This window comes from Orcinus orca, chromosome 8 (genome assembly GCF_937001465.1).
Source record: "Orcinus orca chromosome 8, mOrcOrc1.1, whole genome shotgun sequence".
Taxonomy (NCBI): Eukaryota; Metazoa; Chordata; class Mammalia; order Artiodactyla; family Delphinidae; genus Orcinus; species Orcinus orca.
In genome coordinates, this window is record NC_064566.1 from 48,468,079 (window position 1) to 48,537,817 (window position 69,739).

The 69,739-nt window shown below is 50.2% G+C and overlaps 2 protein-coding genes across 9 annotated transcripts; one reads left to right on the plus strand and one right to left on the minus strand.

The window, feature by feature from the left end:
• The first annotated feature begins 2,765 nt into the window (after positions 1-2,765).
• Positions 2,766-26,273, plus strand: APBB1 (amyloid beta precursor protein binding family B member 1). Of its 7 annotated transcripts, none has more exons than XM_049713044.1 (14): positions 2,766-2,898; positions 10,493-11,221; positions 17,013-17,191; positions 17,286-17,342; positions 17,426-17,511; positions 17,626-17,689; positions 18,127-18,276; positions 18,640-18,767; positions 19,169-19,283; positions 19,432-19,516; positions 19,791-19,874; positions 25,173-25,288; positions 25,432-25,608; positions 25,703-26,273. In XM_049713044.1, exons 2-14 carry the CDS (start codon positions 10,507-10,509, stop codon positions 25,868-25,870), a joined length of 2,124 nt encoding a protein of 707 aa, XP_049569001.1. In that variant the 5' UTR covers positions 2,766-2,898; positions 10,493-10,506; the 3' UTR covers positions 25,871-26,273. The 7 variants fall into 7 exon arrangements, with proteins under 7 accessions (XP_049569001.1, XP_049569000.1, XP_033260524.1 ...); XM_049713043.1 differs by having other exon boundaries at positions 2,809-2,948; XM_033404633.2 differs by lacking the exon at positions 2,766-2,898 and adding an exon at positions 3,198-3,353.
• Positions 26,274-26,403: 130 nt separating this feature from the next.
• SMPD1 (sphingomyelin phosphodiesterase 1) lies at positions 26,404-31,113 on the minus strand. 2 transcript variants are annotated; one of them, XM_004279254.4, is made up of 6 exons: positions 30,497-31,089; positions 28,800-29,572; positions 28,091-28,262; positions 27,707-27,783; positions 27,358-27,503; positions 26,404-27,169 (listed from the first exon to the last, which is right to left on the minus strand). In XM_004279254.4, the coding sequence occupies exons 1-6, from the start codon at positions 30,794-30,796 to the stop codon at positions 26,760-26,762; spliced, it is 1,878 nt and encodes a 625-aa protein (XP_004279302.1). In that variant the 5' UTR covers positions 30,797-31,089; the 3' UTR covers positions 26,404-26,759. The 2 variants fall into 2 exon arrangements, with proteins under 2 accessions (XP_004279302.1, XP_033260530.1); XM_033404639.2 differs by having other exon boundaries at positions 26,971-27,185; positions 30,497-31,113.
• Positions 31,114-69,739: the final 38,626 nt, after the last annotated feature.

Below are 69,739 nucleotides of genomic sequence, written 5' to 3' on the forward strand. Positions count from 1 at the left end.
TTTTCTCATCCTATATGCTTTTCCTGGGAATGTATTAGAACAATCCTGTTGAAGAAGTGTGTTGAGGAAGTCCTTGCCAGGACTAGCAACTGACTGATGAATTCCACTGCGATATAATATGTAGGAAGATTCTACTCCTTTGGACTTCCCAAATGATAACAACCACCCTGAAGAAAGAGGGTTTATTGGATCAACTACAAGAAAAATTACAATATCAAAGCAATATTTACATGTAGTGGTAGAAAAGGCTGCCTTTGCTCCAAAAGTGTCTTTGCTGCTAATTGAGTTGTAAGCTCTATTCTTCCCTACAGGTGATTTGGGTGCCAACTGCCTGGTAATGCAGTTGTCCACCAGGCTGATCTAGCAAACCAAATAGCATAAAGCCACTACTCTTGGTTAATGACTCTGGATGGATTTGCTTCTAATTCAAGTTTTTCCTGATAGGTCCAAGGTAATCATTTTAAAAGTGTGCTGCCTCAGAGGGACCCACATTGGTCAAAACCACACATAACATCCGAGGTGGCTCATAGGCTATTGGTTGCTCTAGAAAGCATCAGAAGGGGGATGTGATACAATAGAGAAGGGATGCATGAAGGGCACAGGTTGACTCCCCACTGATCAGGAGGCTTTGCAGACCTAGGAGATCAGGGATTCAGGAAGATGGTGTGTGGGTCACACTGCACTGTGTGTGAACTGCACACTTTACTTTTTTCATCTTAGCTAAGTAGACTCCTCTCCCCATCCTGACCATCCTATCTGGGAACCTCTGATTACCTGAAGAGACTTCCCTGGATACTGAAGCCATTCTGTTCAATGGGACTGGCAAGACAAGTATTCTGATGGGCTGCTTGTAAATGAGCGATATTTCTGGATTCTTTTCATTTGCTCAAGCAGAAATCCGGAAGTCATCCTTCCCTTTATACTACCATAGCCAATCAATCAACTGATCACCAGTTTTTGTGAATTCCACCTCCTGAACATTTATTAAACCTATGCAATTTTTTCCATCCCTACTCCCACCACTATAGTCATCTCCTACCTAGACTATATCAATTGCTTTCTAACTGGTCTCCACCCTGCCAGTTTTGCTCTCCTCCTATCTATCCTCCACTTAGCAGCCAGAAGTGATCTAAAATGCAAGGGTGAACATGCCCCTCCCCTGCCTCAAACTCTATGTTGATTTTCCATTGCCCTTAAAATAAAGTCCAAAACCCTAAGCCTAACATACAAGGCCCTCCTTGATTTGGTACCTGTCCACCTTTCCACCTCATCTTATGCCATTCTTCTCCACACCCATACCGGCCACCCATTATTGGACTTCCCCTTTGACTTGGAATCATTTTCTCTTCTTTTGGATAACCTCTATCTCCTTCACCCCTTCCCTTCACGTAAGTGCCCTTCCATATGAAAGCCTTCCCAAACCTCCCCAGACCAAATTTAGTCCATTCACATAGCATCATGTACATCTTCAAAATACTCATCACATTTCTAATATGTTTAATATCTCTTTGCCTTGTTATTCAAGCTCCCTGAGGGCAAGCACTCAATATTGTTTCTTTACAAGTTCCTAGCACCAAGGACAGTGCCTCCCACATGATAATGATTTGCTGAGAGAGAATGATCAAATGAATGAGGACACCTTTCTTCTTCTGGGTAACTCTTACTCACCTTTCAAGGACAAAGGTCACATGTTATACCCTCCAGGTTGGGTGACAGTCAAATCTGATTCATCTTTGGGTCCCTAGGACTTAGCTTGGGACTTGGTACATGATTCATATATCATAGAAGCTTGTCAATTCATAACAAATTCTTGTCCAGGAGTTGATAATGTTTGAAGCTGAATGATGGGTATATGAGGGTTCATTATACTGTTCTGTCTCCTTATGTTATATATATTTGAAATTTTCCATAACAAAAAGTTAAAACATTTATATTCACCTCAAATCAAGTGAAAGTGTAGTCAAAGATGACCTTGAGGCTTCTGGCTTAGGCAAGCAGTAGATGGTGGTGCCGCTCACTGGGATGGATAAAGTGGAGCTGCATCCAGTCGTGTGTGTGAGTGTGTTTGTGTGTGTGTGTGAGTGTGTTCGTGTTCGTGCACACATGCACTGGGGAGGGTTTTTTTCACCCCAGTGAAACTTCTTAGAAGGCCAATAAAGGGGATGAGACAATGAATTTAGATTTGGACATTTTTAGTTTTAGGTACCTTGAGGGCATCTTGAGTCAGTTGCTCAGTACTTAGTAGTTACAATAAATTAAATCGTCTGCCTTAGAGGAATGAGCCAGGAGAGGGCTTCTGGATGGTAATATTCCCCCTCACTATCTTTGAAAGCCTCTGTGCCGCTGACCTGACCACTGGGAACTATCTGACTATCCAGGGAGTCTGTGCAATATTGGGCCCCATCATTCCTTCCTTCACACTTTTCATCCATATTCCCCCTTCTTCCTTCCCTCCTGTGAATTTCCACCAGGGAGCGATTCATTCTTCACATCTGCAAGGCCTTGGTGTCACAGTTTCATGTTCAGCAGCAGTGGTAGGGTGTTAAGAAACATCTGGGTTCCAGTTTGTTTCCCCCACTTACCTGTGACTGCAGGCAAGTCGTTTTACCTTTCTGAACCTCAGCATCTGCCTCTGAAAACTGAGGATGATCATAGTGGCGACTTCACAGGGCTGATGTGAGGACGAATGCATATAACGGGTTTAACACAGAGCCTGGCACCGTGTAAGCGGCCACTAAATAAGAGCTATTATTATCACCAACGCTGTGCCCTCATCGCTTCTCCACCAGGACGTCACGGAGTGTTGCCGCAAGAGCAGAGCAGGCTGCCTCCTCGGAGCCCCTCCCCGCGCGGCCGCGGCCCTGGCACTACCACAGCCGCTCCCGCTCCAACCCCTCGGTGAGTCGCCCCGCCGGGGTGCGGGGCCGGGGCCCTGTGGGCCGCACAGGGTGAGTCCAAGGCCTCGTGGTGGAGGGCGGTGCCGGGCTGGGCGGGGGTCGGCGGAGGCTGGGGCAGCGCTCTGGAACCGTGGGACCCGGGCGCAGGGATGGCGGCCGGCGAGGGGCTTTGGGCCGCTGGACTCATCGAGGCCCGAGGGTCCCGCAGGGAGGGGCCCTCCGCTCGGCTGCCACCAGTGACGCCGCCGAGGGGCTCCCGCTCCCCGGCCCGCGTCCGGCCCAAGATGGCGCCCCTCCCCCACCCGCTGCCCCGCGCGCGCCTCCGCTGCTCCGGGCGCGGCCCCGCGGCCCGCGCGCTCCTGGGCGGGGGATGTTGTGATGGAGAAGCCGCCGCGGAGCCCGAGCCCTGCAGCCTGAGCCACCTCCGCCACCTGGGCCTGGGGCCTCCCCGCGCAGGTAGGAGCTGCCCCTGCCGGGACCCAGCCCGGGCGGTCGGATCCCGGCCTCCAGTGACCGGCGGACCCCGCAGCCCGAGCTCCGCGGCGGCCCGCGTCCCCCCGCCAGGCCCCATCCCCGCGCGCGGCCCTCCCACCGCGTATTCCGACTACCCTCCTGTTCTCCCCCTTACAAGGTCGGACTCTACTTCGGTCCTCACACCGTCCCCTCCCCGACCTTTACCTCCTGCCTCTCCGGGATGAATAGGGAGCGAGAACAGGGGAAGGGAAGCGAGGGGCGGTGGGGGGATGGGGGATGGGGACTAGGGGATGGGGGAGGGGAGGTCAAGGACTGGGAAGAGGACGTGTGGTGAGGTAAGCTCAGAGGCTGCACGGATTCCTGCAGGGTCCCAGGCCTGGCATCTGTCAAGCCGCATTCTGTTGCCCTCGGCGACCGAGGGGTGTGCCCTGGGGCCGCTGTGGCCCCCCCTCGGCCAGGAGGCCTAGCACTGGCAGGAGCACCCATTAGGAGCAGTTTTCCCGCTGCCAATTCAGAGGATATTTCGAACCTATTGAATCTGCCTGTGCGTTTCTTGCTTTCCCAGTACCTCAGAGGCCCAGCTCTCTCCACTCCTTAAAGCCAGAACCTCGCCTACACTTGATGTCTTTATTTCCTCACATTCCATTAATTCACTTCACTCGGTCTTCTGTCTCTGGCACCCACGGAAACTGCTCAAGACAAGGTCACTGGAGATGTCCATGTGGCCAACTCCAATGGACACTTTCCTATTATCCGCCTTCCATTTTCTAGTATTAGTGGTGTGTGTCAGCTCTCCTTGAAACGTTTTCCTGGTTTCTGTCCTGCAGCATTGTCTGCTCCTCAATCTCATTTGCTACCTCCTTCCCCTCTCTTTAGATGCTGGTGAGGCTTTTGGTTCTTTCCTGGGCCATCTTCGCTCATTCTGCACTTTCTCCTCGGGTCCTTTATTCACTCTCAAAGCTTCAAATTTCATATATATACACACACATATATGTATGCACACACACACACACACACACACACACACACACATATATATGATTCTCGGATTTATACATCTTGCCCAGATCTCTTTCCTGAACTCCAGACGCAATATCCAACTGGCCTCATGACATCCCCTTGGAAATCCAACAGGAGTTTCCAGACTTACTGATCCCAAGCTGTATTATCTTTCCTATGTTCCCTCTCTACCCCTTCTTTCAAATCTGTTCCTCCTTCAGCTCTCAGAAATGGATACTTTCCAATCAGCTACCCAAGCTGGAATCCTAGGCAACATTCTAGATTAATGTCTCTCTCTCTCTCTCTGTACATCTTATGTCACCAAGTTCTGTTACATCCACTACCTAAGTATTTTACAAATCCATTCATTTCACTGCATCTTACCCACTGCTGCCAAACTTAATCTAGGCCACACACCCCCTTTTTTCCTTGATTGCTGATAACATACCGTCTTGCCTACCTCCTCTTAATACTCTAACGTAGTGTTTTCCTTAAAAAAAACCCAAAACTATCTGATCATTTATTCATTCAACAAGTATGCTTTGAGCGCCTAATATATACCAGGTACTGTCAGGCACTGAATATATAATTATGAGCAAAATAGGCTGTGTCCTTGTCCCCATGGAGCTGACAGTCTAAGGGGAAAATCAGATAAGAATAAAATTACGAATGTAATAAATACCATGAAGGGAAAGGTGAATGGTGCCTTGAGAACACACAAGAGCACCACCTAAACTGGACTAGGAGGTAGGGAGAGAGGGTCAAGGAAGGCGTCTCTGAGAACATGACATTTGACCTAAGAGGCAAAGGAATTAGACTGAGAGGGTAGGGGAAGGAGGGTCCAGGCAGAAGGGGAATCACGTGCAGACACCTGATGGAAAGAGAGAGCATGATGTCTTCGAGGAATCAAAAGCAGGCCAGTGATGCTGGACAGCAGAGTGCCAAAGCTGGAGAGGAAGGCTGAGCCGGACAATCGAGGGCATGTTAAGAATTTTGATCTTAAAGTCTTTGTCCTTGGTGTGGACTCTTGACGGTAGTGGATGCAGAGAGTCGATCAAGTCCAAAAATTTTTCTTGGATAGAAAATCGTCAGTACCTGGGGATGGATTGAATGTGGGGAGTGAGGGAGAAGGTGGTGTCACGAATGGTATTGCTGGGCTTCCCTGGTGGCGCAGTGGTGGAGAGTCCGCCTGCCGATGCAGGGGACACGGGTTCGTGCCCCGGTCCGGGAAGATCCCATGTGCCGTGGAGCAGCTGGGCCCGTGAGCCATGGCCCTGGGCCTGCGCGTCCGGAGCCTGTGCTCCGCAGCGGGAGAGGCCACAGCAGTGAGAGGCCCGCGTAACGCAAAAAAAAAAAAAAAAAGAATGGTATTGCTACTTCTGGTTTATAGAACAGAACTGGTGGTCATGTCATTCCATGAGCCAGGATCCTGAAAGGACCAGTTAAGGTGTGGGAGAGAGAAACATGAGTGGATATGTTGGTTTGAGAGGCCTTTGAGACATCCGAGTGGAGATGTTGAGTAGCAAGTTGAATGTGTGTGTCTAGAGCTCAGATGAGAGGTCTGAAATGAAGGTGTACTTTTGGAAAGCATCAATTTGTAGGGGGCACCTGAAGCTATGGGCATGAATGAATACCTGTGTCGAATATCGGGTGAGAAAGAGAAAAGGGCATAAGAACAAGCTGTGAGAAACTCCAGCGTGTAACGGCTGGTGGAGGATGAAGAGCCAGCAAAGGAGTGTAAGAAACCACCAGGCAGTAACTAGAGAGTAGGAAGAAAACCAGGAGATGTAGTGTGTGGAAGCCATGGATGAAAGCTGGATGAGAGGCCCATGGTGTCAGATGCTGCTGAGAGTACAACCAGGATGAGGACTCCAAGGGTCTGTTGGATTAAATGACACAGGGGTCATGTTGACCTTGGTAGGAGCTGTTACTGAAGCATGTTGAGAGTGGAAGCAGGACTGGGAATAGTTGAAGAGTGAGACCCAGGTGAGGACATGGCAGCCATGAGTGAAGACAGCTCTTTCAAGAAGTTTGCGGATGTGGGGGAGAAAAGAGAGTAGCAAGTGGCGCTGGAAGAATGTCAGGTCAAGAAAGACTCTGTGTTTAAGTCGGGAGATGGTAGATCCCGCTGAGGAGTGGTTGATTAGGTAGAAGAAAAACATGGATTAACAGTGGCATACAATTCCTGGAAAGGCATGAAAGGAGGGATTTAAGTGACAGGTGAAGCAACTGGTTTTAGGAAAAAGGAGATAAAAGGATAGGTGCTGAGTTTGTAGGTTGGAGGATGTTCTCTGGCTGATAGCTGCCATTTCCTCCGTGAACTGGGAGTGCGTTGGGGGTCATCCTCTGAGAGGGAGGGATGGTGAAGGGGGTGGTCCAAGGAGAGTCATGTTCTTGTCTCAGGCAGGTCTTCGCCAATGTCTCGGTCAAAGTAAGCCTCGGGCTCCTATAGTGCCCTGTTCTTTCCCCATCAAAATAGTCAATCACTTATTCAACAAATAGGGAGTGCTTCGAGTGCCAGGTACTGCCATTACACTGCATTGTAACGAGGTGTTCAGTGACTGTTTCCCTGCTAGACTGTGAGCTCCTTCGGGGAACAGTCATTTCTTTATTATTCGTCACTCTCCCCCCAGGCCCAGCACAGTGCCTGGCATATAGTAAGTGGTCAGGTTAGAAGACCATTGACCTTGAGCAGGCCTCGCCTGTCTACCCGTGTGGTCTCCTATCAGCCCCTTCAGGCTTAGTGGCCACTCTTTTAGCTCCTCCCCTGAGGGCTCCGCCCAGCTGCCTGCCTTGAGCCAGAATTCATTTGTCTCTTTCCATCCTTTGAGAGGCTCCAGGTATGGGTAGCACCAGTGAGAGGGGAGAGGCTAGGTTGTGCCCCTTCTTGAAGGTATTGGGCAACTGGTCATCCTTTGACCTTAAAGAGTGAGGTGAAGGAGACCGCACTGCTTTGGGCTAGGCGCTCAGGCTTTAGCACTCTTCACACAGCAGAACTTCCCCCTTCCCTCCCCCAGTGCTTTCTGCCCCCATGACCAGATGGGTGGGCCTGCCCTGCAGTCACCCTGGTTCTTCACTGTCCCAGCCTCACGGGGCACGTGCCCTTCCCCGACCACACTTCCAGATGCTAAGGAGGTTGGTCCTGGCCTGAACACTGAGAAACCTGGCTCCGTACACTGCTGCTTCAGAGAAGGGCCTGATACCCCTGTGATGCTCTGAGTGTGGCAGAGTCATGGGGCCTTCCATCTCCTGAAATTCCTGGAGATGCCACTCAAAGGAACAGCCTTTGAGCTAGGGTATCGGCTTAAGCTAGCTCCCTCCCTCCCTTTTTTCCTAGATCTCAGGCCTCACCTGTCCAGGACCCCATCCTACTTCCTGCTCAGGGACCCTTCATCATTCTCCAGCACCCTCCCTGACACTCCCATCCCCAGCCCATGAGGCCACACAAGCCTGTCTCAGTGTCTATCCCCAATTAGTTCTGAGCTTCCTAGTTCCTGTTCCTCTCACCCCTCCATCCTGACCAGGGGCCCACTCTGTGCAGACGCACAGCACACTCTCTTTGCTAATGGGGTGCGAAGTTGAATGAGACAGGGTCTCAGATGTTCGGACAGAATGCAGTACTGGGTATGGTGAGCCAGGGAGGGAATGGGCACGTGAGGATGGGGATAGGGGACTGAACAGAAAAGACTTACTGCTTAGGAGCTTTGACCGCTGAGCCAAGTAGTGAAACATAAGCAGAGGTCCTCACAAGGGGAGACGGGATTCCAAGCCGAGGGATCAGTGTAAACAAAGAGCCAGGGCCATGTGAGTGTGACGTGTTCTAGAATCCACCATACTTCCTGTGGCTGGAGTGTAAGGTGGGAAGGAGGCAGGACGGGGAGGAGGCCCGAGAGGTCATAGGCATTGGCTCAAGGAGGCTCTTGGTGATCTGCTAACGAGTACAGACATTATCCTAAAGGCAGTCCTGAGCCATCTGACTTTTTGAGCTGGAGAGTGACACAATCTGGTTTCCATTTCTGGAAGATTACTGTGGTTCTGGGCAGAGACAGGGCCGTCTGTCTTTCTCATTTATGCTGGTGGCCACGAGCTTTCTCATTGCCGAGGTGGAGCCATACCGAGCAGACCAGCAGGTGGTTACACGTGAGGCAGACATGTGGACAGGGACCTTCTCACATTTATTTCACAGATGTGTGCATAGCATTGTGCTAGGGTCTGAGGGGCTAGGAGTGATGGAAAGGCGAGCTATGGCCCCTGCCCCAGGACCCGGCACTGCACCCGAGAGACGGCAGAGCCTTGCGGGGCAGCCTAAACACCTCCGGGCTGTCAGTGCTCAGGGTTGAGAGCTGCGCTGTGGAGACAGAGAACACTGGGGCCATGGGTTCAAGGAGAGAAAGAACTCAGGGCACACAGGCAGGTGGAGAGCGCTCAGGTAAGAAACTGAGGAGAAAGGACTGTGCAGCGGGAGTCTGAGGGGAAGGTGTGCCTGGGAGGCGGTCCGTAGGGGAGAGTTGCATGTTGCGGGGAGGTCAGGTAGGAAGAGACCTCTGAGTGAGGGTATCAGGGAGGGGAGGATAGTGTCTAAGAGGGTCAGGCGGAGACACAGTCGGATAACGGTTGGTCAGGGAGAATAAACTGTGAGGGGGTGGCCAGGGAGGGTCCAGGGAGTGAGCACATTATAGCGGGGTCAGGGAAGGAGAGAAGCCTAGCAGTGGAAGGTCAGGGAGATGGGGAGGGTGGAATGGGGCTTTGAGGGTGAGATCAGTCGTTAGGGTGATGGGCTTGGCTGATCGGAGGAGAAGGTGATCCACGAAGCGCTTCTGAGGATGCAGGAGGGGGTCCGAGGGGATAGGACTGGTGGACTTTCACTGTGGGACAGGAGACCTCACCTGAAGGGCAGGTGGAGTTTGGTTGGGGCATCGTGAGCAATGGTTGAGACACAGTAACACGACCGGAGTATGTTTTCTGAAACTGGCAGAGGAGATGCAAAATGGGGCCTGGGGCAGATGGGAGGGCAGATTCCTACACTGATTCAACAAATATTTATTGAGTTCTTGCTCTGTGTCAGCACTGTGCTAAGCCCTAGGCATACTACATTGAAAAAAAAAAAAACAAGAAAGACAAAATCCTCACCACTGTGGAACTGAAATTAGAGTCATGAGCAGACAATCATTGAACGAAGTAAATAATAAATTAGCTTGTCAGATGGTGTTGGGTGCTGGGGGGAGTTTGGGGATTGCTGGGAGGGGCCACGGTGGCCTGCAGATTTACAAAGGGTATCCGGGGAAGGCCTCACTGAAAAGGTGACATTTGGGCAAAGACCTGAAGGGCTGGAGGGTCCAGATCAAAGACTCCTGCAGTGACCCAGGCATGGGGCATCATAGGGGCTGGCAGAGGAATTGGTACCCGAGGTGAGATACTTTATCGAAACAGTCACCAAAATGTTGCTTCAACTGGTCAAAGGAACCACGAGTTGGAGCTGAAGGCCCTTCCTTTATGACCTGCCTTCCTAGGACCTTGCCCTTGAGGGCTTGGTCTATGCTCATTCTCTCTTGTCCTCATGGTCTCTAGGATGGGGTGGGCTCGGGGGCTGATTGGACCCAGCGATCTATGACGATAGGAACAGAGCGTGGGGAGCTCACAGTGGTGGGGCTGTGCATAGTGGTGTGGCAGGAGGAAGGGGGCAGGCAGTGTCCAGTGTCCAGAACACACGAGCCAGTCCCTCACCATCTGTGCCCCTGGCACAGCAAGCCCCAGTTGGATGAGCTGGGGGTGGGGACGCACAGAGAGCCATTGTGTGGAGTCTCTGCAGTTGGGAGTGAGGGCAAAGCAGGGGCTGGCTGTGCTATCCCAGCAAGCTCAGCGCTGGGGATTTGGGGATGGGGTGGACTGTGGGCCTGGGCCTGGTCAGTGGGGGTGGGGTTTGAGCCGGTGGTGGTGGTGATGGAGGACAGAAGTTGAGCCCAGTTATTCTCCTGGGAAAATAGCTCAGCGGACACAGCGGTGTGTGCTGGTCTGCTGAGCGCAGGGAGATGAGGAGGTGCAGGGCACAGGCCTGGGACAGAAGCAGGGGTGCTGCTATCCCGACCTGGAGGCTCAACGTGGTCTCCCCTCCCCGCCTGCAGGATCTGCCAAGGCCATGTCTGTTCCATCATCCCTGAGCCAGTCGGCCATTAATGCCAACAGCCACGGAGGCCCCGCGCTGAGCCTGCCCCTGCCCCTGCACGCTGCCCACAACCAGCTGCTCAACGCCAAGCTGCAGGCCACGGCCGTGGGACCCAAGGACCTGCGCAGCGCCATGGGGGAGGGGGGGGGACCCGAGCCGGGCCCCGCCAATGCCAAGTGGCTAAAGGAGGGCCAGAACCAGCTCCGGCGGGCTGCCACAGCCCACCGTGACCAGAATCGCAACGTGACCTTGACCCTGGCTGAGGAAGCCAGCCAGGAGCCCGAGATGGCACCCTTGGGCCCCAAAGGCCTGATGCACCTGTACTCTGAGCTGGAGCTCTCCGCCCATAATGCGGCCAACAGAGGGCTCCGAGGACCCGGCCTGATCATCGGCACCCGAGAGCAGGGCCCAGAGGAGGGAGAGGAGAAGGCAGCAGGGGAGGCCGAGGAGGATGATGAGGACGAGGAGGAGGACGAGGACGACTTGTCTTCTCCCCCAGGGCTGCCGGCGCCCCTGGGGAGTGCGGAGGTGCCCCCCGGGCCCCAGGCCCTTGCAGACGGCCCCCGAGAGCATAGCAAGAGTGCCAGCCTTCTGTTTGGCATGCGGAACAGCGCGGCCAGTGACGAGGACTCGAGCTGGGCCACCTTATCCCAGGGCAGCCCCTCCTATGGCTCCCCGGAGGACACAGGTACCTTGTGGAGCTTGCTGTGGGGAATGTGGGAGGGCGAGAGGGCGGGGGGGGGGTCCCTCCATACAGAGGGCCAGCCTGGCCGTGAGTCACAGAGCCTGTATCCTCAGTCCTCAGCAGGCCACGCCCAGGTTTTCCTGAAGGACATGGCCCCTACGTTCAGAGAGTGCTTGAACAAGCACTAGACCCATCCATCCCACACTCCCGGTGGATGGTGGCCTAGGTCTGTGTATGAGGCACTTACCAGGTACTGGCACTGTGCTCAGCATTGTCGTGTGGAATCCTATTTTTTTATGCCCATACTACAGGTGACAAAATAGAGGCCTGGAGAGGTTTAGTCCTTTCCCAGGGTCACAGACAGTCTGAGATCACAGTAGAACTGAGATCTAAACCAAGTCCAAGTGCAGACCCGAGCTCTTGGCCCTACGCTGTCACCGATGCCTACAGCACGATGAGCCCAGGTGCACTCCGGGCTGTTATTTAGAGGCAGCTCCTCCCCACCGAGGTCTATTTGGAAAAGAATGGGGTATTGTGTGCAGAGCACCACACTGGACGTTGCAAGAGTACTGTTTAGTCAGGAATAAGATATTGACTAAAAGTTAGGAAGCAAAGGAAGAATAAACATATGCTTTGTTGGGGTGGGGGGGATAGATATTAGGACTCCCAGGATTGACCATTAAATGTGTCCCATTTAAATAAGTTGAGTCTCTGCATTTGCTAGTGTCACATAGAGATGCAGACAGCTGAGGAGCAAGGGGCAGAGATAATGGGCTGCGGCCACAAGCCTGGGCTGGATGTTAGTGTCAGGAAAGACTCCTCCCACACCAGGCAGCAGGCACCTTACCCAGACCCCAAACTGGGGGACCTTTGCAGGGAGCATGCAGTTCAGATGAGCCAAGGGCAGCATGTCATCCCCTTTCAAAGAACTTACTATGGACATTTTCAGACATATACAAAAATAATAGAATAACGAGCCTGATTTACCCATGACCCAGTTTCAACAATTAGCAACACGTGGCTAACCTTGCTGCATCTATACCCGCACCTACTCCTGGGCCCCAGCCTAAGTTATTTTGAAGCAAATACGTCGGTAAATGTTTACTCATGCTTTTTTTTTGTCTGCACCGTGCGGCATGCGAGATCTTAGTTCCCCAACCAGGGATCGAACCCATGCCCCCTGCAGTGGAAGCTCGGAGTCTTAACCACTGGACCACCAGGGAAGTCCCCACTCATTCATGCCTTTCTGAAAGATAAAACTCTTTTGAAAAAAAATCCACAATATCAATATCATGCCTACGGAAATTTAGCAATAATTCCTTAATATCATCGAATATCCAGTCAATGTTTACATTTCCCAGTTGTCTGATAAACGTTCTCCCCACTCTTTAAAAAGTTTTGATTCATTGCATCAATATCCAAATAGGAACAGAGCTTTTTTTTTTTTTTTTTTGCGGTATGCGGGCCCCTCACTGTTGTGGCCCCTCCCGTTGCGGAGCACAGGCTCCGGACGCGCAGGCTCAGCGGCCATGGCTCACGGGCCCAGCCGCTCCGCGGCATGTGGGATCTTCCCGGACCGGGGCACGAACCCGTGTCCCCTGCATCGGCAGGCGGACTCTCAACCACTGCGCCACCAGGGAAGCCCAGGAACAGACCTTTTGATAGTCAATATGTCAAGATTTCTTTTGATCTATACATTATTCCTCCATCTCTCTATTTTTGCTCGGTGTTTTGTTGTTGTTGTTTTAATTGAAGCCACTGTGTTGTCTGCCCTGGGCTTTCCGTGGTCTGGATTTGCAGACCCTCCCTGTGTGGTGTTGAACATGTTCCTCTTTCCCTGGATTTCCTGTAAATTGACAGTGAATTCTAGAGCCTTGATCAGATTCAGATTTGAGGGGTTCTTTGTGTTTTGTTTTTGTAAGAACACTTCACAGGTGGTATTGAGTAATTCTACCAAAGACAAAGTCTGATTGCCTGTCTTTAGGGGGATGTTAGCGGCAGTCAGTGGTCATCGCCTGGGTCCCTTTTGCAGGGAACAGCTACTACTCCACTCCCGCTGGCTTTTATAGGGTTAGGTGGGGGGAAATGTAGGCTCAATGGAGCCAGTTCATGTGACTTTTCAAGGGAAACTGAAAACTAGATATTGATGTGAAACATGCCAATTTCTAAATGTTAGCAACCGAGTCTGTTTTTTAAAAAAGCACCATGCAGGCCAAACAAAATCTATCTGAGGTTTACATCAGACTGCAGGTTGCTTATTTGCAACCTCTGCCTTAGGGGATGTGAATCTGGGGCCAAATAATGGAGAGCCTGGCTGCTCTGGGGCCCCTGAATGGTCACTGTAGTGGCCACTCCTATGAGCTTTCTGGGAGTGGGAGGACAGAACTGCTGAAGAGCTGGGAAGGGTATGCTGGGTGTGGGCAGTGACCTCAGCAAGCGAGCTGGGGTGGCGAGAGGATGGGCAAGGATCGAGCTCTGCTGGAGGCTGTGTTAACTGAGGGTAGCAGAAGGGGCTGCGCCACTGCCTCTTTTGTAACTGTGTTGCTATGACCAGGAAGGCCACAGAGGAGGTCTGGGCTCCTGTAGGAATGTGGTAGAATTGAGCAAACATTATTTTCTCCTTCCCACCCTAGGATCTCCACCAAGTTGTTGATTGCATGCATACGTATATGAATGAACGAATGATGACCAAATGATGAATGTTGAATCAATGAACTTTCCTACCTGTGTTGGGTTCATACTGGGAACCCACTGTGTTGGGTTCATACTCATTGCTAGGCCTTGTCCTAAATGCTAAGAATATATACTGCAGGGGTCAGATGTTCCTGCCCTCAATGGCACTCACAGTCTAGGGTGGAGACAGAAGTAAACAGGTTGTTTGGGCCCTGGGGTGGGGGAGGTGCAGGAGGGACATCAGCACCCTGCCTGTGTGCATGGTCGGGGAGAGGGGGTGGGTCAGTTTTGAGAAGCGACCTTTACATTGATGCTGGAAGGAGGAGTGGCTGGTGCCAGGTCAAGATTGAGGGGAGGGAGGCTGGGCTCAGGGAGGATAAGGGGCGTGTCCCAGGCAGGGAGAGAGAGACCAGAGGTATGGAGGGTGGTCAGAGGTAAGGCTGAGAGGCAGGCGATTAGGGGCTCATAACAGCAAACAAACCTTGTAGAGGAATTTGGGTTCTATCCTGAGGGCAAGGAGAAAACAATTAGAGGATTCAACTGGAGAGAAGGTTAGCATTTTGGAACAATCATTTGGGATGTAGCCTGCAGCTCAGACTGGAGGAGACTAAACAGGGAGAGGGAGACCCTTCGTGAGGCTGCTGCATTGAGCCAGGTAGAAGATACTAGTCTGGACTACGGGCGTGCGTGGGGGTGGGGAAAGGAGAGCGTTCCTGAGTCCTGAGCAAATGACTACATCTGGCTTAGCCTGGGAGGCATGCGTGGGTGAATGAATGATACATGAACCTCTGAGTGCGTGAAGGAGCGCCGGAATGAATTGGTGCAGGAGTGAAAGTGTACATTCCTGAATAAATGCGTGCTTGTGGAAGCAAAGGCCGGGGTGGGGCTGTGCTTGGAGGGAGACGTGCCAAGCTCCAGAAGGGCCTCCCAGATGGTCGGGGAGAGCGGCCCCTCCAGGACAGATCGGAAGGATGAAGCTCTTTGAAGCAGGAAGGTGCAGGCTGACAGGGATGGCAGATGGATTGGTGTGTGTGACTCAGTCAGAAGATGGTGAACTGGTCCGCAGATTCAAGGGGCCTGTGACCCTTCAGGAAGAAAGGTGTGGCTCTGCGGAGCACGGCTGCCCTGGGTGTGGGGTTCCTGGAAGGTTTGGCGGGAGAGCCCTGAAGACGATGGAGGGTCTCTGGGGAAAAGCGGGCATTCTAATTCCCTAGGGCCTGAGGGGAGGGGAGGGTGGGGGGGAAAGAGGCAGTAATGGGTACCTAGAGGCTGGATGGGCAAGAAGAGCCCCTCCTCTGTGGGCCCACCTCATTTGGAAGCTGAGGGCAGTGAGGCACCTCGCCCCAATGACTCTCACATCAGGTTTGCAGCCACCTTGGTGTAACCACGCCCACTCCCAGCCCTCCGTGCCTGTTTGCCCAGCAGCCTGGGTCTGGGGACTGCCTGTCCCTCAGTGCTGCCTCTTGGACCAGTCAGGATTCCTGGTTTCCCTGGTAACGGGAAGCACGTCAGCAGTCTGGGCGCTCCCAGCCGGTCCTGGTGCTGCGGTTGCCGAGGAGACGCTGCAGCCTAGCTGGGCCCTGGCAGGTGAGGGGGCTTGGTGCTGGGAAGCCCCAAGCCCAGCCTCAAGCTTGCTGGGGCCCAGCCCCTGAACCCCACTCTCCGCTCGAACTGCTGGGCAGGTTCTGGGCAGGGGAGGGATCCCCGGGAGCCTTGAAGCCACACCCTGTTTGTACTGAGAGCTCTAGGCTTTGCAGGGCCCCAGGTAGCTGGGGGATTCCTGAAGGGCTGAGCCTCCTGGTGTCCCTAAGACTGGGCTTGACTGTGGCACCGAGGTGACCGCTTTGGGGTGGGATGGAGATTCAGGACTGGGGGGAGGGGACGCAGGATTAGAAAGAAGAGATGTGAGCAGGGAAGGCTGGGGTCTCATGAGCCCTACCCCACAGCCCCACCCCAATGGGGTCCCCTTACCTGGTGGTCCTGGCCCCTCCCTAGTGAGCTCCAGGCGGGGGAGGATCTTGCCTGGCAGGCGCTCTGCCCTGGTGAGAAGGGGGCGGGATGAGCTTTTCTCTGCAGCCCAGCACCAGGCTGCGAGCCCAGCTGGCTGGGCTGGAGGGGCTGTGAGGAGGGAGGGTGGAGGCAGGAGGGGCTGGGAACAAGCGCCATGTTCTCCCAGGACTTCTTCCTGGCCATCGTCCTGCAGGACAGTAGCCCAGGTGAGGGGCAGCACGGGCCCCGGGCGTGATGTGGGGCGGGGCTGGCAGGGAGCACAGAAGTGGTGGAGGCCTGAGCTGGGCTGCAGGGCCGGAGTGGCGTGGCTCTGCCGGGGGAGGAGGGGCTATGTCACAGGTGCGTGGTGTGTGTGCATGTGCATGGAATGTTCGCCTGCACTCGTGTGTGGCAAGGGTTAGGTTGTGGGTGTCTACGGAATCTGCACACATGTGGCAGAGGCTGACATATGTTGTGTGTCTGAATGTGTATTCAGTGTCTGTGTGGTACCCACACATGTTTTGGAGGTCATTGTGGGTGTGGTCTCTGCACACACATGTGGCAGGGGCTGGACTATATCGCTGTATGTGCGCGCTCCTCTGTGTGTGGTGGCCGCATCAGTGGATGGCTGGAGTTGGTGTGTGTGTGTCTGCCCCTGCACGTGCGCGTGCACCCGTATGCGATACCTGCTGTCTGCGGGTATCTCCTGTGTGTGTACACCCTTGGGTTTGTGGTGGCTGCACAGGTATGTCGTAGGGCTTGTATATGTTGTATGTCTGTGTGCACCCGTGTGTGCAGGAGCCGCTAAGTGTGTGCACCTGGGATCCGGATATGTCTGACAGGAGGTCATTTGGGGTCACTCAACCTCCTTCCCTTCTCTCTGCCTCCCTCCTTCCCTCTGTTTGGCCATGTTAGCCAGGAGCAGAGCCCAGGAGGAGACCTGAGTCACGTCTCACGCTGGGGGCCCCCCATGCTGTGACTCCAGACTTCAAGCTCTAGGAGGAAGCAGGAACCTTGTGCTGGAGCCCTTCCCCTGCCCTTCCTCCACCATGGGGTCTTGGGAGGGGACTGGGCATAGCACCCATGATTTGCTGGTTGGGTGGGCAGACCCTCACCAAGAACCCCCACCTAGCAGATTCCTTTTGGAACCCGAACGCCTTCGAGACGGATTCCGACCTGCCAGCTGGATGGATGAGGGTCCAGGACACCTCAGGGACCTACTACTGGCACATCCCAACAGGGACCACTCAGTGGGAGCCCCCGGGCCAGGCCTCCCCATCACAGGGGAGCAGCCCCCGAGAGGAGTCCCAGGTGAGGCTCGCGGGCCTGATGGTTTTGACCGGGGGGGAGGGTGGCGCTGCTGTTGCTAGATGAGCCACCCACCCCTGGCTCCCACCCCTCCTAGCTCACCTGGACCGGCTTCACGCATGGAGAAGGCTTCGAGGATGGAGAATTTTGGAAGGTGAGTGAGGGGACCTCCTTCACAATGGAGGAGCTGGAGAAGGGGCATCATTTTGGTCCTGATTCCTCTCTCCCCTTCCCAAGGATGAGCCCAGTGAGGAGGCCCCGATGGATTTGGGACTGAAGGACCCTGAGGAGGGGACGTTGCCTTTCCCAGCTCAGAGCCTCAGGTAAGTGGGAAGGCATGACACAGTGGGCTGACAGTGGGATGGGTCTGTCTGGAAGGGACCATGGGACAGCTCCCCGTTTGGGGGCCTGTACCAAGTGTTACCACCTGCCTCCAGCCCAGAGCCGTTGCCCCAAGAGGAGGAGAAGCTGCCCCCACGGAATGCCAACCCAGGGATCAAGGTTTGTTCAAGACCAATGCCCGTTCCCACGTTGGGCCCCCCTGTGTACAGGAATGCCCCTTGGGTCATGTTCTGCGGGCCTCTGTGGTCTCAGTACAGCTTGCCAGGTCCTGAGCTCTTGAAGTCTCAGCAGAGACCCCTGTGTCTGAGTGGGAGGCATTTCAGTTTTTAACTCAACCAGTCCCGTGGCCTGGCAGGGGGCCGTTCCAGGCTTGGCTCAGACGCTTCCTCGACTGGCAGGGGTCTCCTCTGAGACCAGCACCCCTCCTGCAACTATATCCTGTTTGTAGAGCCTCTTAGTCTTATACCCTCCCACCCACTGTGTTCTGAGTCAGGAACTCCTCTGGTCTCAGCAAACCTCCTTGCGTCCTGAGCTGGGGGCTCTTCCGATTTTAGCTCAGAGCCTCTATCTCCCGCCCCCTGTTTTGTGTCTGGCAGTGTTTCGCCGTGCGCTCCCTTGGCTGGGTGGAGATGACGGAGGAGGAGCTGGCCCCTGGCCGCAGCAGTGTGGCAGTCAACAATTGCATCCGTCAGCTCTCCTACCACAAAAACAATCTGCACGACCCCATGTCTGGGGGCTGGGGGGAGGTGAGGGCCTGAGCTGGCAGGGTGGCCGGGCAACGGAGAAGTGAAGGGAACTGTGAGGGCTGGGAGAGCCCAGCTGCCGCCCCAAGGGCTGGGGAGGGAGGTGCACACCCGCCAGGTGACAGCCTGTGAGGTGGACGTGTGACTCCACGTTGGGACCTTGGGAGACGCGATGGGGATGATAAAAGGAGTCTCGTTAGAGGTGACAGGTGGGACCTTTACTAGAGGGAGGCTGCAGGGTGGCTGGTCCGACACCAAAGCAAGGGCCCTCGAGCTGGGGCTCACCCTCCCTCAAGCTGGAAGTGGCAAAGCTCAGCCACCTTCCCAGCTGGGGCACCGCTGAGCGTCCGCTTCCTGGGCCTGCAGGGAAAGGATCTGCTGCTACAGCTGGAGGATGAGACACTAAAGCTGGTGGAGCCGCACAGTCAGGCCCTGCTGCACGCCCAGCCCATCGTCAGCATTCGCGTGTGGGGCGTCGGGCGGGACAGCGGAAGGTGGGAGCAGGGCCAGGGGTCCTGGGGGGGCGGGCAGTCAGAGTGGGGCCCTCCTCCCTAACTCTGCTCTTTGCCTCTCTTGTGCTGCCGGACCCAGAGAGAGGTACTATGCCTAATTTGCCTTGACCGTTCCTCTTCCCACACCTGGACCAGATGCCATGAAGCACCCAAGTTCCCCTATTCTGCCCTGCCCCTTCCTGCCCGCTGTGCTCGCCCGTCCTCCTTGACCTCGGCATGCTTGCCTGTCTATCCTCCGGCCAGGAGGCAGCGCCCGCAGCACCCCATCCCGAGGGCAGAAGCCCTGGAGGAGCTGCGATGGATGGGGAGGGCGTGGGTGGGGCGGAATGAGGCCCGGCACTGGAGGGCACTGGGAGACGCTGAGGTGCCCCTCCCCCCAACAGGGACTTTGCCTACGTGGCTCGCGATAAGCTGACCCAGATGCTCAAGTGCCACGTGTTTCGCTGTGAGGCACCTGCCAAGAACATCGCCACCAGCCTGCATGAGATCTGCTCTAAGGCACGGCCCCCTCCGCACCCTGGGCTAGCTGCCACCTTTGCTCTACAAGGATGTGGGTGGGGTCACTGAGGCGGGGTGGGGGGCTCCAGGGCCGTGAAGCCTAACACACCCTCCCTCGCTCTTCCCCTCCCCCTTTCCCCTTCTGCAGATCATGGCCGAACGGCGCAACGCCCGCTGCTTGGTAAATGGACTCTCTCTGGACCACTCTAAACTTGTGGATGTCCCTTTCCAAGGTCAGTGTCACAACCCTACCAGGTCTGCCTCAGCTTTGTGTGCAAGGGTGGGGTGACCCAAGAAGAGGCACGAGCTACTGGACAGAGTGATAGAAAAATGGAGGCTCAATTCTTTGGGTCAAATAAGTGGAGGGACTTTGGTTAAAGGGAGGCAGGGGGAGGGGGTGGAGGTAGGGCCTTGGCCCGGTGAATGTCCAGCTTATACCCTGGTGGTGGGGACTGGCAGTGAGCAAGGTCTGCCGCTATGATTGATCCTCTCCTTTCTTCCCCGCAGTGGAATTCCCAGCGCCTAAGAATGAGTTGGTACAAAAGTTCCAAGTCTATTACCTGGGGAACGTGCCTGTTGCTAAGCCTGTTGGTATGTGTGTCCCTTTTCACGCAGGGACCACCTCCTTGATCCCCAAACTCTGCTCCCACCCTCTGCCTCCCAGTGCCCCTTCTACCAGACCTTCCTCATGCTGATGTCTCCCTGCCCTTCAAAATGCATCCCACCTCCTGTACTTCTGTCCCAGCTGCACTCCGTACCCTGCCTTCACTCACTATGAACCAGTGAACCGGGCATATAGGGAGACCCACTCCTGAATCCCACAGAAAAGCTTTGGTTAGGCTGGGAGGCGGGTCTTCGATGACTGGAAACGCTGGAGCAGCCGGGGGCTGGGTTGGGTGTGGGCTGTGAGCATCTAGAGAGGAAGCAGTGAGCATATTTGTCAACGTGCTTTATTGCTTGTAAAGTACTCCCTTATATGTCACTTAATCCTTGAGGATCCTGTGAGGTTGGGATTATGATGATGCCCATCTTATAGATAAGCCGAGGCTAGAGACTGTTAGGTCCACTCATGTTTCTAGTGCTTTTACGGTACCTGTTATTCACTTGTTCGTTCACTTAGCAAATACCTATGAAGCCTACCATGTACCAGGTCCTGGGAGAACAATGGCCACAGCCCTGCTTTCATGGAGGTTACAGGAGATTACAGTAGGAAAAAAGAGGAATAAATCAAATAATCACATAAATAAATGTCAAATTACAAGTTGAGTCATTCGGTGAAAGAAAGTAGCAAGATGCTATGAAACTGTGTAACAGAGGAGCCTCATTTAGGCTAGGGAGTCCTAAAAGACTTCAGAAAGTGACATTTGAACTGAGATTTAAAAAATGAGTAGGATCTAATGTGGCCAGGTGGCATGGAGACAGGAGTAAAGTGGGAAGGATCACTCCAGGCAGAGTGAACGGTGTGAGGACCCATCACGGGAGGCACCTTGGTACTTCAAAGGCACTGAGAGAAGGCCAGCCGCGCCAGATGCGGCTGGGATCTCGGCGGCAGTCAGGCCCTGCGGGACCTTGTAGGCCACGTTAGTGATTTGTTCTTCGTCCTAAGAGCGGCAGGGAGTTATAAGAGGATTTCTCTGGAGCGCACTAGGCATAATCATTTGAGTTTTGTACCGCTCACCTTGGCTATACCAGTGGAGAAGGCTGCTCAGCAGGGGGAGGGGGACGTGGGGAACCCAGGAGGACCGTGCAGTAGTTGTGGCCAGTAATGAGAACATCTTGGACTGTGCTGGGGCTGAAGAGGAGTGTGTGGATTCAAGAGACGATTAGACAGTTAAAGTCAGCAGAGGCCTTGGTGATTGGTTGGATGTGGCGTGAGGGGCAGAGGCACTAAGGCTGACCCCTGGCTTTCGGAGCTAACCGGATAGTGGTGCAATTCTCTAAAGGTAGGAAGCACTGGAAGAGGCCAGTTTGGGTTTGGAGATTTGAGTTCAGTTTTCAGGCATCCTGAGTCTGATGTGCCTTCAGGAAGGTGAGCGGCAAACTCACATTGGCATCTGGATTCACGGAGGAGGTATCTGGGCTGGAGATACAAGTGTGGGCACCACTGGGTTAGAGAGGTAATCAAAGCCACGAGTGTGAAGAAGATCGAGCCCAGAAAGTGGGCAGCCACTGCGAGAAGGCAAACGAGCCTGGCGGTGAGCCCCTCCAACATTTAATGGACAGTGGAGGAGCGAGGTCAGAGGGGAAAAAAAGAGACAGCTTGAAGAAATGCTTGGGTGTTGTGTCAAAAGACACTTAGGAAGAACTCGACAGTGTTGGGTGAATGGATAAACAAACACACAGATGAAAGAATGCCTCAGATGACGTAGCCCAGGAGATGGCAGACCAAGGACTCTAACCCTGGTCATCTTCATTTCTCTGCTCTTCCTCTCAAACCATCCTGACTAGTGACCAGCACCTTCCATTCAGTGAGGGAACCTTCTTAGAGAGGGTGGGGATTTAGCTGGGGCTTGAAGGAAGGCCTGGATTAGCAGAGAGGAGTGGATTGGATTCCGTGGCACTGCCACCGCAGGCGAGAGAGTCCTGCTGGGGGAGCAGGAAGGAGGTGTGGCTGAGCCCTTCACCTTTGTGCTAGTTTCCTCCTCTTCCTCACCCCCAACTTCATGCCTCTTGCAGTTACTACCCTACTCCCCTGTCCCCCTGCCACTCACATAAGTTCTCACCACGTTAAAGCAACTGTCTGTAGCCCTCGCCGGCCCCTCTGCCGTCCGTCAGCTCAGTGGGTCTACTCTGCGGAAGCCACAGCTTTCACACAGTAGTCCCTAAACTCACTTCATGCTTTATTTTTGTTTTTTTTATAAATTTATTTATTTTTAAAAATTTATTTTTGGCTGCATTGGGTCTTCGTTGCTGCGCGCAGGGTTTCTCTAGCTGCGGAGAGCGGGGTCTCCTCTTCGTTGTGGAGCACAGGCTCTAGGCACGCGGGCTTCAGTAGTTGGGGTGCGTGGGCTCAGTGGTTGTGGTTCGCAGGCTGTACAGCGCAGGCTCAGTAGTTGTGGCGCATGGGCTTAGTTGCTCCGCGGCATGTGGGATCTTCCCGGACCAGGGATCGAACTGTGTCCCCTGCATCGGCAGGTGGATTCTCAACCACTGCGCCACCAGGGAAGTCCCACTTCATGCTTTATTTGTGCTCCCTTTTTAACCTCCATGAGTTTAACATTGGTCCCTCCTGAAGCTGGAATATTCACTCATTAATCATTCGTTCATCAGCAAATGACTATTGAGTGCCTGATTTGTGCCAGGCACTACTCTAGGTTCTTGGTGGTAATGAGCAAAACTGACCAAGATTCCTGCCTTCAAGTAGCTGCCATTCTATTCAGGATAGATAAAATAAGTAAATTATATAGTATGTTAGAAGGCTACAACTTAGATGGAAAAAAAGTAAGGACATTGGGCTTCCCTGGTGGCACGGTGGTTGAGAGTCCGCCTGCCGATGCAGGGGACACGGGTTCGTGCCCCGGTCCGGGAAGATCCCACATGCTGCGGAGCGGCTGGGCCCGTGAGCCATGGCCGCTGAGCCTGTGCGTCCGGAGCCTGTGCTCCGCAACGGGAGAGGCCACAGCAGTGAGAGGCCCGCGTACCGCAAAAAAAAACCAAAACAAAAACAACAAAAAAATAAGGATATAAGGGGGATTGGGAGCTTGGGGCTGGGGTCAGGGTGTAGGTTTCAGTCCTGAGCTGTTACCAAATAGACTTTTTCCGGGCCACCTAGTTCCACTGCTTTCCCCGCCTGCATGCTGCTGCTCCCCATCCTGGGGCCAGGTGCCACCTCCGCAGCTCCATCTGCTTATTAAGCAGTTTGATGAATGGTCTACACTCATGATCTTTGAGCTTTTCCATTGACTGGCATCAATGTCATTCACATCTGAGCCCTCTGCAGGCTGCCCTGGCCCACCCACTCCTGCCTGTGTTGTCACCCTCCTGTGGCTTCTGGGTTGCTTGGTTATACCGGTTTGGGTGCATTTGCCCATGTTGCCTCGCGGGTGACTTGCTCAAGCATCTGGAATTCCTTCAGTAGATAATCCCTGTGCTAGGACTGGGGACACAGACATGAATGAAACTTGGTTTCTGTCCTTGAGGTGGCCACAGCCCAGTGTGGAGAAAGGGTTCCCAGCAGTTACAAGATATGCTGAGAGTTGTCCCAGCAACACCCTCTCTGCCCTACAGCAGGGAAGGCCTCCCAGGTGGGCCCTGGGGGAACTCTGAGGCGTGAGAATTGGGAGTTTCGCAGACAGTCAAGAGGGGAAGGGCCCTCTAGACAGAGGCTTTTCCCTCAGTTACAGCCTGTCCTTCAAGGGCATCCTCTTCTCTTACTTTGTGTTCCCCATCTGCCTCGCTGGGCATTCGTCAAGATTAGATGTTAAGAATGCTACATAAATCGTTTGAAGCTCACGGAGCAGCAAAATACGAAGCTTGACAGATCGGATGAGGCCAGTTTTTGGAGTCCCTCATGCTTAGGAGAGGAGCTTGGCTTTGATGCAGCCAGAGGTAAGGCTAGCAAGGCCAAGAGGGAGGACTTTCGAGGAAGATCTGTTTTCTGCCCTCAAAGGGTCCATGTGTTTTGCTCCTGGTGGGAGCCCAGAGGCACTGAAAGGGGCACGAGGGCCCAAGAGCAGACCACAGAGGTGTGTGCTTTTGCGTTGGCATCGTTCACCCTAAGTTCTTCACTGCGATGGTACCCAGATGCCACAGCCAGCTCACGAGCAGTGCAGGGAACAGAACCCATGCCCCACCATGCCGGTGTGCTCCTGCCTTGGTTCTCTGCTGAGTACAAGCAAAAGTGGGGCGCACGGGTGGAAATGTTTAGCAGCAGTTATAAGTAGAGGAGATATTGTTACAAGGGAAAGTTGATTGATCTAAAGGCCAGGAACCTTGCGTTCCTTGGCTTTTGAGCAAGTCATAGAAATTACTGAGTACAAGTAAGATTTTTTTTTTTTTTTTTTGCGGTACGCGGGTCTCTCACTGCTGGGGCCTCTCCCGTTGCGGAGCACAGGCTCCGGACGCGCAGGCTCAGTGGCCATGGCTCACGGGCCCAGCCGCTCCGCGGCATGTGGGATCTTCCCGGACCGGGGCACGAACCCGTGTCCCCTGCATCGGCAGGCGGACTCTCAACCACTGCGCCACCAGGGAAGCCCACAACTAAGATTTTGACAGCACTCTCGTTCCGAAACTAGGACTATAGGCAAGGGGCAGGGGAGAGGCCTGGTTAAGAACCCAGGCCCTGGAATCAGACTGCTTACCTTCAGATCCCCATTTCTTAGTGTGACCTAAGGTTTATTACCTGATTTCTATCAGCTTCAGTTTCCTTATCTATAAAATGGAGATAAAGGGATCTTTTGTGAGATTGTAGATGACATAGTGCACTGTAATGACTTAGCACTGGTATGACACAAGAGTAAACATTCCTCAAATGGAAATCTTTAAAACAAAAATGAAGGTTGGGTCTTGAGGACTGGATAGGACTGGCCTATAGGGGCTGATTTGGAAGGGATTGTGGTGTGAAGCGCTGGAATGTCTGAATGTGGAGAGCAGGGTATGGAGAGGACAGCTTTGGGGGGTCAGTCTGCCTAGGAGGCTGGAGAAGGAGAGTCAGTGAAGCAAACCAAGCTTAGGATTCAAGGTGGAAGAGGCTAGAAAAGTGCCAGTCACTGAAGCCAAGCAGGAGAGTACCAAGGAAGGGATACAGCAGCAGCCGGGGCTGTAGGCTAGTGAAGTGGGGATGGAGCAAAGGCCCTGGGCTGGACTGGGCAGAGCTGGAAAGTCTAGCGTACAGCGGGGGTATCCTCTCTCCACCTCCGGCAGTGCCATGTTCATATCCTTACCTTTCAGGGGTAGATGTGATAAATGGGGCCCTGGAATCGGTCCTGTCCTCCAGTAGCCGTGAGCAGTGGACCCCAAGTCACGTCAGCGTGGCCCCTGCCACCCTCACCATCTTGCACCAGCAGGTAAAGACCTGGGTGGAGAAGGTATGGAGGGGCCTTGCCAGGGAGGGGAGACCGGGAATGAGGGGAAGGGCCGTCAGTAAGATGGACGCACCCAGTATAAGAGGGCCGGGCTATTCCTTTCCAACTGGCTCCCCTCCCCGCAGACGGAGGCAGTGCTGGGGGAGTGCCGAGTGCGCTTCCTGTCCTTCCTGGCCGTGGGCAGAGATGTCCACACGTTTGCATTCATCATGGCTGCCGGCCCAGCCTCCTTCTGCTGCCACATGTTCTGGTGCGAGCCCAATGCTGCCAGCCTCTCAGAGGCCGTGCAGGCTGCGTGCATGGTAAGCGGGTAGGGTGGTGGAGCGGTGGCCCCCGGCCCACACGGGGCAGGCTGGAGCGTGACCGCCCCCCCCCCCCGCCCCCGCCTCTCTGCAGCTCCGCTACCAGAAGTGTCTGGATGCCCGCTCCCAGGCCTCCACCTCCTGCCTCCCGGCACCCCCAGCTGAGTCTGTTGCGCGGCGTGTAGGGTGGACCGTCCGCAGGGGCGTTCAGTCGCTGTGGGGCTCCCTTAAGCCCAAACGGCTGGGGGCGCACACGCCCTGAAGCCCTCTGCTCCCTCCACCTGCTTGCATTGGGCCCCAGGGAACTCAAGGGCACGGGGCAGGGAGGGGCCTACAGGTTATTCTTAGACTTCAGGGCCCCCCCCCCAGAGCTGCCCCTCCCCAGTAGCTGGGGTTCCCTGCCTAGGGGCTGGGAGGGAGATCTGATCCTGCAAGGAAGTGACAATACTGGGTGGATGAGAAGAGGAGCAAGAAGTGAGGCCAGCCCCAGGCTCTCCACCGCCACGTTTCCACTGGAGCGGGAGGAACTGGTCTAGGCCAGGCCCCATCTTCGCAGGGTCCTGCAGGGGCAGAAGGAGGGGACCGGTCCCGGCATGGGTCCCCTCCCCTTTGCTCCATGGGCACCTCTGCTGTACTGATATCACTAATAAAGTCTGCCCTGCTGAGCTGTGTGCCTTCCTGTGCCTGTACCACACCATCACTCCTGGTACCCTGATCCCTCAGTTAGGCTCGTTTCCAGGGCCCCCTTGACCTTCCTGCCTCAAAACAAGAAACTGGGACAGTCACAGCAGGGTCTGGAGTCCAAGTCTCTTGTTTTTATTTTAACAGCCTGGCAACCAGGCAGCAGCAGCAGTACAGGGTTCCTGGCTGGCCAGCACAGGCCTGGGGTGACAGCTTCTGTCTGGTCTTCCCAGGGCAGTGCAAACTTAGATCTCTGCTCCACGGCCATGAAAGGACAGCGGCCTCAGAGCAGCCAGCCCCGCTCCCATATCTTGCTAAACCAGATCCAGGAAAGGAGGTCTTGTTTCCGAGGTGTGCTTGGGCCCAGGGATAAGCTCTTCCACCAGACATTCTTCTCACCACAGTGGCCTTCTGGGGTTTTCGCTCCTTCTCTAAGACAAGCACTTTCCCACCTCTGGGCCCTAGGGGTATTAGCATAATGGTGGCCTTGGCCACAGGCTCTGGCCAGGAGGGAGGTTTGCGTCCGACATCAGGTGGCGACACAGGGCAGGGCTGTCTGACCGGGCGGAGAGCTGGGCGCACAGAGTGGCGAGGCGGCAGGGTGTGCCACAGGGCTCTGAGGGCGGGTGGCCCTTATGGTAGAGAAACCAGAAGGTCTGGAAAAGCTGCGTGTCACTCCGCATGCGGTACACCAGGTCGTGCCAGGCGGCGGGCAGCACATTGGGCAGCCCATAGGTTTCCCGAGCCCTGTAGAGGAGCTGCCAGTGTGGTGTCGCTCCGGGCTCGTTCGCCTGCGTCAGGTTCAGGATGTAGGTCTCATGGTCCAGGACCAGGTGAGAGCTCCCGGAGTAGTTGCCATCTATTTGGTAGACACGGTACCCTGCAAGGAGGGAGGGCTGACCAGAGAGGGAAAGGACAAAGGCAACTCCAGTGGGGAGGCAGAGCTTGCCCCTGGGCGGCCTTGGGTCCAACCCTCCTTCCTCTACCCCAACAACTTCCTCCCTCTCATCAGCTTCCTCTATCCCAGAGACCTCCTTTATCCCAACAACTTGCTTTCACCTCACTCACCAGGATTGAGGCTGATGTAGGTGGTGGCACTGGGCGCCAGGAAGGCAACCGATAGCGGCCGGCTTAGGGTCTCCTCATCATAGAAGATCTCAAACTCATCCACGTGGGTGTGGCCAAAGAACTGACCAGCCAAGGTGTTCTCATACCTGGCCAGAAGACACTAATCATATTCAGAAGTTTCAAGCAAGGGGGAAGAGGAGACCTGGGGAGGACTGGATGCTTTCTCTCTCCATCCTTTGCAAGGAAGTAGCGTCCCCACCCCAGTGGGGCAGCAGGGATGGTGAGACGCTTGAGGGAGTTTCTGACCTTTAGACTTCACCCACTCGCCCCCAACACACCTCCTTCCTACCTCTCCACAATTCGGTAATAATTCCAGCTCCAGCTCTTCAGGCAGTGCCCTGGGGGAATGTGGCCAATTATATGCACCTGTGGGGAGAGTTAAGGAAGGTTATGAGGGCAAGAGGGGTCCAGGAAGCCCTGGCCAGGCTAGTTGGTACTCATCTTTCCTACAGTGGCTGGCACTCCTGGCCAGAGAGAGGGGGAGCAAATGAAAGGACTTTCTAAGGGTGACCGTGAGCTGAAACCCCAAGGAACACTGTTGGGAGTGCCCGAAAATCAAGCTTCTCTGCTCACAGGTGCTCCGGATCCAGAGAGAAGTCTACTTGTGAAGGGCCTGCTGTTCCTCCCACCCTACCGGCACCTGCCCCACTGGGTTCCCACCACGCTTGCTCACTTTGTCTCCTCGGTCCTCAGCGGCCTGAAGCTCCCCCACCAGCCACTGGAGCTGTCCAGCAGGATCTGTGGAGTTGATCAAGAGCCAGAAGTTCTCACGGGAACAAAAATTCATATTGAGAGAGATGAGGCGGAGGCCGGGGCGTGGGGAAAGTGCATAGAACCCCCCAATTCTGAAACAAAGTGAACACGGGTCAGCATGCATTCATAACCCTAGCCCTGCATGCCCAGTCCCATGCAGGGAATCTGGGTGAGGGCAGAGGCACCTAGGACGTCATCCCTACTCTCAAGCCCACGTTCTAGCTGAAGATCAGACAGCACTGATTATAGGGCCCGTGTGATTGAAGCAAGTGGCTCCGAGGACTAAAGGCTCTAGGAGACAGAAAAGTGAGCGAGAAGAGGCAAAGGCCATCCAGAGCGAAGAGGACCTAGGCCTGGGGAAGCTGGGAAAAGCTGGGAGGTTAGAGAGGGGAAGGCATTTTAGAGAAGACCGGACTACCACGGAGGAGGTGCGCTGCTAGCCCTTCACCCTGTGAAGGAGGGTGGCTGGAGCTAAGGGTGGAAATGGAAAGTGGGGTCCGATTTGGAGGGCCAGCGAAGAGAGCTGAGGACTCAGCCTAGAGTAGTCACACATAATGCTAGGTTCCCTGCTCCCTTCACTTTCATCCATCTTTCTCCTCCCTTCCTGGGTTTCCGTGGGCCTCAAATACCTGAGGGTGCGAAGGGCTTCAGCAGGCAGCCAGGGCTCCCAGGCCTTGGCCATCGCCTCGTAGAGCCAGTGCGAAGACTGGTTGCCCTCTATGAAGGGGGGAGGAAAGCCATTGACGGGTGTGGTCTCGTGGTTGCCCACAGCAGGGTACACGGGCACCGGCCCCAAGAACTTCTTCACGAGGTCTGTGACGGTGGTCAGGGCCCGCAGCTGGTCCTGACGAGACTGCTGCCAGATATTGTGGGCAGGGATATCGCCCGTCCAGTACACCATATCAAAAGGGCCGGCGGGGCCCAGGCCACTCAACAGGCTCTCCAGGGTCCGCAGGGGCAGGTCACACTTGCTGTACTCGCCCCAGTATCCAGCACCTGGCCGGGAGGCAGGCGGCGGGCCAGAATCCTGGCGGCAGCACAGGGGGTTCTCACAGTTGGGGTCTGTGCCCTCCAGGTAGCTTTGATCCCAGTGCAGGTCAGTGAGGAAGAGGACGCGGCTGACAGGGGAGCCTGGGGCCGGGGGCTCGGGCGGCTGGGGCGATGGCTTTGGCACGGCCGGCAAAGAGACGTTCCAAGATGAGAAGATGTCCCAGTGTCCGCAGGAGGAGCCCAGGAGCAGACCACAGGCCTCAGACGGGCGCAGCACCGAGCGCGTCCACACGTCCACCATGTCGTCCTGAAAGAGCTGGACGGCTGACTGGCACACCGCTGGAGGTGCTATTTTCAGCAGCGTGCATATCTTGATGGCCATGGAGCCCACGTGGGCCACGCTGGCCTCGTTCTGTGGCGGGAAGAACCAGTGGCGAGAAGTCAGAAACAGAGCACAGGGACCAGGCCAACACCTGGATACGACCCGTGGGCCTCCACATCCACACCGGGGCTAGAATGGACTCAGTACCACGTGGTGAAGAGATGTCGGTTCACCCCTGCCTCTCACAGACACTGCCCTGACTCGGGCGTCACCAGGCCGGCACTTCCTTTTCAGCTCAGTGGCATTTCAAGCCTTTGCTTGCGCAGCTCGCTTTCTCGGGCTCTGTCTGCTGAGTGCTCTGGAATTTGGGCTGGGCGGAATGACAGACTGACCAGGGTTTGGGGACACACACGAGGAGAGGGCCCTGATGCCCCAAGGAGCCCCACGAAGCACGGCCACCAACCAGCGCTCCTCACACCCCCATCAGGGTCAGTCAAGGCAGCCCAGCCCCAACGAGTCCCACACCTCTGGATACTCCTTGACTCAGGTCCCCTTTGAGTGAGCAGCTGGTCCCAGGCACCGGAGGTGCCAGGTGTAAGGCGGAGGGGATTCAGTCAGGCACGCCAGGGTGGGAGTCCAGCCCACCCCCCAGCAGCCGGCCCCTCCTACAAGTGACTTCAGCTCCGGGGCTTCTATTCATTTGTAAAGCGGAGATAACCACAGTCATGAAACCACCTTTCAGGCTAGATTCATCCTGTGTAAAAGGGTTGGCACGGTGCCCAGCATGTAACTCGCGCTCTTTCCTTACTTCAGAAGGTCACAGTGGAGGTAGTGATGGTGGTGGTGTGCAGCCGCGGGGGGCCCCAAAGGGGGGCAAATTCAGTAAAGGCTTGTGGAGGACAGCCTCTCCATCAGCGATGCTCTTGGGGACCCCGGAGCGCCGGCCTCAGCCCCAGCCGCCACCGCCAGCCCTCCCTTCTGGCCTGCACCTCCCGCAGCCCCTTGAGCGCTCACCTGCAGCCTGATGTCGATGGCGGTGAACAGTCCTTTGCAGGCGGAGCAGGTAAGGTTCCACCAGCTAAAGCCTTCCCGGAGCTGGAGCGCTAGGCGAATGAACTTGGCGGGATGGCCTTGGGCGGGAAGAGGGTGGGCCCCGGCAGGGGCCCAGAGAACCTGGGAGTCGGACAGGGCCAACGCTAGCGCCAAGCCCATCCACAGGAGCCTCAGGCTGGGGGCCCCCGAGGACCTGTCCAGTGCCTGCTCCCGGCCCGACCTGGGGCGGCCCTGGCCGGAAGACACTCCTTGGCGGGGCATCGCCCGGCTTCCTAGACCAGGCAGGTTCGCGCACCCGGCCCCGGATGGCGTAGGCCCTGGTCGGCTCTCAGGATCCCTGGCGGTGCCAGGGACACCGATCAGTCCCCGCGGCAGTCGGCTGACTGCTCGGCGACAAGCCACAAAGCAGCTCCGCCCCTTCCTCTGCCTCGGTTCCGCCGCAGCTGATCGCGGTGGCTGGCAGCCTGGGCAAGCCTAGCGAGGCGGAGGTGCAGGCGGAGTGGGCCGGGCGCGCCTGGGACCCGCCCAGGATCCCGCCTGCGATTCCGCCCAGGCTCTGCCAGCTGTGCGAGGCCGCTGTAGCCGCCCAGCTCTTGCGGAAGCCGATCCTGTGTGGCTGGTGAGAGGCCCCTCCTCTCTCCAAACCTGCACTCAAATTCCTGGAATAGCTAAGTGCCTGGCCCACCGGGCTTTAAACTGGGGAAGTGGAGAGGGCGTGGGGGGTGTTGGTGGCCGGGAGCACCGCGGGGCGGGGATTCTCACACTGTTACCTCTCCGGCCCAGAGGGCTCCGACCCTCAATTTCTTATGTACTGCCACTGCTATCCACACCCTTGAGTCGCCCTGACTGATCATCTTTTCGACTCAGACTTCTCCAGATGGAAGGGGCCCTGGGCTCATGCGGGGACACCCATACCTTCATTATATGGATGAGGAAACAGACTCAAAAATGGTGAAGTGGCCAAGAAGGGGTACTGACTATACAGACAGGAACATGGATTAGAACTTGGGTCTCCCACCTTCCTGTAACCATGATGGTGAAAGCTATCATTTACTGAGCTCCACAGGATGCCCCAGGCACTGAAACAGGTACTTTATAATGACTAATCCTCAGTTCTAACGACAACCCTAAGAAGTAAGTATAATACTATTATTACCTCCATTTCACAGACGGGGAAACTGAAGCATAGGAAAGTTAAGTGGCAGAATAGCAATTAAAACCTAAACTGTGTAACTCAGTGCTTCTCCAGGATCCACAGGTCTACCAAGTCCTGTCAGTGCTTGCCTTTGAGAATTTTTTTCAAGTGACTCCCCGCCCCTCCCACCCCGAATCATATCAGATAGAGTAATTATGGTATAATAGAAAATATATTTGGTCTTATCTCCAGATTCTGGCACTAAGCTCCTAAAACCTTTTGAATTTCCTGAGTGATAAGAGTGTCTTTTGTTATTTATACAAGCCCCTTTCAATCACACCTGAATTTATGCTAATAAGGTGAGTTAAGGTGGGACCCCTGAATAGCCTCAGGATGGGGCTGGTCACCAGAAAGAACTGATCAGAGAGTGAGATGTTTCAGTCTCACCCCCAGTCTTCTGGTTGGGGAAGGGGGTTGGAGACTGAGCTCTATAAAAACTCTCGCAGAGCTTCTGGGTTGGTGAACATTATCAAGGTGTTGGGAGGGGGGTATACCTGCAGAGGGCGTGGAAGTTCTGTGACATTCCGCCACGCGTGCCTTGCCCTATGCATGTCTTTCAGGCTATTCCTGAATTATACCCTTTGTATTAATCAGGACATGTAAGTAAGGTGTTTTCCTGAGTTCTGTGAGCTGTTCTAAGCAAATTTTCAAACCTGAGTAGAGGGTCATAGAACCCTAGAACTTACAGCTGGTTGGTCAGAAGTATAGGTGGCAACCTGGGACATTTTGTAAGCAGATAGGTTAGGGTGTCCCCAGAGGAAAAGAATCAGATATAGCTTTTTGACATAAGAGAAGCCGTTTTTGGCCTAAGCCATTTTGTGATCTAAGCCTGGCACAATGCCTGCCCTTCAAGAGGTCTCAGTAATAAAGATCTTAAGGGAAAAAACAAGACTGTTAGCAGGCAAGAGAAGTAACCATAGCAAAGAGACAACAAATCCGTTGTAAAGACTCCCAGTTCTGTTTCAAGATCAGCCTGAAGCACTTGCTTGAGCTGTTTTTCAGAATTTAAACCCCTCCTCTGAGTGAGCACCCAATTACCAGAGCCACTGGAACCTAAGGGATGATAATGTTGACCTTTTCTGACTTCAGTCCACTAAAGCTGGGACTCTCTCGACCTTTGCCTCAATTCTATGCAGAATTCCCTTGCTCAGGCCCCTTCGTGAATACGTATGAGCCCTTTGCTTAAAACTTCCCCAATCATGCTGTTCAGGGAGATGCTGCTTTGGGAAAGATTCCTGGTGTTCACCTTACTTGCTACAAGTAATAAACCCTTCCTTCTCCTAATCTCTGGCTCCTTTGTGTCTTTTGGCTTGACATCCACTGAGAGGTTAACCCAGTTTTCTGGTAACATTGTGACTGGCCGCCGGAGTGGGGACAATCTTGTGTTACTGAACTCTTTAATTTGTGGAATCTGATGCTAACTCCAGGTAGATAGTATCAGAATTTAATTGAATTGTTGTAAAATTAGCTGGTGTTGGAGAATTGGTTGGTGTCAAAGAAAGCACCCGCAGAACTGGTGTCAGAAGTAGGATTTGCTAGCTTGGCCCTAGCTCATGGAAACAAGTGGTTTGGGAAGAGGTAGGATGAAAGGGCAGAGGACGAGGAACCTTGGATTCCTGGGTGGCCACATAGGCACCCATGGTATGAAGCGGCAGATGTGCTGTAATCAATTACAAGAGGTAAATTTAACCAGTGGAATTTAGAGATAGATCCAATTCCTGGGGCATTGGTTCACTAGGTACTTGAGGAAATGGAAACTGCTAAGAAAAAAGCAAACTATGTAATCTCTTGGTTATTGATATCTGTAGTAGCCAAAATGAAAGTAAGAGAGAGTGCTGGCTTGGACCTTGATTGGTCTGAGCTTCGGCTTCTAGCCTCAGAGCCACCTGCACAGGGAAAAAATTATGTGGGGATGACAGCAGGTACCTCTAAGACTCTGGTCACCAAGAAGGTAGTACATGTTGGGAGAAGACAAAACCAAGAAACTACTAAAACCGGGAGATAGAATGTGAAGGAGTTGTTATATTTTATAGATTAGTGTCATCAACTTCCTAAATAATCTTCACTGAAATGGATTGTGAGAATGATTAATTTGGTGGCAGTATCTTTGCTTTTAAATGCTACCGAATGGAAGAGCGTGTTTGGGTTGATACAGGACCCATAGCTTACTAGGGAACAATTACAGATGGTTATATGATCCAGACACACAGCAGGTTGTTCCTGAGGCAATGGCCAGGCTGTTGGATTGGATAAAGGCCACTGTAAGGTCTGTTTACCCTGATAAGGGTAATTATTCAGCAACCCTCATAAATGTCAAGTGGAACACCTCAGATAAAGCAGCTGATCTGCTTCGTAAGACCCCTTCATGGGTCTTACAGATGCTAATAAAAACATTATATTAATTAACAAGAGAATGGGGAGGCATGGATGGGAGAATCAAGGGACTCATCCCAACAGGGTGGATATCTTTAGGTGGTTATTAAGAAAGGGATTTCAAGTAGCCCCATTTCTCCTCAACTGCTACTGCTCTGCGTCTCTGTCCTTCCTCATGTAGGACACTGATGACCCTCAGGGCCCACATTCTATCTGTTCTCCAAGACTTTATCTTCCAAAGTCTCATAAACAAAAAATGTTGCGTATCACTCCAGTTCTACAAGGCTCAAGCACTGCAGTTGCCTAGATAGTTAAGATGCATGTTTAAAGAATAACTTCAGGGACTTCTGTGGTGGTCCATTTTGTTGACTCAGCACTCCCAGTGCAGGGGGCACGGCCCTGATCCTTGGTCAGGGAACTAAGATCCCATGTGCCGCATGGCATGGCCAAAAAAAAAACAAAAACAAAGAATAACTTCAATGAACCAAGATCCTTGCATCTTCCCATACATGGAAAAGAACTAAAATAATTAACTTGAGATGCCTGTTCTTTGTGATTAGCAGCAATCTTTTGATGTTCAACTATATGTTTGTTTTTTCCCAGCAAAAACCTCATCTATATCCTGGCTCCTCCCTTACTTCTTTGGAGCAATTCCTCAGAGCTATCCTAGAGGCTGTCTCCTGGGCTATAGTTCCGAAGTAAGGTCTTAACTCACAAATTTACATTGCGCGTTTTTCTTTCAGTCGACAGTCTTATCCTTCACTCATATCCCATCTCCTTAATAACACCATTCCTTTTTAAAAAATTAATTAGTTAATTAATTTATTTTTTGTCTGTATTGGATCTTTGTTGCTGTGCTCGGGCTTTCTCTAGTTGCGGCCAGTGGGGGCTACTCTTCGTTGCGGTGCGCGGGCTTCTCACTGCAGTGGCTTCTCTTGTTGCAGAGCACAGGCTCTAGGCACACGGGCTTCAGTAATTGCGATGCAGGGGCTTAGTTGCTCTGCGGCATGTGGGGTCTTCCCGGACCAGGGCTTGAACCTGTGTCCCCTGCATTGGCAGGCGGATTCTTAACCACTGCGCCATCAGGGAAGCTCCAATAACACCATTCTTGATCACTCCCTCCTTTTTCATTTGCCCAGTCCTCTTTTCACAGTGTTTTCACATATATTGTTGCCTTTGATGGAACCATCACTTGCTGCGTATCAAGCGTCCTTATCCTTATGGATAAGTGATCAAAGGCCCCTCTTCCTCTGACATGGATGACATTGTTCTCCAGAAATCAGATTCTGAGAAAGAGATTAACATTCAAGAGGTCTGGGAATTCCCTAGTGGTCCAGTGGTTAAGAGTCTGCACTTTCACTGCTGTGGGCCTGCGTTTGATACCTGGTCGGGGAACTAAGAGGAACGCCAAAACAACAAAAAGAAAAAGCAGGAGATTTATTAGGAGGCACTCTTGGAATCTACAGCTGTGGAACGAAAGGGAAGGTGGCGGGATTGAGCAGAGGGACAAGTGGAGCTGTGATGCTGACTCCGTAGAAGACTCAGTGGATTTTATGGGAGTGTTGAAGCTGAGATGACCCTTCAGAGTTGTCCTGAAATAGGGTGAGGGGCAGCTTCATTTGGGGAAATCCCAGTAGCTGATCTCAGGACAGCAACTGTTACCTATCGTTTTCCTCTTCTAGACCTTTTAGATTGCCTTAGCTAGCACTCCTGCTGATTTCAGTGGCTCACCTGATGATGCGACCCAGACTTTTCCCTTCAGGGGTCTGAGCCGTGGCATCCATGCTCTCCTCAAGTCATAGCAGCTGCACTTGTCATTACTGTCAAACAGAGCAGAGCAGGGGAGTATCAAGAGGCTCCCAAGTGGACCAGCTGGTGCCAAACACATTCCCTTACGTCTCCTTTGTGTAACCGCCATCCTGCCTCCCCTTATTTATTTATTGGGTTGGCAAAAAAGTTTGTTCCTGTTTTTTGTAACATGAAAAACCCAAATGAACTTTTTGGCTAACCTGATATTAGGTGATTTATGGCTGTGCTGCGCGGCTTGTAGGATCTTTGCTGCGCGGCTTGTAGGATCTTAGCTTCCGGACCAGGGATTGAACCCGCACCCTGGGCAGTGAAAGCGCGGAGTCCTAACCACTGGACCACCAGGGAACTCCCCCCATCCTGCCTCCCCTTGTTCTTGTGATCAGGATTTACTTTGTAGTCCACATGGCGATGCCTCTTCTTGCCTGATGGTCCCTTCACACAAGGAGCCCAGAGTTCCGATACAGCAGCCATACTCCTTCTCCTGTTGGACACGTTTTCTGTTTGGGAGCCAGGAACTCTCAACATGAGGTCCTAGAGTTGTAGGGGCAGGAAATACCAGTTGCCCAAGCGGATCACAGGAGTGATGGTAAGCACGCCATTCCTGTTTCCCTCTCCCCTTGTTTCTAGACTCATGTGTTCTGTCTGTTGGGCACACAGCTCCATATAAAGGTTGTTGTGTTAAAGGAGACACTGCATGCTGGAAGATGGTACTTGTTTTTGCTGCTAGCAGCTTAGGCACTGTCAGCTGTGTCAGCCTTGGTAAGTGGGAGCCCTTGCTATTGGGCCTATGCTAGTGGGCTTCTGTTGGTTATATGCTGCCACCTAGCCTCGATTTTGGGGGGAAAGTACTATCATTTCCATTGCTATCCGTGCGCGCAGCTCAGTAGCGGCATTTCCTACCATTGGTCTTGGCCTATACAGGAGAGCCATGACGGAGATTCTTAGTGATGCTGGCGCCCTTCTCATCACGCATTCCTTATTGCTTTCATAAATTGTGTATCCTCCAGGCTTCCCCAAGGAACATAATTATTTAGTGGGTTTTCCAGCCTGATATATCCATTCTCAATGCCCACTTTCTGAGCCTTTTGTTTATTTTTATTTTCTGAAGACATTTATTTGATTTATTTATTTTTGGCTGCATTGGGTCTTTGTTGCTGCGTGTGGGCTTTCTCTAGTTGCGGCGAGCCGGGGCTGCTCTTTGTTGCGGTGCACGGGCTTCTCATTGCGGTGGCTTCTCTTGTTGCAGAGCATGGGCTCTAGGCGCACGGGCTTCAGTAGTTGCAGCGTGTGGGCTCAGTAGTTGTGGCACACGGGCTTAGCTGCTCCGCGGCATGTGGGATCTTCCCGGACCAGGGATCGAACCCGTGTCCCCTGCATTGGCAGGCAGATTCTAAACCACTGCGCCACCAGGGAAGCCCTCATTCTTTTTTAAGACTGAGCAATTCCCTTATCCTTATAGTTACTATTTCCCTCATGTTTCTCAAAAGCCTGATGCATTTCTTGCCACCAGTAGACCGTCCCTGTTCAGTACGGTCTCTCCAAGCTCCACCTGACCACTGATAGGGTCCTCGTCGTCAGCTGGGTGGTGAGTGATCCAGCTGATCCCAAATCCCATCCCAGCATGTGCTTTTTCAGAGACCCCTGGTACCAACTGTTACGGGTTGAGTTACCCAAGAATCAGACCCTAGGACGGAGATGAACTTGCAGCAGGTGTATTAGGGAGCGGTCTCAGGATCACCACTGTGGCAGAAAGGCAGCAAGTAGGACTGGGCAGAGAGAGAGGACTAGCTTTGATGCATTCCCTTCAGAGGCTGCAGCTGACCCTACAGTGAACTCTGAAGCTGAGATGACCCTTCAGGATTGTTCCAAGCTGAGGCAAGGGGATTGGACCTTTTTTCTCCTCCAAAACAGATCAGTCATAGGATGAGGGCTGCCCCAGACAGTGGGTATAGCCTTGGGCGAGGTGGCTGTCCCAGGTGGAGCCTCCTATAGTGCCTCATCCTTGAGGGCCATGTTCCAGCAGCACCCCAGCAGCTGGAGGAGTGAGTCCTTCATACCTGAAGGGGAACCTGGGGGCATAACACCACGTCCACCACGCTCTTATTCCCAATGTCTGTCTTAGGATAGGGCACAGAGACAGCTTGGCTTTACTGTGGCCTAAGAGTCATTATGAGTGGGGCCCTGCAGGGCTGGTAGTGAGAGTGGTCAAGGACAACTTTATTCTCGATTTTCTCCAGCCTTTAGAACGACTGAAACCTATTTTTGAGGCTCCCAGTCTCCTGGACAATGGGGAGAACTTGGAGAAGGGAAGGGGGGCCCCGTGTTTAAAGATCCAAGGCTCACACAGCCCTTGCCACCATTGCAAACTGGGTTCCAGTCTAGGAGAGTGATTGGCAGAGGGATAATACGGGCTGCCTGGTTGGGACTGTGAACTTCCTAATTAATTTGGGCTAATTTGATCCCATTTAGGGTACCTAATGTTCCATTTTGTCAGGAAACCTGTTCAGATTCTATACAGGTAACCAGTCGATTCTTGGGCTGCTTTCGAAACTGCAAATTAAGTCTGTAATTCATCAGCAGCGAAGAACTGATGGCGAAATGTCTCCCTCTTGTGGAATTTTTAGGGAGTACCAGAGACCCTGAAGAAATGGTTTCTTCTGACAGGCAGTTCCAACGCAGCGAGTACAGAACCCGCTGTGGCAGGGCAGTGACTAAGGGTTTGGGCTTTAGAATCAGGCTGCTAGGTTAGAATCCTGGCTCTGCCACTCGCTGGTTGTGTGACCCTGCAAAACACGTCACTTTCTGAACTTCAGTTTCTTCCTGTGTGACGTGGAGATAATAGTACAGGGTTGTGGTGAAGATTCAGTGAGCTAAAGAGTACTTAGAGAAATGCACAGCAATACAGTGTCATCTGCCGTCTGTAGTGACGATCATTGATTTAATTTAATGAGGTCCAACTCCCAGCCCTCCCCGGCTTCCCACCCCCTATTCACGGTGTCCACTGTCAGGGGAAAGGAACTCTGGCTGCAGTGAGGTGAAGGCCAAAAGAAAGAATGTGGGAAACTTTGAAAAATCGCCCCCACCCCATCCACCTAAGATGTAGGGAACATTTATTTAACAGACAGTAACAGCTCCTTTTATAGCCAGGAAGTCATGCATTCATTCACTCAAAACACATACACACATACACACTGATTTGTCAAAACAAAACCCTCATTGAATTCAGTCTCCCTAAAAAAGCCCTACTGTATAGTATTGTTATTCATGCAGCCTTCCGGGGCCTCAATCTCCCCACCCCTAAACTTCTCATCAAAGGATTCATTCAATACAAACAGTTCTCCTCTGAAAGGAGAGGGATTAATTCTGCATCTAAGAAAAATATAGTTAGAAATTTCTCTATATTGTTATACAGTTGACCGTCGTATCCGTGGGGGATTGGTTCCAGGAGCTCGGGAGGTACCCAAATCCACTAGATGCTCAAGTCCCTTGTATGAAATGGCATCGTACGATGAGTACAGTCCGCCCTCCATATGCGCGTGTTTGGCACCCGTGGAGTTAACCAACCACTCAGATGGTTGAATCCGTGAATGCCAAACTCGTGGATACTGAGGACCGATCGTGCTGGTAACTGAGCAATGAGTGCTTCACCGGTTTAAGCGAGCGGAGTCGTGGGAGCAGAGAGGAGGAGTGTCCCCTGCAACTGAGGGCCCTCGCGGAGGTTTCCAGAGGAAGAGATTTGTGTGCATAGATGTAGGAGGGCTGCCTCTCGCACCGTCCTCCTGCGAGGGAGGGCTGGGCAGGTTCAGGAACTGGGAGAGAAGATGGGAGCCCTGAGAGGGAGTGGGACTTGGAAAGGGCCAAGAGCTGAGGCTGCAGAGGCCGGCACAGGCTGAATTAAGAGGATCGCCTTAAAGAGTTTAGTCTTAATCCTCAAAGGAATGGGTGTATTTATTATTAATTTTATTCCTTCCTTCATCTGGCCAGCTGGCCATTCAGGTGACAAACACTTTGGGGAGTCTACTCTGTGCCCCGTGTTGTGCCAGGGAGCATGAGACACAGAGATGACTGAGACGAATGGATAAAGAAGATGGGGCACATATATACAGTGGAGTATTACTCAGCCACAAAGAGAAACGAAATTGAGTTATTTGTAGTGAGGTGGATGGACCTAGAGTCTGTCATACAGAGTGAAGTAAGTCAGAAAGAGAAAAACAAATACCGTATGCTAACACGTATATATGGAATCTAAAAAACGAACAAAAAATGGTCATGAAGAACCTAGGGGCAAGACAGGAATAAGGACACAGACCTACTAGAGAATGGACTTGAGGACAGTGGGAGTGGGAAGGGTAAGCTGGGAAGAAGTGAGAGAGTGGCATGGACATATATACACTACCTAATGTAAAATAGATAGCTAGTGGGAAGCAGCCGCATAGCACAGGGAGATCAGCTCAGTGCTTTGTGACCACCTAGAGGGGTGGGATAGGGAGGGTGGGAGGGAGGGAGACGCAAAAGGGAGGAGATATGGGGATATATGTATACGTATGGCTGATTCACTTTGTTATAAAGCAGAAACTAACACACCATTGTAAAGCAATTATACTCCAATAGAGATGTTAAAAAAAAAAAAAGACAGCAGCAGCTCCCTCAGACAGCTCTGTGGACCCGTAGGAAGATACAGATAAGAATGCACAAAAATGCAATAAAAGTCTCTCAGTGGGGGCTTCCCCGGTGGCTCAGCGGTTAAGAATCCGCCTGCCAGTGTAGAGGACATGGGTTTGAGCCCTGGGCCGGGAAGATCCCACATGCCGATCAACTAAGCCCGTGCGCCACAACTACCGAGCCCGTGCTCTGCAGCAAGAGAAGCCACCGCAATGAGAAGCCCGCACACCACAATGAAGAGTAACTCCCGCTCGCCACAACTAGAGAAAGCCCCCGTGCAGCAACGAAGACCCAACGCAGCCAAAAATAAATAAATAAATAAATTTATTAGAAAAAAAGAAAAAAAAGAATGGTTGCTTAAATAAATTAGACTTGAGAGTATAAGTAAAGAACAAAAGGCATGAAATATTATGCAACAAGGGGAAATTTTTGAAAGTTTAGATGAAGGGTACTTTTGAGAGGAGATGCAAGAGAGGTGGGTGGCCAGAGACCAGATCTTGAAGACTTTAGCTACAATCTGGACAAGTGAGTCACTAAAAGATCCTTTAATCAGGGGTTTGTCCCCATAAGCTATGGAGTTGCAATGAGGAAGGGCCAGAAGATCAGCTGGTGAAGAATGGTGATAAGTCAAGGTAGAGATGATGAATTTTGAGAAGTGGCATTGAAGAGGGGCTTTCTGCCGGGCATACAGATAGAAGAGATGTTTGAAAGCGGCCTCAAAAGAACCAGCTGGACACTGTGGGGAGGGAACTCCTGATACCTTCCAAGCAGCCACATCAGATCCATAGGTAAATAAGTGAAAAAAGTGGATACTCGAGTTAAAGACAGCAGGGTTTCCGGCTTGGGAGAGAGGCAGATGGAGCACCTGTGTAAGTGTTGGACCGGGACAAGAAGAGACATACTGCTTCCCTGAGGCTGAAGGTGCTGTACTTCAGCCTTGTGCAGGGGGAGGAAGAAGACAGAAAGTGAAGGGATCTCAAAGTCCCTGTGGCCTCCAGCGGGTAGGAGTTTGAGGCCGCGCAGGCCTTGGTCTGTACTGCCTTCTCCCTCATCTAACAGGTCCGAGCGGCTGAGGTCTCAGCTCAGCCACTCGGACACTCACAGGGTGCGTCTCCACACAACACGCACATCAGGCACCCAGCCTGAGACAGTTACCCAATTACCGGACGTCTGCGAGGGCGCAGCTTCCGTGTCACCGCTCTGTCCCCATTGCCTGGAATGGCGCTCACTGTGTGTTTGTTTCTGAGAAAGGAGTGAGGCTGAGGCGGGGGTCTGGAGGAGAATGTTGACAGTACAGAGATAGCAGAAGGACAAAGAATTTAAGGAGAAACAACCAACCTTATTGACAAGTGTGCCTGGAAATCCAGGTCAAAAGGTACAGACTTCCAATCATAAGATAAACAAGTACTGGGGATGTCATGTACACCAGGATGACTGTAGTTAACCCTGCTATATGGTATATTTGGAAGTAGTTAAGAGAGTAGTTGCTAAGAGTTCTCATTGCAAGGGGGAAAGATGCATTTTATTCTTCTTCTTTTTTGGCATCTACATGAGATGAGGGATGTTAACTTATTGTGGTAATCATTTCACAATATATGTAAGTCAAGTCATTATGCTGTACACCTTAAACTGACACAGAGATATATGTCAAATATATCTCAATAAAACTGAAAAAAAAAAAGACTGGGAATCCAGATATGGATATGGAAAAAAAATGATCCAAAACCTGAGAAAAGATGAACTCTCATGCTATTGCCTGGATGGTGAAGTTGAACCACTTGGATAGACTAAATGGCAAAGAACTTTGTTGTTTGATCTGATTGATCTGGTTAACAGTCCCTTTTAGAAAGTTAGAATTTAACCCTCTCAGTTGCCCATTAGTCTTGTCATGAGCCTAATGATCTTTAACCAAACGTATTTTTCTTGCATCTTATCTAATAATTTTATCTACATACTCCTTTTTCCTCCAAAGAAAAAGTTTTTTTCAACTGGGTTTCTTGGAAGCCTAGATCCCCTGAGGGATAGCTTAAAATAAAACTTTAACCCTTGATTAAATCAACTTGTCTGAGAAGTTGCTTTGACAAGGCCATTGCTTGGCTTTGTGTAATACCCCCCACACTTTTCTGTTACACCTGGGTAGGCACCATACCCCGGTAAGGTGTTTCAGAGACCATCTTGGAGATGGGAGAATGAACAGGGAGCATTTCAATGTTTTTAACGGCCAGTTTTCTTAAAATTGAAAAAGTAATATACACACATGTTAAAAATTGTTTTTAAGTACTTTAATGGGTATACTTAAAATAGAGGATGCCTTCTTCCTACCCCAAACTCCTGAGCCTTTCTCTGGAGAGAAACATGACTACTTCTCTGTGTGTTTGTAGAATGTTCCTGCCATAACGTGTGTGTGTGTGTACATCTGTGTAACAGAATGTTGAATGGGATTCGTTTTTTTAATAAATTGATTTTATTATTTAATTTTATTTATTTATTTTTATTATTATTTATTTATTTATTTTTTGGGCTGCGTTGCGTCTTCGTTGCTGCCCCCGGGCTTTTCTCTGGTTGTGGTGAGTGGGGGCTACTCTTTGTTGTGGTGGGCGGGCTTTTCATTGCGGCGGCTTCTCTTGTTGCGGAGCACAGGCTCTAGACGTGTGGGCTCAGTAGTTGTGGCACATGGGCTCAGTAGTTGTGGTGCACAGGCTTAGTTGCTCTGCGGCATGTGGGGTCTTCCCGGACCAGGGCTTGAACCTGTGTCCCCTGCATTGGCAGACAGATTCTCAACCACTGCGCAACCAGGGAAGCCCAAGTGAGACTTCTGATATCTAAATATTTTGACAAAAGCTGTAGCCTTAGGCAATACACATACCCAAAGGATTACTTAAAAGTTGGCTGAATAGATCCTTTGACCTTCACCCTAACATCCACCTTCAGTCTATATAAAATAAGTCTGAAATTCTATGAAAGTTAAAGCATAAGGGGCAAGTACTATGGTTTTCTAAGTATGTTTGTGTGTGTGTGTCAGATGGGGGGAGGGGCGTGGTGTTCCAAGAAAACCACTCAGAGTGATTGGGAACCTGGTAACTTTCTTGGGGAGAAAGTCTTGGGAGAGTTGCAGAAACATATACCCAGTGCAATCTCAGTGACGTTACCAGGGCAAAGTGTGGTGAGAGAGTTCTTGGAAGAGCTGAAATGTGACACAGAGTCTCCTGCCTTCTTTCCAGCTATGTCTTTCAAGTAAACTCATGTACAAACATGCTCTGGGGACTCTGGCGGAGCCAGCTGTGGGAGGTGAAGGAGGTGGATGGAGAATGAAAGAGCTATTCACATCTTTCATCGCTACATGTCCCCAGGCCACAGAACTGGCCTAAGCTGGAAGTGCAAGGTTAATGGGGGAAATTCTGAATTGGAAATGTCTTGAATTTTGATTTAGGCAGAACAGAATCATTTCAATACCTCGAAGTGAGTTTAGTTTTATTTTATTTATTTTATTTATTATTTTGGCCTCACTGCGCGACCTGTGGGATCTTAGTTCCCTGACCAGGGATGGAACCTGTGTCCCCTGCAGAGGAAGCATGGAGTCTTAACCACTGGACCACCAGGGAAATCCTGAGTTTAGTTTTAATTACCAATGTGAGACTCTTTCCATCTGAAAGTGACCAGAAATCTATGAGATCTGCTTGAGACATCATGGGAAGGGTGGTGTGAAAGGGAATTCAGTGCAGCCTGTGTGAAGGCAGTGGTAGGGAAGAAAGCTGAGACATGATTGTACTTCACTGAGTTCAGTTCATTCAATATTCCATTGCATATGTACTTATGGGCAACAATACAAAACACACAAAGGAAAAAAGGTACATTGTTTCTTTCACTTAGCAAAGTATCTTTTCATGTCAACATATAGAGCGCTAACTTTGGGGTGGTTCCAGGGAGCCAGTTAATCACAGGGGTCCTCACTGGATTCTGAGTGGAGGGAGAATGGCCAGAGGCAGATGGGGATGGAGGGGCACCCTCTGCTTTAACCTGGTGCTGTGCTGGAGGAGGATGCTGAGGCTGGAGGCCAGCATGAGACCTCCTATGAATCTTCTCCTGAAGCCACCCTTCAGCAAGATTCAGCCTTTGGGACAATCTGTGGGGAGAACTGGGGCTATAGAGCAGTTCTTTACTCAGCGAGGAGCATCGAGGATCACAGCCTGGCCCATAGCCCATCTATTGGGAGAGAGCAACACACTTTTTTACAGGCAAATTCCTATGAATAAATGATTTTTGAAAAAAAAATTTTTTTAATGATTTTTGAGTACACATTCTCATATATTCATTCATTTACAAATCACTTCATATAAATTTACTGTTGCATTATTTTTCTTTAAAAATTATTAAAATATAAATTTAAGAGAAGGAAATAAATAAAAATAGATACCTCTTCTAATAGTCTCATATTTTATTCTCGCATCTCAGTGGATTGATCGGTGCACTGCCTGGGATGTGTATACTCTGCTGCTCCAGAAGGAGGAGAATGAGAGTGGAGAAAGAGTGTGTTCCGTGTGGGCCTGCAAGTCCCATGTGAGAGCAAAAGCCAGAAGACTGGGCTGTGGTTTAGCAGCCACTTGCCTCATTTCACCAACTGAGTCACGAGTTTGGTGAGAGGAGAAAGAGACCTGAAGTATTCTTTCAATAGAGTTCTCTTGTGGAGAACGTGTTACCCAAAAACTGGGTTCACCTCTTGGTGGGTGTCGAGCTAAAAGACACAACCAAGGCAAAGATTGGGAGAAGGAAGGATTTATTACCTGCAGCAAGTTAGGAGAACCAGGGATCTTTGGGAAAGACTAGGGATCTTTCCCAAAGCAGTGTCTCCACGAACAGCAAAATCAGGGAAGTTTCAAGTTAAGGGCACATGCATATCCATGAAGGGGCTTGGGTGACTGAAGAGTCCAAGCTTTAGTTGAGAGAAGTCATGAGGGTCAGAAAAGGTCAACATTTCATCCCTTAGGTTCCAGTTGGTCTCGTGGTTGAGCACCTGAGGAAGGTTTAAATTCTGCAAAACAGCTTGAGACAGTGCTTTAGGGTAGTCTTTGAAACAGAACTGGGAGCCTTTACAGCTAATTTGTTATCTTTGCTATTGCTACTTCTCTTGCCTGATAACAGTTTATTTCTGCATTCTTTTGTTCCTTTAAGATCCTTCATTACTGAGACCTGTTCAAGGGCTAGCATTGTGGCCAGGCTTAGACCACAAAGTTTAGGTAAAAAATGGCTTCTCTTATGTCAAGAAAGCCATTCCTGGTTTTCTTTCCCTGGAGACACCCTACCTTATCTGCTCACAAATGTAACAGAAGTACTTCCCCTCTATGAAAACTTGAAGAATGCTGTAATAAGCACCTTCTACTCTAAAATTTAAAAGCAGTTTAGTATTCCACTATAAATAATCATGAGATATCCTGGAATATTTTTCTTTATGTGTGTGTGCGTGTGCGTGTGTGTATGTGTGTGTGTGTGTGTGTTTCCTTTCTGCATATTCTTCCTCTAGACAGAGGGTGGGCAAACTACTGTCCATGGGCCAAATCTGGCCCATTGTTGTTTTTCTGGGACAGTCTATAAGCTAAGAATGGTTTTTACACTTTTCAATAGTTAAAGAGGGGACTTCCCTGGTAGTGCAGTGGTTAAGAATCTGCCTGCCAATGCAGGGGGCATGGGTTCGCTCCCTGGTCTGGGAAGATCCCACATGCCGCGGAGCAACTAAGCCCATGTGCCGCAGCTACTGAGCCTGCTCTCTAGAGCTTGCGAGCCACAACTACTGAGCCCACGCACTGCAACTACTGAGCCCATGTACTGCAACTACTGAAGCCCATGCGCCCGGAGCCTGTGCTCCACAACAAGAGAAGCCACCGCAGTAAGCCTGCGCACTGCAACGAAGAGTAGCCCCTGCTCGCTGCAATAGAGAAAACCCATGCGCAGCAACAAAGACCCAATGCAACAACAAAAAAAGGTTAAGGAAAATCAAAAGAAGAATAATACATTGTGACATATAAAAGTTACAGGAAATTCAAATTTCAATGCCTATAAATAAAGTTTTATTGGAACACAGACACCCTCCCTAGTTTATGATTGTCTATGGCTGCTTTTACACCAGTATGGCAGAGCTGAGTAGTAGCAACAGAGGTTCTATGACCCTGGAACCTAAAGTGTTTCCTATCTGGCCCTTTACAGGAAATATTTGCTGCCCAGGGCTCTAGACAGTGGGAAATACATATTACCTCAAGGAAATTTAGGATTACGCTAGCAGGAGGAATGCAAATAGAAGCAAAGGGCTAATGTTTAGAGTAGTGTGTGTGTGTGTGTGTGTGTGTGTGTGTGTGTGTGTGTGTATAACTGGGTGTAGTGTTTATTTTCAAACAAGCTTTGGGGAATAAAAAGGGAAGGGGATCAAGGCATGGAGTTTATGCCATTACAATAGATAGGGAACAGAACAGGGATAGGCAGGTAATTCAAATCCCACATCCTTGCCCTGGAGAAACTAGGTAAGGATCATGGGGACTTCTGATAGCAAGGAGACGGTAGTGATAAGGTAGGCTGGGGGTCTGGACCGGGAGTGACTCTTATTCCAGGGTCAGCACCAAGATGCCTGAGCCCGTACCACCTCCATCGGCCAGAATCAGGAAGCTGCGCAGAAGCCATGCCCTGTGGATGGCCTGTCAACAGTTACACGACCACCCCATGTCACCAGTGTTGGCTGACGATCTCCCAGTCATCATTGGGAGGAGGTTCCCCATCCATTGTGCGTGCACGTTACTAATGATGAAGGTTACCTGTGTGTGTCCTGAGACAGTGCTGCACCCCAACCATGCTGCCCCATGCGGACACCCCACTTTCAGTGACTCAGGATATTTTGAGCTCCACTGAAGCAGATGATCAGGTCTTTGACACCATGGGTGGAATGAAATGCCAGAGGGACCATCCTGTACTGGGGTGGGGCTGAGCGGGGTGTGGGGGGGTGGGGGGTGGAATCCGGTCCACAACCTATGGGTCATTTACATTTATTAGCATCTCTACTATCCATAGAAGTTAAGCCATGGTGACACTTTTCAGCCAGAAATCAGGAATTTAATTAGAAAACCGATATATATAGTTGTGTGGACATGTGCAACTGAGTGGTGAGCCTGGATGCGCTCACCACTCCTCACCACTGCAATAGCTCTCTGGCTTTATTAATACCTTCACTCTGTCATTATTTTTGTCCCTCTTTTATCCACCCCTCCTGGCTTCACGTTCTTTCTAGATCATATTCTATAATCCAACATTATAATGATTCTCCACAGACACCTGCAGCTCCCTAGCTCCTCTTCCCGCTGTCCTTTTCATCTGGCTTTTCTACTACTGAATCCTAGGGGCTGAAATTGTTATAGAAAATTCTGTAGGGGAGAAGATTGATATGATGATAAATTCGTAATCCACAGCTTCACGTGGCCCATCAGTGCTGCTTGGCAGTTTTTCTACTTTCCTCTAGTCCGCTTGCCCTAATTTTTTCTACAGCTTGTCCCATAACTTTGTAAATCCTTTTTAAAAAATTGAATTATAGTTGATTTACAACGTTGTGTTAGATTCTGGTGTACAGCAAACTGATTCAGTTATATATACATATATATATAGGCTTTTTCATTATTGGTTATTACAAGATATTGAATATAGTTCCCTGTGCTATATAGTAGGACCTTATTGTTTATCTATTTTATATATAGTAGTTTGTATTTGCTAATCCCAAAGTCTTAATCCATCCCCCCCTTCCGCCCACCCCTGCAGCCTTTCCCCTTTGGTAACCATAAGTTTGGTTTCTATGTCTGTGAGTCTGTTTCTTTCTTGTAAATAAGTCCATTTGAATCATATTTTAGATTCTACATATAAGTGATATCATACGATATTTGTCCTTTTCTGTCTGGCTTACTTCACTTAGTATGATAATCTCTAGGTTCATCCATGCTGTTACTATTTCATTCTTTTTTATGGCTGAGTAGTATTCCATTGTATATATGTACCACATCTTCTTTATCCGTTCAGCTGTTGATGGACATTTAGGTTGTTTCCATGTCTTGGCTATCATAAACAGTGCTGCTATGAACATGGGGGTGATTGTATCTTTTCAAATTAGAGTTTTCTCTAGATATATGCCCAGGAGTGGGATTGCTGGATCATACAGTAACTCTATTTTTAGTTTTTTAAGGAACCTCCATACTTTTTTCCATAGTGGCTGCACCAACTTACATTCCCACCAACAGTGTAGGAGGGCTCCCTTTTCTCCACACCCTCTCCATTTATTTATTTATTTATTTATTTATTTTTGTGGTACGCGGGCCTCTCACTGCTGTGGCCTCTCCCGTTGCGGAGCACAGGCTCCGAACGCGCAGGCTTAGCAGCCATGGCTTACAGGCCCAGCTGCTCCGCGGCATGTGGGATCTTCCCGGACCAGGGCACGAACCTGTGTCCCCTGCATCGGCAGGCGGACTCTCAACGACTGCGCCAGCAGGGAAGCCCCCTCTCCATTTATTGTTTGTAGACTTTGTAAATCTTTTTGTATCTCTGATTCATCTGCTCCCACACCATGAATTTGCATTTAAGGATTTTGTCTTCTATTTCACAGATAATTTAGGAGCCATCACAAAGGAACATCCTTGTTTTTGCTATAACAAATTAAAAGTCTACTCACATCTATAGCTATCCTCTCCCTTTCTGTTCTGTTGTGTCCTAACAGCCACAGCAAACATTTATATAGCACTGTATTGTGTGTGTATCTACTCTTACACTATTTGACAGATGATGAAACTCGGGTGCAGAAAGGTTAAGGAACTTGCCTAAGATCACACAAGGTGTAGAGCTCAGTTCTGAATAGAGGAAGTGTTCCTCTTTCTACCAAAGGCCAATACTTCTTCTATTGTTCTCTGTTTCATCCCATTCATAGATTCAAGCACCACAGAATATGGGAGAGTGGCTACTGGAGAACAGTAACAGTCTCAGCCACACTCTCCCGCTCTTCCGGTTGCCGAACCCAAGTTCGTGTTCCCAGCGAAGAGTGAGGCCAAATGAACTGAAACGTTGGAGTTTGGAGCAGAGAAAGGTTCACTGCAAGGGCCATGCAGGGAGAACGAGCCGTTTGTGCTCTAAAGGCCCAAACTCCCTGATGGGTTTCAGGGAAGTTTTTATAGGCAAATCTGGGGAGAGGGTTGCAGGGGCTTCCCTGGTGGCACAGTGGTTGAGAGTCCACCTGCCGATGCAGGGGACATGGGTTCGTGCCCCGGTCCGGGAAGATCCCACATGCCGCGGAGTGGCTGGGCCCGTGAGCCACGGCCGCTGAGCCTGCGCGTCCGGAGCCTGTGCTCCGCAACGGGAGAGGCCACAACAGTGAAAGGCCCGCGTACCGCAAAAAAAAAAAACAAACCAAAAAACTACAAAGTAACGTGGGTTGATAGCCAAAATCATGGTTCTGCTCCCAGCTTCAAACAGAGCCCCAAACTCTAGATCTTATTTGCCACTCAGTCCTCTGTCTTATTCTCCTTTAGGATGACCTTCCTGGTTTTATGCTATTTCCCTTAGACCATGCAACTCTGACAAAACCAATGTGCAACACAGTTGCATTTTGCCTGGCACTTCCTCTTGAGCAAGGCAGCTAACTTCAGCCTCTATCACCTAAAAATATAAGAAAGTCCACTGTCTAATGTAAGGATACATCCCATAACAGGGTCTTCTGCCTGCCTGGCTCAGGACTTTACCTCTTGGTATTTCCCTTACCTTTCTTATCTTTCTTGAATCTAAGCCAAGAAGGTAGTATATTATTTTCTGCAAGTTTTTTTCCTTTTTATTTCTCTCTTTAAAAAAAAAAAAAATCTCTTATCTATTCCTCCTTTTGACACTGAGAAGCTACCAGTAGCCAATAATGGACTTTCTTTTGCTTTTTACCTGCTGCAGAACTCCAGCCAAAAGCAGGCTTCCTGCTTTAACTTTCCTGTGTTAAAGCAGACACTTTAACACATGAATCACACAAAGATACTCGGGAGTCTCTGTGGCCAAAAGCCTGTAGTCCCCACCTCACTGAAGAGCTGGCTGCTTTCCCAGAGCTGGGCAGCTGTGCAGTGTGGACAGGGCAGGTGGCCTTCCAGAACTTGCCGGGCCTGTGGTATTCTTTCTGTTGAAATCTAATTTGTCCCTCTCACCGTTTCTTTGGATGCAAATGGTGGAGTTCTAATTTTTATTTGCTGCAGTCAGAGATTTACTCTACAAAGTCTGGAGGGGCTTACAAAATCTGATTCTAGAGCTGGGCTCTAGTATCTTAGCAGCTAAGAATGGGGAGAGGAAGCCTGGAAGGACCAGAAAATTTAATCAAATTATCACATGACCCTGAGACAGGTACTATAATTATCCTCAGTTCATAGGAAACTGAGACTTACAGAGATTAAATGACTTGAATAAAGTCATGCAGCCAGTGAGTGGTGGAATTAGGCTTGGGACTTGCTTCCAGGTTGTCCAGAGCCTGGCTGTACTCACAGTGATTCCATTGCACTGCCTCTCTCTGTCAGCATTCCACTGTGAAAATCTTGCCAGTCACACAAGCTATGAGATGTTCAGATTTCTTCCAATTTAGGAAACAGTAGTTTTCAGGGTGCCATGTAAACCTCTCAGAGAGTGTGCCTTAGGGACGGGACATTATTGCAAAGGTGGGAAACGTGTGTGACACTGCAATGCCTACCAATAACATAATGAGTAACTTTACAACAAATAATTGAAAGGTCTTTTCTCTACTCCTTGCCTGGGTAAGAAGACAGCAGGAAGTGTAAGAAATGACTAAGGAAGTGATCCGATTCCTTAGCTTAAGGATGGGGCTTTGGCTGTCTCTCCCTGGACAGGCAGATTTGTATCACCATAGTATGAAGATGTAAATGAAGGGCGTGTGGATGGGAAGTTGATGATTTGAGGAAAGTTAAAAATAGTGCTGTGGGGCTTCCCTGGTAGCGCAGTGGTTGAGAGTCTGCCTGCCGATGCAGGGGACACGGGTTCGTGCCCCGGTCTGGGAATATCCCACATGCCGTGGAGCGCCTGGGCCCCTGGGCTGTGGCCGCTTAGCCTGCGCTCCACAACGGGAGAGGCCACAACAGTGAGAGGCCCACCTACCGCAAAAAACAAAAACAAACAAAAAAATAGTGCTGTGGATAGCTCAGAAGCCATTTGATTCGGGAAGCATAGTAATGTTGCAGGACAATTTTGTGTTTATAGGACTATTAGGACTCTATTTCCATACTTGTATATCAGGATAAGTAACACTAGCTGCTATAAGTAACATCCTAAAATATCAGTGACTTAACCTGATATAAGTTGTCACTGTCCAGCGTGGATCTGTGGTGAAAGAGAAATGAGGGGGACTCAGGTAGATAGAGGTTCTATCATATTCAACTCATGACTCCTGAAGTTCCTGTAGATGTGGAAATCCAGACATCAGATGGGGCAGGGGGAGGCGGCAGCTGGGGGTGGGGGAGAGGATAATGCAGAGGATCCAGGCTTGGAAGCAGTTTTACGCACCAAGTTTGGAAATAGTACCCACCGTTACTGCCCATATTCCTTTGGCAGGAAGTGGGAAAAGGAAGCCTGGGGAATCTAGTTTGGCTGTGGGCCGAGGAAGGAGGTAACAGGGCTCTTGGAGAGCACAATGTGGAACTCTTCAGCGCCAGGTCTAATTAAACTTACCTTGGTATTCCCTCTCTGCACTCACCCCCCTGCACAGTGTCTGGCCCACACAAGCTCAGAGAATGATCTGAATTTTTGAATGACTTAAGGGCTTGAGCTTAGATAAGAATTCAAGCTTTCTACTTTTACTTTGGTGTTCTTTAACTACTTGTACTTACCTGACCCAGACTGTAAAAAAAAGGTCACTGTGTTCAGGGGAGGGAGAGGTCAGTATGGGCTAAGTGATCAAGAAAGGCTTTGTGGGGGGACTTCCCTGGCGGTTCAGTGGTTAAGATTCTGCACTTCCAGTGCAGGGGATGTGGGTTTGATCCCTGCTTGGGGAACTAAGATCCCACGTGCTGCGTGGCGGGAAAAAAAAAAAAAAAAAAAGGCTTCAGGAAAAGCAGTACCTGAACTGCGCCCTATGGGGTGTATAGGATTTGGATAGACCAAGCAAGGGGGGCGGCATCCTCCAAAAAAATTTCCAAACATAGATTTGGACTCAGACAACCATATTTATTTATATTTTCTATTAATTAAAAATTTATTAATTTTTTAATAAAGGTAACACATTCACATGATTCAAAATTCAAAAGGAACAAAAAGATACAGAATTAAAAAAAATCTTCCCCCTACCATGTTCCCCTTCCCAGAGGCAAACATTATTACTTTCTTTGGTATCTTTCCAGAGATGATCTTTGAATATAAAAACAAATATTTGGGAGTGCCCATCTCTTAACAATTTCACCATAACAAAGCATTATCTTTGCTAATCTGATCGGATAAAAAATATTTCTGAGTTGTTTTAATTTGCACCTTTTATTTTTATGAGTAAAGTTGAGCATCTTTTTATACTTAGGGCCATGTGTATATTCTTTTTTTTAAAAAATTTATTATGTATTTTTGACTGTGTTGAGTCTTTGTTGCTGTGTGTGCGTGGGCTTTCTTTAGTTGCGGTGAGCAGGGGCTACTCTTCGTTGCAGTGTGGGGGCTTCTCATTGTGGTGGCTTTTCTTGTTGCGGAGCACGGGCTCTAGGCAAGTGGGCTCAGTAATTGTGGCTCGTGGGCTCAGTAGTTGTGGCTCACGGGCTCTAGAGCACAGGTTCAGCAGTTGCAGCTCACGGGCTTAGTTGCTCCGCGGCATGTAGGATCCTTCCAGACCAGGGCTCGAACCTGTGCTCCCTGCATTGGCAAGCAGACTCGTAACAACTGTGCCACCAGGGAAGCCTGCTTACGGTGGTTTTTGCAATACAGAATTTCTATTTTACATTGTTAAAATTTTGATCTTTTCTTTTATGGGTTATGAGTTTTGTGACATATCTAGAAAGATCTTCTATACTCCAGGATTCATTTTAGAAAAATCCTGTGCTTTCTTCTGAAGGGAGAAAATAGGGACTGTGGCACACAGAGATCCTGATACAGATTTAGGGTGACCCAAAGGGGCAGCACTTCTGGCCCCAGCCAGTCCCAGGCACCAGAGGAGACAGCAAACTTTGAGGAAGGCACTCCAAAGCAGGGATCCCCTGAGTCGTGGGATTGGGGCAGGGGCCTTGCTTGTAGGAGTCTAAAGGCCATACTAGAAAGCAAAGATTCACTCCTGACCAAGAAAAAAAAAATTAGATAAGGGGAATCTAGCTGTCCACAAAGTGCTAAGGAAGATCTGCTGCCTATATTGGGATCTGTTTTTGGTCAGCTTGAACCAGGCATCCCTGCACCTCCTGAGGACCAGGTGATCTCAGCCACGCCAACGGCTGATGATTCCAGATTTATATATCCAGTTTCTGCTGCTGAGCTCAGACATGTCTAACTTAACTAAGTCTAAAACGGAACTTTTGATCTTGTTTCCTGGATTTGGCGGTGCTCCAGTCTTCATTATTCGTACCAGAAACTTGAGTCGTTTTTGGCTTCTAATTTCCCTTCTTTTTTTTTGCGGTACATGGGCCTCTCACTGTTGTGGCCTCTCCCGTTGCGGAGCACAGGCTCCGGACGCGCAGGCTCCGCGGCCATGGCTCACGGGCCTAGCCGCTCCACAGCATGTGGGATCTTCCCGGACCGGGGCACAAACCCGCGTCCCCTGCATCGGCAGGCGGACTCTCAACCACTGTGCCACCAGGGAAGCCCTCTCATTTCCCTTTATCTCTAACTTTTATTTATCACCAAGTTATGTCTACTTCTCCTCCAAAGTCTATCCTAAAACCTGCTGCTGCTAAGTACTTCTGCACCTCCCCTCTTAGCCAAAGCCACTATCATCTCTTGCTTAGATTGCTTCAAGATATCCTAACTGGTGTCCCTGCTTCCTCTCCTGCTCCCAACCCCATGCTCTGTTTCCCACAGTCAGCTCCCTCCACGTCTCTCTTCTCCCTCTTGCCTGCTTTTCACTTTATGTGCAGCTGTGTCGGTGTGGAGTTCTCAGAACACCCCCCGGCCCTCTCTGTGCCTTTGTACCTACAGTTCCTTCCTCAAATACCTTCCTATCCTTTGACCCTTTGGCAAATTCCTACTCGTCCTTCAAATCTCAGCCCAAATGCCTCTTCTGTGCTGCTGTACGCTGTGCACCAGACCCCAACCCTCCTTTGCATGATTCCATGTAGAAGGTCATTTAATGTTTGCTTGAATAGATAGATGGACTGGAGTGGCATGAGGACTGAGGAGGGAAGGGCCTGAATTGTGCTGGGGTCTGGAAGAAAAGAGAGACAGGGAGAGTCTGCACTAGTGAGGTAGGAAGACAGGAGTACAGCCATTTGGGGAAAGGATTGGGGAACAGCTTTGGACAAGAGGCCTTTCAAGTTAAAGAGACAAAGTCCCTGGGACCTGAGCCCTGGAGACAAAAACCAGGCTCGCAGGAGTAAAAGATTAACTTTATCTCCGTCACACTAACAAGTATACCTAGTTGCCACAAGACAAGAAGCTCAACTATAAATTTTAACCTTACGTGTCCCTGTGCTTTCTTGCGGAGAATGCTCATGCATTCCATTCCCCTCACAGAAGCACTCCCAATTCCTGACAGCCACCACGGAATCACCTGCTGCTGGTCAAAGAAGCTTGACGATTTCTGGAAATTTTCAGTGATCACAAGATCTCTTTTGTTATAAAAGCAACTTGCCCCTTCTGTGGGAGCTGGCATTTTGTTTTTTTCTGCCTTCTTCCTTGTGCACAAGTTATCTCTTTTATTTATTTATTTATTTATTTGGCTGCGTTGGGTCTTTGTTGCTGCGCGCAGGCTTTCTCTAGTTGCGGTGAGCGGGGGCTACTCTTCGTTGTGGGGCGCGGGCTTCTCATTGCGGTGGCTTCTCTTGCTGCGGAGCACAGGCTCTAGGCGCGCGGGCTTCAGTAGTTGTGGCGCACGGGCTCTAGAGCACAGGCTCAGTAGTTGTGGCGCACAGGCTTCGCTGCTCCGCAGCATGTGGGATCTTCCCGGACCAGGGCTCGAACCCGTGTCCCCTGCATTGGCAGGCGGATTCTTAACCACTGCGCCACCAGGGAAGTCCCACAAGTTATCTCTTTAAAATAAAAAACTTTGCTTGCCTAAGAGTCTTGTGGAAGGGATATTCATTTCCATGGTATTGCTGTGCAAGAACCTGAGAAGGGCCCCAGTAACACTAGGGTCTGGGGTAGGTGTCAGGCCTAGCGGGATGCTGGGTCTGAGGAGCTCTCAGCTTTCTAGGACTGTGATGGGACAGAGGCCCTGTTTGTGAGGGAGAAAGGGTGAGGTGACCCAGACGTGTGACCTGGCATTGGGAGCCAGGAGATGGGAGCCCCAGGTGGGGGCGGGTGGGCTTCCCTGCTCTGGACAGAATCTGGTCCTCTCAGGCCAGGGTTCCTGGGATGCGATCAATTGCCTCAGCAGGGCCCACTCTCCTCATGAGACCTGGGCACAGCTGTGGCCACGTCTGAAATAGGGACCCAGGAGCAAAGGCAAAACAAGATGGAAAGCCCTGGTGACCAGAGGCCCCTGTCTTGGCCTCTCTGGAGACTGGGGGGAAGGGGGAAGGTAGCTGGGAAACCAGGTGGGACCTGCTCAGCTCTTGGGGGCCAAGAGCCTCCCAAATGCCACTCTATATGCCCACTGGGCTCTGAGTGAGGGTCTCTAGTTACTGAGGGGCAGAGGGTCCTGAATGAGGGGACTCAAGGTCACTGAGGGGCCCCGGTCACTGAGGCTTGATCGAGGGGCTCTTGTCTCTGGGACTCATGAGCTGCAAGTCCTGGTCATTGAGTGGCCTGAGAGGGAGGCCCTAGTCACTGTGGGGCTTGAGTGAGGGGTTCTGGCCATTGAAGCTCAAGTGAAGGTTTCTGGTCATTATGGGGCCTGAGAAAGAGGCCCTGGTCTCTGGGGGAGGGGATTGGGGGCTGAGTGAGGGGCCTGATCCCTGAGGACCTGTCCTGGGGGCCATGGCCACTAAAGGGCTTGAGCGGGGGGCCTCTGAACACTGAAGTCTGAGTGAGGGGCCCTGGTCACTGGGGGCTTAAGGGGGAGGACACTCTGTTAATCCTGAGCTGAGGTGCATGGGGGAGGCTTCCCAGGGCCCTCAATCTGTTCAGCATGTTCCCGGCCTGACCAGCATGGCCCATGAGAGCCAGCAGATGGCACTGTGGCCTCACACATGGCCTGATCTCAGACTGGGGGGCCATCCTCGGGCAGGTAGTCCTTTGGGTGGAGAAGCTCAGCTGAGATGGGCTCAGGCGCAGCCTCCTTCACCAGATTCAGGAGCTGCAGGGGCGGGTCGGAGGGGAGGTGGGGAGTTAGATGAACTCTGGCCAAACTCCCTGGGGTGATGGCCCAAGGTAGATCCCCTGGAAGCAGAGAATTCTGTGCTGTGGGTTAGGAGTCCTGAGTGTGTTTCGTACACCAGGAGCCAGGACAGGCTTGATCAATAGCTCCGGAGCCCAGAACAAACTCTACTCCAAATCTGGCCACACATACCCAGATATATTATCCCCTCTGGATTGGTTCAGATGTCCCCGTCCATAAATCCCAGACAAGCTAGGATCCATCCTGAACATTAGAGAGGTTGTTTCCCAGAGCATTTGGTGTCCTGTAAAACCCAGACAGAATTAGTCTGTACCTTGTCATGGCCAGAACTTGTCAGAGCCCAGAACTTGTTGATAGCACACATCCCAGGGCCTGGTCATGTTCCAGAACTGTGTCACACTCCAGGGCCTTGTCATACCCCAGATACAGTTACAGAGCAGTGCTCTGTCATCCCGTGGCTAAAGGCACCCTGCGGGACCCTGTCACCCTTCATACACAGAACAGCCTGGGGCCTGGACTGTCAGTCTTTATATACAGGCACTTCCCAGGGTGCTGTCACAGCCCATGCTTGGCCCTGAGCTGTGATAGTATCTGCGATGTGACAGCTGAGCTGTGACATATTGAGTACATGACCAAACACTGAAATGTGCCTGGATTTGAGTGATGACAGGGGCCTGGGCTGTGACTTTATTCAGAGAGTGCAATAACTGGTCTCAAAACCTGTACCTGTGAGTCTGGCCGTCATCAACAAGAATTCATGATTGGCATCTATAATGATCATGGTGACAAGTGCTGAGGAGGGTACAGTGTATAAAGCAGTGCTTTGCCAACTGTTTGTGATGGAAGACCAGTTTCATTTTTTAAATTTCCATTTTGGATCCACTACGGACCGACACTTTTGTAAAGTGCAATTAAATTGCTAGAAAAATGAAATTGAAAAGAGCCATACAAGATGAGTTACATCATGCCTCCCCACTGTATTTCTACATCACAATGTTTGTATGATGCTGGAACCTGTGCTCATATGTTATGTAAATAATATGAAACCGTATATTTTTCAAAGGTTTTTTTTTAAACTTTGGGGAATCTTGTTAAGGTGGTAAAGGAATAAAAGAGCTGAAAAAAAAGAAAAAACCATATAAAGTATAAGCCCATATTTTAAAAAATAGAGGTTTTATTTTGGAATAATTGTAAATTTATAGAAAAGTTGCAAAGAGAGGAGAGCGAGTTGCTGTATAGTCCTCACCCAACTTCCCCAATGCTAACATCTTAGATAACTGAAGTATATTTGTGAAAACTAACAAATTAACATCGTACCATTAACTAAACTATGGTCTCTCTTTGGAGTTCAGCAGTTTTCCTGCTAATGTCCTCTTTCTGTTTCAGGATCCAATCTGGGATACCACACTGCACTTTTTATTATTAGGTTCCAATGACATATAATTATTCTGTCAAACTGATATAAAAGTTTCTAAGCACTTCATCTCTGAACTGTCTCTTCATGGACTGGTAACAATCTGTGGCCTGGCCCTGGGGTGTCGGCCTCACCTCGAGTAGCACAGGAATAAGGAATAGTTGCCATATTTATTGTGGCACACATCAGGGGCGTGTGAAGGGTGGACGTGGCCGGTGTGAACAACGAAGGCACAGGGTACAGAGGAAGGAAAGATGGTAGCCAGATGGGTGGGCCTTGGGCATGGCCTGTGTGGAACAAATAGGAATGGGAAACTTTAGGGAAAGAAGTCCCAAAAGATACCCAGCGAGGCTGTGATCCTGCATTTGTGTGTACTGTATTGAACTTCGGTGTGATGTCAGCAACAACCCTCAGGTCCTGATGAGTATTTATGAGCTCACTGAGCTATGCAGGTGTCTGGGTGGTGAACTTAGGACTTGAAAAGACAACGTTGTGTATGGGCTCAGAGATTCCAAAGTCTGACCTGGGCCCCTGCCAGTCTGAGGAATCTGGCGAGTCAGCATAGTCTTAGGACCAAATAAGCAATGGCCCATAGTCAATATTTCATAAATATTTGTTGAATGAATTATCGGGAGGAAAATATGTGATTTTTTCCCTTTGAACAATTTTGAGTATAGTTAACACAGAACAATACAGAATGTACAGTCAAGTGTCAAAATAATCATTGCTTGGAACTGAAGAGGTTGCCTGGAAAAAAAGATGGCTCTGATGGGCATGAATTCAATATACCATAAAGTTGGAATCAGAAATTTATTGGTAAAGGAAGAAATTTATTCCATACATGGGCTGGGAAAACTGGCTAGCATAAAAAAAAACATAATCTGTCTTTTCCTCACATTGTATACCAAGAACTTTCCAGATGGGCTAAAGAGCTTTAAAAACCTCGGAAACACTAACCTATTTATCAAATATCTGGAAGGAAGGAATTTTCCATCTTAGAAGCAACAGAAGCAGTCACAAAGGAAAAGGTTAACTGATGACTATATAAGTATTGTAAACTTTTGCATGTTAAAAAAAAAGAAAGGTAACCCAAATAAAAAGCCAAACAAACCGGGGAAATATTTGCAGTCAGCTGCAGCAAGAACTTTCATAAACTGATTTTAAAAGAATACACGGAGGCCCCAGTGAATAAACAGAGTGTGGGACCAGATGTTTCCCAAAAAGGAAAGACGTGGAATGGTGTTTAACCATGATAATGAAAGATAACTCCAGGAGGAAGAGGTCCGTGGTGACCTGAAGAGTCAGGGGAGATTTCACAGGTGAGGTGCAGTGTCAGCTTATGTGAAGATAGGCGCTTTATGGAGATGGAGGGAGGAGATGTCACACACTAGGGTGGCATTTCCTGCTCACTAGCCTCTCCGGGCTCCCCTCTGACTTTGCAGGGCTTTTGAGGCCGAGAGCTGGACACTCTCCTTAGTGTCTCTTTGGCCACCATTATCCATCAGTAAGGGAAAGGACTTTATTCACGGAAACAAACCACCACGGAACCTCAGGCAGGCCTAGCAGAGGGATGTTCTGGAGCGAGAATTCTGTGGCTGTAGGCGTTGGGAGCTGGCCGAAGACCCTGACTTTCCCCATCTCACCTATCCCAGCAATCTTGGAGTTTTCTGACTTAAAAACCAGCTACCAGCCCACCTTTGCCCCCAACGCCTAATCTGAGTTAAACTGTTCCTTTTTTACAATGCTCTTGGGAATGCGAACAAAACTGTCATTAATTTCTCTGAAACACAGCTCAAACTGGCATTTTCACTTTAAAGTCTTTTCTTTCTATGACTTTTAATAGCAACATTCCATAAAAAAATTAAGCAAGCAATGCATATTCATCGGAGGAAATACACACGTAGCTGGCAATTCTGAAAGTTTTTCTGAAGAACTGAGAGGAAGAAAAAATTAGAAAATATAAATAGTTCACCAACAGTCACATTTCCAAGCAGAGCATGAAGATACCACGATGAGGAGACCCTGCCCTACCGCTAGACTTTCTGAGCCTGTGGGCTGGCCTCCTCTCCAAGTTCCCGACCTGACTAGGTCGATGCACCTTGATTCCTTCCCCATTGGAGAGGTCTCCTGACATCCTTGTTGCCTCCAGGCTGCAAAAGCCAGACTCGTACTTGCAGCTCCCTCCCGCTCAGCCTCCCACTTAGCTCTCTTTCTGGTCTAAGAATGTGACTCACACTCAGCTGCATGCAACAGCCACCCTCAGTCGTTTCTCTGCCCACCGTGTGGGATGGATGACATCCCTATTCAGACACACTCTCAAAGGTTAAACCCAATTTTATCTAAACCCAGGAAGGATTTGGGCAGGAAATGAAAGACAATGGTAAAAATAAGCATTACGTCTCAATGCAGTACGATGATTTGAAATTGGCACGGCTGTTGGTGTGTTAGCAGTCTGCCCGCTCTAGTCTGCTGCACACGTAGCACAGGCTTTGGAGATGCAGTTCCTGGGTACTGGCTGTGATGCTACCTCTTCCTCTCCCAAATTAGTGAGGGTGACATCATTATAGGGATAACCTCAATACTGGGTCACCACTAAGTCTCACACATATATTTTTAGAGCAATTATTGCGTTTAGTTGTATGTCTATTTTCCCAACTAAACTTATGTGTTAGTGGCTGTATCCCTAGTGCCTAGCAGGTGCCTGACGTTGACCAGTGGACAGGGATTGAATGAATGACTGAATGAACCCATTTTGCTGTAAAGCCTGTCTGCATCTTGCTCTGATTCTAAGAAATCCCACTCTCCTTCTAGTCCTGTCTCCCAGGTCAGTGCCACCAGCAGCCCTTTGCTGCTACGTTTTCTAAACTGTTTGCTTTCTCGGTGGCCTGTTTATGTTTGTCTAGCCTCCCAGTCCTGACACCTTGGCCCTGTTTCCTGGGCTCCTTTTTTGTTTTTTTTATAGATTTACTTATTTTTATTTATTTATTTTTGGCTGCGTTGGGATTTTGTTTCTGCCTGCAGGCTTTCTCTAGTTGTGGCAAGCGGGGGCTACTCTTTGTTGCGGTGGCTTCTCTTGTTGTGGAGCATGGGCTCTAGGAGCACAGGCTCAGTAGCTGTGGCTTGCGGGCTCTAGAGCACAGGCTCAGTAGTTGTGGCGCACGGGCTTGGTTGCTCCGCGGCATGTGGGATTTTCCTGGACCAGGGCTCGAACCCGTGTCCCCTGCATTGGCAGGCAGATTCTTAACCACTACGCCACCAGGGAAGTCCCTTGAGAGCTTTATTTAGAGTGAGAGGTTTCTCAATCTTTCTCTTCCCCTCAGCAGGAGTTCTAAGTTGGCTCTTCAACTAGATTCTGACTCTTTGACAGTATATTTATGTCTTATCCACTTTTATGTCATTCAGAACATGAAGTACAGGCATGTAGTACAGGTCTAGGTACATGTTAGGCCCACCTCCTTTGCAGCATGTACTACGATTTTTATTAAATAAGTAACCATACAGTTTGTCTCACATCTGTATCTCCCATTTGGAGGTAAATTCCACAAGGTCAGGAACTCTATTTAATTCACTTCTGAATCCCCAGCATGTAGCATAGGACCCAATACCTAGTACATCTCAATAAAGATAAAAATGATAAGAATGAATGAATGAATGAATACAGGAATTAGTAGACTGAATGAATGACCAATTATGACTTTGATAGAAAGAGGATGGTTTTGTTTCTCTGGAAGGAAGCCTTAGACACTGAAGGCTCTATTTGTGAAAGGGAAAAACAGGCCTTGGGGCAATTGGAGGCCAAAAGCAGTGTTTAATGCTTAAAGCGACCCATGGGCAACCTGTTTAAGTGCAGGGTAGCCCAGCTTGGGCCAAAATAGAGGGAACAAATGGCTCGGGGAGGGATGAAAATGGGAGTGGGAATTCGGGTCACAATTTCCTACACCCTACCCACCAATTTCTCCCATAATTGTATTTACTTTGGACCCTGAACCACGTTCTCAGAGGATTTGGGGTAAAAGTGGAAGTCGGTTTGTTTGTCTGTTATACCATTCATGTGGGTTAGTGTGTGGCAGCAACATTTCAAAGAGGATTATTGCTAATTACTCCCAATGCAGGTGGGCTGGGGCAGAGGTGGCCACAGCTGACCTTCTGGGGGACAATCCCTGGGACTGCTCCAATTAGCCCAGCAGGCTCACACCTCCTCCTGAGATCTGGGCTCAGCTGCGGCCCCTGTCTGGACAAGGGGCCCAGGGACAAGGCAGGAGGCAGATGTCCTGGAGGCAAGAGGCTTTGGCAGCTTCTCCGGGGACCAGAGGGAAGCAGAAGGTGGATGGGTGACCTGAAGAGACCCACTGAGCTCTTGTTATGTCACTAGACCTTAATTAAAGCCCTTTGGTCACGAAGCCCTGAACGGTGGGCACTGGGCCCCCAAGGGAGTGGGGCTGGATCCAGAATGTTAAAGGTCTAAACATATTAAAGATTATGATTGGTCTCCATATATCCTTCAAAGTAAAAACAGTTAAGCCACAAAATAAGTGCAAAGAAGGTTTTAATTAGGTTTATCTCATGAAGGTCACATTGATGCTTTTCTGCAAATGTTGAATTCTTTAAAAGAAACTTTTTTTCCATTTTGTTTTGGTGTTTCCACTTTAGTAATGCCGTAAGGTCTTTCTTGTCGGCCTCTTGAGGAATCTGTCCCTGACGATGTATCTGAGGGAGGGGCCCTGGCGCACTGAGGGGCTGAGTGAGGGGCCCTGGCTGCTAAGGGAATGGAGGCAAGACCTCTGTTAACCGAGGTATCTCTGTGAGGATCCTGGTCACTGAGGACCTGAGGAAAGGTCCCCATCACTGAAGCATCTGAGTCAGTGGCCCTGTTTACTGAGGGGTTTGGGGGAGGCATCTGGTCACCAAAGCCTGAAGAAGAGACTCTGGTCGCAAATTCTTGAGTGTGGTCAATGGTTCCCAAGTGAAAAGCTCTACTCCTTGAGAAGACCAAGGAGGGTGTTTGGATTCCAGAGTTAGGGTCATTGAGTGTGGAGTTCCCAGCTTTGAAGAAAGGACTAACCACCAAGACATGCCTGAGGGCTTTTGGTCAATGGAAAATATAAATAAGAGGCTCCCTCCATCAAGTCTGGGCTCACGGACTTCCCTGGTGGCGCAGTGGTTGAGAGTCCGCCTGCTGATGCAGGGGACACGGGTTCGTGCCCCGGTCCGGGAAGATCCCACATGCCGCGGAACGGCTGGGCCCGTGAGCCATGGCCGCTGAGCCTGCGCATCCGGAGCCTGTGCTCCGCAACGGGAGAGGCCACAACAGTGAGGGGCCTGCATACCGCAAAAAAAAAAAAAAAAAAGAATCAGGAGGGTTTTCAAGTAGGCAGGTGACATATTCAGGTTTCTGTTTAATTACTCTGGTAGCCAAGGTATGGTGTGGATTAGAGGAGGAACAGACTGTATGCAGGAACCCAGTTTGGCAACCAAATTAGAATTTATGAGAGTTCAGTTAAAAAGGGATATAGGGAGAAGAAAACAGATTTGAGGGATATTTTAGGAGGGAAGGTAAATAGGATTTTGTGCCAAAGTAGATGTGAAAGATAAAGAGAATAAAGAATTTAGGGAAACAATAAATGTTGACATTTACTAAGAATTTAACATTTATGGTAGTGTATCTCACTAATCATAACAGAATTCTATAAGGTCGGAATTATTACCTCCATTTTCAGCTGAAGAAACTGGAGCTCAGGGAGGCTATGTGACGTGCCAAAGGCCACACAGCTAGTTCTGTTCCCTACCTGGTTTTCCTATCTTCAGTCTTATACCCCCCAGGTCACCCTCCACACGGCCACCAGATTGAGCTTCAGAAAATCCTTCCTTAAAACCTTCCAATGGCTCTCTAATATGTACGAGATAAAACAGAGCCCAAGCATTTCACAGCTGTGCCCAAAGTTCTCGGCCATCCGGTCCCTGCTGCCCTCAGCCTTTCTCCAGCGCTTTCTAAAGATGAGGGAGACAGGGCTGCTGGCAGCTCCCTAAGGGGCATCCCTTTCTTGCCCGTATGCACTTGTGTATGTGGCACGCTGCTGCTGTACACCCCACCCGGAGACCTTCACACGCACTGCACCTATCACGTGCACTATCTGACCAACTCCTACTCATCCTTCAAGTCTCAGCCTAAATGTCACTTCCTTAGGGCGGCACTTTGTGACTCACCCTCAACCCCAGGAGCTAAGGTCTTCGTATCATGTATTGTCACAGCATCTAGTACTTTTGTTTCACAGCATTTATCACAATTATAATTAGTGACTTAATATCAGTCTCTTCCACTGGACTACAAGCTCCTTGACAGGAGGGCCCTACCTAAGGATATTCATCACAGCTTTTTTGTAATAACAAAAATACCAGGAATGGAGGATTGGTTCAAGAAAATGTGATGGAATAGTCCTTATAATGGAATATTATGCAGTCATTAAAATGAATACAATTCATGCCACCCTCCCTCAAGTCCCTCCCAGGACCTGTTGACAGAGGATGAGAAGACTCAAGGCTGATTTGCAGAAAGCTCTGCACAGGACGCAGCCACCAGGCAGAAGTGGGCAGGAGGAAGGAAAAGCCATCCTTCCCACTGCGTGGAAGATGGGAATGTCATTACTCATCATTATACGTTAATAATCATTCCCCAAATGTTGGCTTCCTGACACCAAGATTCTTTCACTACCCAGGTCAAGGCCATTTTCATTAGATTGGAAAACGGTCATTTCACATTTCTCACAACACACAGCAGAAAGAAGACAAAAATGTGTCCTGGTGTCATCTAGGATGATTAATCGTGACTGCTATTGAAGAAAAGTGCTTTCCCCCCAACTCTCTACAGTTTGTTTATATGGCAGGAGCTTCTCCAGAGTAATACCCTTGGCCTCTCTCCCCAGAAGAGGAGTTAATAACTTAGTGGAATGGCAAATTTGAGAACAAACTGAGCATATTAGTTCAGCACCTCCATGTCTCTTTTTGGGAGTCAGGCCGACCATAGAAGCATGCATACTATAGGATGTTTTAAACGGACTTGCCCCAACAGGGAGACCTCCGTTTTCTAGAATGATCTATGACCGGGTAAGACTCTATTTCTGGGGTTCACCATTGGAAAGCTCATTTATCCAATGATACGAGCCACCTTGTCCAATATTAACTTTACCCAAGTAATATATTGACTTCTACTTTTTAATTGGTTTTGAACTCAGGAGAGGGAAAGAGGGACCTATTTATTGAGGATCCACAGAACGTCAACATCTGATTCACTGGACCAGGAGCCTTAAGAAATAAACAGGGAGTAGAATTTGGGGACCCAACTAACATGTGAAGAGGCTTTTGGTGAGGCCGGGGTCTGTAGCTTTAGGTCTGGACTTCAGTAAGCATGTGCTTGTGGCTGCAATGTTTTGTGGAAGCTTACACTGAGCCATGTGGAGGGTTTTTTTTTTTGGATGGAGTTGTTTTTTGTTTGTTTGTTTTTTAGTTTTATTATTTGGTTGTGTTGGGTCTTAGTTGCGGCATGTGGGATCTTCACTGTGGCATGCGGGGTCTTGCACTGCGGTGCACAGGCTTCTCTAGTTGCGGCGCGCAGGCTTTTCTCTAGTTGCGGTGCACAGGCTCCAGAGCGCGCAGGCTCCGTAGTTGTGGCACACGGGCTTAGTTGCCCTGGGGCATGTGGGAATCTTAGTTCCCTGACCAGGGATCGAACCCACGTGCCCTGCATTGGAAGGTGGATTCTTAACCACTGGACTACCAGGGAAGTCCCTGGCTGGAGTTGGTTTTTATCCATTGTAACTGGGCAGGCAAATTCAGGTTTTCAGTGCCAGATATGTGGGATCTTATCCTCATCCCAACTCTCAGGACTTTATCCACAGGTGAGGATCTTTTTTCATAGAGGCAGGACCGTGGATTGGCCTTAGGGGTACAGGGGGTGGGTCTTTCCTGCCTTCAGCCAAAATGCCTGTGTCAAAGGACATGTAGGTGACCTCAACATTCACAAGGACAGGGCTTAGCCAGACACGACTCTGCGGGGTAGGGAGGTTAGGGGGAGTGGCTCAGTTGCCACTGGCCTCAGCATATGCCTGCTACACAGGATCTAGCAAGCGCGTGCTGGTCGCACTGTTCTCAGAAGAGACACAACCACAGCAAAAGTGGGAGTCTTGGGTGTACTGTGCTACAGTTCATCCTTGAACTACTCAGGTATTAGACTCAACATATGTGCATGGGCCATGTGGGGTCCACAGTGATGCTGGTGGGCTGCGGTGACTTAATAGATAGGAGCAGCTGCAGCAAGACTTTAATCATGGAGAAAAGAGAGTCTTTGTGTATATGAGCCTTTCAGACATGGGTGGGGGTGTGCAGAACGATTAGTTATCAGCTGTATTATTCATCAGTGCAGACAGGCTGCTCCATATATGATCCAAAATATGTCGTTTAGAAGTGACTTCATCTAAGAAAGGGAGCCATGGAGGGACTAACCTCCTCTTACCACACGTTGAGAAGATTGAAATGGGTTAATAAAAAAGATAAAAGGAGATGCATCTAGCTCTAATTGCTCTTTTTTTTTTTTTCCTGGCCGCACCATGGGGCACGCAGGATCTAATTTCCCCAACCAAGAATCGAACCCGTGCTCCCTGCAGTGGAAGCGCGGAGCCCTAACCACTGGACCACGCTAATTGTTCTTAAAGAGGGTACCAGAACACGGTGAGATGTCTGAGTTATTATTAGCTCAGAAACACTAATTAGATCCTAAATAAATTTAACAAGGTAAAAATGTCTAGATTTCAGAGCTGACTGGAATGACTTCTTCTAAAGGAATCTAAACTTAGGAAACTATTAAGAGGCAGCTTCTCAAAACGAGAGAGAAAGAGAAATCATAGTATGAGCAAATTAAAGAATAAGTTGTAATTTACCTTTCTTGTGTGCCAGAAATATTTTTTTGACTTTATCAGTTTATCTGCTGAGACCGGTAGCCAAGAACATTCTGATTCACCTCTACCAGGTTTTGACTACAGTACCTTCAACTGTATGAGAATTAAAGACACTTGGAAAAACACAATCACATAATACCATTGTGACACTCAAAACTTATTTCCTTAATATTTTTAATATTCAATGAGTATTCAAATATCCTAAGTTATTGCATAATTTTTTTCAGCTTGTTTTTGGAATCAGAATCCAAATAAGACCCAATCATTAATATTAGTTTATAGGTTTCTTAAATGTTTTTTAATCTATATATTTCCCTTGCATCATTTTTTTTCTTTGAAACTTATTGGTTGAGGAAAGTGGGTTATTTGTCCTGTAGAATGTCCCACAGTACGCATGAATTGCTATGTTATCATTGAAGATGTTTCTCTGTCTCACATATTGCTGGTGAATTGGTAATTATATCTGGAGACTTGATCAGACTCAGATCTGATTTTTGATTTGACCCCTCTGGGGCAAAGGGGTCACTTCTCTGGTAAATTTGGGACAAATGAGTCGGGCATACTCAACACTCTGACTCTCTTTAGCCAGGTTCCCCAGGACACACACGCTCTGCCTTCCTCTTCCATGAAGTAAAATTGAAAGGGGTCCTCCCTGAATGGGCTGAGGGATGGGGTGGGGAAGAGGGAGAGCTATAGTTTTCTTGCCCAGAGTGGATGGGTTAGTTTCCCTAATCCTGGGAATCGGGATCAAGAAGCCCATTTACTAAACGATACAGCCACCCTTGCCAATATCAACTTCATCAGTAGCACTGTTGTTCTTTTGATCTCTCATTTGCCTTATTCTTTTGAATTATTTCTCAGTTGATTCAGAACTTTGGCAGGGAATGGAGGGGTATTATTTATCGGTGTCCCTAAACTCTACAACAACCATTAAGGTTACACAGACTAGCTACTTCTATTAGACACGCTTCTGTGCCTGCCTAGCACTGTAAGAGCTGGCCCTGTGTACCATGTTCATCTCATTCCCGAACTGCTGGGCAACAGTTGATTGTATCTGCCCCAAGGCTACCGGTTAGACGCTCATTCTCTTTATCTCTCAGGACATTCAACTAAGACACAATGACTAATATTTGACAGAAGGCACTTGAGCTGCGTTGAGATGGCTATTTTCTCTCCCTGTGCATTGCTGATAAGAGGGAACAGAGAGTGAGCTTCAGGGGAAGCAGCGTGGAGGAGGCATGTGGAAAGGAGTGGAGCTGAGAGATCAGGAGGCCTTTGAGAATCAGAGGGAGAAAGCTGGCCCTCTGACCCCCTTGTTCTAGTCCTCCAGGCTTTTCTTGTCCTTAGATGCTCTGAGATGGTCACTTGATCCTATGTTTACAAGGAGGGAATTATACTCACCAGACTCGCTGAAGAGAGAGCACTGCAATTTTTTTGGAAGAACTTTCATATCAGGCTCATTTGAGGTAGAAGCTGAGAAACCAAGGGGTCTGAGTCTGGGCAACACATCTGCAGGGAACAGGAAAAGCTTTTGCTGGTCACTCTGGAGAGGGAGGGAAGAACGAGAGGAAAAGTGTAGGAGGCACAGTCTGTGACACTGATGCGACACTTCCCGGACGGACCCTCCAAAACTTCAGAGCTCCTATCTCTTGAAATAAGAAATTTTCAGTTTTCTTAGTGAAAGCTGATGAAGGGGCTCTGCTTGACACCCAGATTCAAGTGAAAGAATTGAGCCAGCCAGAGGGAGTGTGGGACCCTGGGAGAGTGAGTGTGGTAGGAGTGTATCAGAGTGTGTAGACCTTTGGACGTGAAACGGGAGTTTAGAACTCATTGTAACTAGATGATATCCAGTCACTTTGAATGCCCAGCCTCCCTCACTTCCTCTTTTAGAGGGCAGCGTCCTCTGATCTATACGAAGCTTCAGTCTTATGGCCCCTCGAATTTGTCACCTCTGCAGTGCTATCCTGTCATCAAGGGTATTTGCTCCCTGCTCTCAGTTTGGCCTGTCACTGCTGGGAGCTCCGCGTTATGCCCCATTTGATGTCTCCCTCCCATAAATCAAAGGAGAAGATTGTTGGGAAGATCTTTCTCCCCCTCTAGTCTCTCCAAAGTTACCAGCAGCCTAAGTGTATATGCAGGTTTCTTCACTGAAGAGTTGAAGCAGTTTCAGAAGGGAGAGTCAATGTCAAAGAGGGAAGGATAAAACACTCTTAATAGACCTTCTATTTGCTTCTCCAAGGGAGGGAAGGTACATACAGATCTAGGTCCTTCACAAACTCCCTGGCTTTCGGTTTTTATTTTTAAATGTCTTTGGTGGCACTGCATGGCATGCAGGGTCCCCAACCAGGGTTTGGACCCA

What these genes read in the sequence shown, in the direction of transcription:
- SMPD1 (XM_004279254.4), bottom strand. Translation starts at nt 30,796, where the DNA reads ATGCCCCGCCAAGGAGTGTCTTCCGGCCAGGGCCGCCCCAGGTCGGGC. An exon ending in CTGAGGACCGAGGAGACAAA is followed by an intron (nt 27,784 to 28,090) that starts GTGAGCAAGCGT and finishes CTCTCCCCACAG; the next exon opens with GTGCATATAATTGGCCACAT. An exon ending in TATTACCGAATTGTGGAGAG is followed by an intron (nt 27,504 to 27,706) that starts GTAGGAAGGAGG and finishes TCTTCTGGCCAG; the next exon opens with GTATGAGAACACCTTGGCTG.
- APBB1 (XM_049713044.1), top strand. Translation starts at nt 10,507, where the DNA reads ATGTCTGTTCCATCATCCCTGAGCCAGTCGGCCATTAATGCCAACAGC. An exon ending in GCCTGTTGCTAAGCCTGTTG is followed by an intron (nt 19,875 to 25,172) that starts GTATGTGTGTCC and finishes CTTACCTTTCAG; the next exon opens with GGGTAGATGTGATAAATGGG. An exon ending in TCACCATCTTGCACCAGCAG is followed by an intron (nt 25,289 to 25,431) that starts GTAAAGACCTGG and finishes CCCTCCCCGCAG; the next exon opens with ACGGAGGCAGTGCTGGGGGA.